This window comes from Melanostigma gelatinosum (genome assembly GCF_949748355.1).
Source record: "Melanostigma gelatinosum genome assembly, chromosome: 13".
NCBI classification, from domain to species: domain Eukaryota; kingdom Metazoa; phylum Chordata; class Actinopteri; order Perciformes; family Zoarcidae; genus Melanostigma; species Melanostigma gelatinosum.
In genome coordinates this window covers 614,143-672,802 of record NC_136646.1, presented here as the reverse complement: position 1 = coordinate 672,802, position 58,660 = coordinate 614,143, and the positions used below count along the sequence as shown (strand labels likewise).

Below are 58,660 nucleotides of genomic sequence, written 5' to 3'. Positions count from 1 at the left end.
ATATAACTTCAAAACTGCATCATATTTCACGTCCTCATTGAATTATGAGTACAGTGCATAATGCTAATGGTAATTGCGGACCAAGTGTGTGTGTGCGTGTGTGTGTGTGTGTGTGTATGTGTGGCAGAGAATTTTTCTGATGCCATGACTAGACTAAAACTACAGAGAAAAACACGAAGACAATCATAGAGTCAATGATGTGTGTGAATGAAAGGTTATGCATCAAACCCCAACTGTAAAAAGCGATTTGAAGACCCTTATCTGTGTGTGTATTTACAGTGTGTGCGTGTGTGTGTGTGTGTGTGTGTGTGTGTGTGTGTGTGTGTGTGTGTGTGTGTGTGTGTGTGTGTGTGTGTGTGTGTGTGTGTGTGTGTTTGTGGGTATACGAGCTGAGAAACCTTTACCTTTGTTTGTGGGTTGACATCAGCCCCGTGGTTGAGAAGGACTTCTGCCACATTAACCTTGTCCTCCTGGGCTGCCAAGTGTAGTGGTGTAAGTCCGCTCTGGGTATGAGGATAGAAACACGTGTGAATACACAAAATAATGTGTTATGGTGGAAGCACATGAGACACTTGGCAGCGATGTGGAGCGGCGTGTAGCCATTCTGAGGCAGGTCAAAGAGATGCAGGGGTTAGGAGGCTGGACTGAGCTCTTCTCCCACTTTAATGGATTATTGTTGGAATGCTGTTAAGCATTCCAACTATTCTTCGAATCTTTATTCAACTTCTTCTATTTCTTCCGTCGCACCGCTTCTCCTCCTTCATTTTTTAAGCTACAGAAGCCGTTCAACTATTAAAATGTTCAGCTCTTTCACGAGAGGTCTGCTATGACTTTTCATAGTTCTAACCTTTAAACTTTTTGAAGTATTAAGCTTTTTATTTTCAATGGGATCTCTATGGAGAATATTTTCAAATGGCTTCAGGCACACAGGTGTTCACGATTGAGCCAATTAGTGATGTTGATAAACACACAGACTCACAGACACACGCGCACGTACACTCCTCTCCCTCTCTCTCTCTCTGTGTCTCTCTCATACAGTCATTCAGGTCTTAGGGATCTTTAGAGGTCTTTCCCCTCTCCTCCACCCCCCCCCCCCCACACACACACGTGGGGGAGTACTTTTAGAGGACTCCCCCACACACACACCCCATTTTAAAATAAAAGCCGCACACACATGATTTGTTGCAGCTGTTACGTGTTGCATCTCGGCCAATCAGACATGAGTATTCTGATAAGTTTCCTGATTCGAGTGACATTTACACACACCGCCCACACAAGAGGGAGAGGTGAGGAAAGACATGGCAGAGCAGGACAACAGTCATGTAAGCTGTAATCTCCAAATGAGAAAGTTTGCCAGAGATATCAGAGCCTCTCTTGCGCTCTCTCTCTCTGCCTCTCTCTGCCTCTCTCTCTCTCTCTCTCTCTCTCTCTCACAAATTCTTTATTGTCTCTCTCTCACAAATACTTTCTTCTCTCTCTCTCTCTCACTAATTCTTTCTTCTCTCCCTGTCTATGTCTCTCTCTCATACAGTCATTCAGGTCTTAGAGACTTTTAGAGGACCCCCCCCCCCCACACACACACACCCCATTTCAAAATAAAAGCCCCAAAGAGTGAATTCTAACTGAACTGCTTGTGATGAAGCCTGTCATTTAATAACCTCTGTTTATGTGTGTCAGACATTATGATTATGTCTCCTCTCCCCCACCCAGCACCACCCTTTCAAAATAAAAGCCCCATGGATTAACTGTATGTAAACATTAAGCTCAAAATTAGGCTTTTTTGTTGAAATAATGAATGCTCTTACAAATACTGCAACAACTACTACTACTGCTAATATTTCTAGTATTACTACTACTACAGCTGCTACTACTTCTACTACAACTTTTGCTGTTGCTACTATTACTAGTGCTATTACTGCTACAATCAATATTATTACGACCACTACTGCTATTACTGCCACTACTACTATTACTTATATTACAACTGCTATTCATGCAACTACCAGTACTAATACTACTACAGCTATTAGTACGACTGCTACTAGTACTACTACTACTGCTACTTCAAATACTGCCATTACTTTTACTACCACTACTACTACTACCACTACTGTTATATTAAATACTATGACCACTACTACAGCTATTACTACTACTACTGATACTAGGCTACTACTTCTTCTAAATACTAATACTTCTTCTAAATACTAATACTTCTACTACTAATGATACTTCTACTACAACTACAACTTCTACTACTACTATTACAAATATCACTACTGCTACTACTACTACTTATTCTAATGCTACAAATACTTCTACGACTAATAATACTTCTACTTCAACTACAACTTCTACTACTATTACTACAAATATCACTACTTCTGAAATTTGTTTAAGCTACAGATATTGTTCAAATATCAAAATGTTCAGCTCTTTCAGGAGAGGGGTGCTTTGACTTTTCATATTTGTAATCTTTAAACTTTTTGAATTTAGCGTTTTGCAATTTTCTTTTGAATGGGATCTCTATGGAGAAAATCTTCAAATCCTGTTATACTTCTTCAACTTTCAAAGCCTTCTTCTTCCTCATACTTTCAGCTACAGACACCATAGTTAGACATTTCAATGAGAAGGTTTTTCTGACTTTACAATTAATTTCAGCTTTCAGCATTCCAACGCATTTTCAGCAGGAAATGCATTTTCTAGTTGTATCTATTATATTGTAATATAAATTGGCTTGTTATGCTCAGTGTTTTTGTAATTTCACAATGTCAGATCATTCTATCTTTAGTACAGAGATGCGATGCATGCACCATGCTGCTGCTACAAGTCTGTGATCGTGCACTCCTCGCATCTGAGTGTGTGGACACTTCTAGACAATTCCTAAGGATTGATCCCTTTCCAAAAGCCCTCAAATTAGACCAAGCACACCAACTTTTGCACAAAGCCGAATTACACACAATTTATAGAGGGAGAAACTAATGACTAAGAGTGTGGGAGGGACGAAGGAATAAAAAGAGACAGATACAGAGCGAGAGAGAGAGAGCGAGAGAGAGAGAGCGAGAGAGAGCGAGAGAGAGAGAGAGAGAGAGAGAGAGCTAGCAGGAGACAGTGACAAAAAGAGAAGACAGAAAGCAAGGATAAACTAGCTTAACAAGCTTTTGTCTCCTCTTGCAGTTGACAGTCCAGCCAAAAATCAGGCACTTCCTGCCATAATTTGGTTGGCAGTTCTGCCATTCTGCTCATACTTTAGACAGACTGCCAAAGCCGGAGACACGTCACAACCTGACCATATGTCACAGAGCATGTGTGTTTGTTTCCGTCAGACGTTTCAACAAGAGCAGTAACTTTTTTCTTTTTTCCTCTATTTATTGGTAACACCAAATAAATAAGTAAGTTCTGGCTCGTTGAGTGATTTCAAAGACTTTGCAGAGCTCAAATAAAAAGCCGCACATTCACTCACAACGTCAAAGACTAGACCGGACGGAATGGGAGAAGATGGGTGAGCATTAGATCTTCATACATTACATACAGAACATTGTTAATGGTCTGAGATGGAGCTGAGGGCACAAGCCAGATGAATTCATTGCAGTACATGTGTTGATGTGTGTTTGTGTGGCTACCTTGGCGGCAGCGTGTGGGGAAGCTCCCTGATCCATCAGCAGCAGTGCCACTCTCTGATTATCGTAGTGAGCGGCTACATGCAGTGGAGTTAGCCCACTCTAAAACACCCACACCCACGCACACGCACACACACACACACACACACACACATGCAACACATCACCAGGTTAGAAGTTGAACACACGTAAGCACAAACACGCCTATAAGTAAAATGAAAGCATCAAACCAACAGAATGTAAAGACATGAAGGGAGATGGACATCAAACTGATGAAAGATAGTTAGTGCAGCAGACAGTTCAGAGGAAAAACTTCATGCTGGAATCTGGAAGCAGCAGCTAGAGGAAGCATTAAGCCTCTCCTCTCTTTAAAGACATCTCACCTTTCCAGCAGCATCAGGCGGAGCTCTCTTCTGTAGGAGGAGACTGGCCACCTCCATCTTGTCGTACTTTGCTGCCACATGCAGGGGACTGAACCCTTTCTGCTGAACACAGAATGAAATACATCAACAAAATGAAAGACAGTGGAAAGACGGAGAGGAGGAGCAGAGACATATAATATATATATATATATATAGATATATAAACAGGAAGTGAATATTTACTTTGTTTTGGGTCAGCCTTTGCTGGCCCGGGTGAAGCTCTTCCTCATAACAACATAGTTTCTCACATAGTTGTAAATAGCTCATCTGGATGGTTAAGTTCAGTGTCCACTTTGTTTTTTCTTTGGATGAAATTAGACCCCTGATATTATCCTTCAAAGGCATTGTTGTCCTGCAATATTCGTTGCTATGATCTATAAATGACTGTTATCTGTGCATTACTGAGTTAGTTTTAACAATAAGGTGTGTGATACCCTGAGAAACTAAGGCAAAGGCCCCTATTTCCTTGTGTATTCCAGATCTATAAATGTCTGTTGAATAATGTGATCATGTTAATCCTGGCTTCCTTCCTGTGTGTGCGTGACAATATTTTAAGACATTAGGTCATATTTTCCTGAGGAATGTGACTCCCACAGATTCCCATTCCACGCTCTGAAACACATGACCTCATTTGTGTGATTGGTTAATATTCTTACAGCTCATACGGTAAAGGGTCATTTTAGAAAAGACTAGTTTTAAATGTTTTCAAATGCGGGCACTTTTGTTTCATAAGCATCACAAATGGATCAATTCATGGTTTCCATCCCACAACACCTCTTTTCCAAGATTCGTGTGACGAACAACTGTCGAACAGCTGATACAAGTGAATTCCCAAAAGATGTGTGTGTGTGTGTGTGTGTTCGAGAACGCTGGCACCATGGGGTTTAACGTTCATTAATCTGTTCCACTGACGGAGGTCACCTTCAAAGACAGCCCACAGCAACATACATGCACACACATGCACAAACCAATTCCATGAAGTCTACTCTAAATCTCTTTTTGACCTCGATCCGTGCAATTAGTCACATGTGCAACCAGCACCACCAAAAACTGACATCATCCGTCCATGTTGGGCTGCACCTATATGCACTTAAACACTTAAGTGCTGTCTCACATTAGTAGGTCAACACTAATACTGCCACTGACCTGAATGTGAGCACTAAAAAAATCAAGTGACTCCTCTGTGTGACTTAACTTCAATCAGGAGAGACTTGTTTCATAAGTTTAACAATGATTTATTATACAAGCGTCAAATATGAAAAAGTGCAAAGTCTTTGGCGATTGGACTCCATCCTGAAGTACTATCACCGAGGGTAGGGATACTGAGGTCCAACAGGCCTAATCCCCCCTTGGAGTCCAGACACTGGTGGTGGTGATGACAGGAGTCGCTGCTATCTGATGATGCATCAGGAGCACGACTGTGATGCTGACTGGAGGCGACTGGGGTGGAGGAGGGTTGCATCTGCGTCGCTGAAATGACACCTGACAGCAGCAGAGAGGAGAACACTATTTAAAGATTGACAGCACCGATATGATTGGCTTGAGGACCCGGTGTGCCGAATCTGGCTGGTTACTTAAACGTGCACGCCCCCAATCAGCTGATAGAGTTCTTACAAGGAGAGGAAAGACAGCGATTACTAGTGAGTGTCTTCCTGATTGAACTTGCGCTTGAGCTACATATGTTTGAGCCTTGTATATACGCTGGTTTTTGGCAGCCAGGTGAAGGAGGGTGTAGCCTGAGGTGGTGGCGGCGTTGGCAGAGGCGCCGCACCGTAGCAGCTGCTGGACAATGTCGACCTTCCCCAGCCGACTGGAGATGTGCAACGCTGTCTGGTCGTCCTGCGGAGAAGAAGAAAGTGACATTTGGCCTAGTATTTTATCCTGGTTTTGTTTCATTTTGTTTCTCTCCCCGACACAGTGATTGATAACGAGGCTCAATGTTCTCACCTTGGACTTGGTCTCCACCTTGGCGCCGTTCTTCAGCAGGTATCGGACCACGTCTGCCTGACCTGCCCTGGCTGCCATGTGGAGAGATGTCTCTCCTCGCTGGAAGAAACACGGAAAACGGTTTTCAGTGGGAGCTCTTCACATGCGATGATGTGGGACTTAACAGAAACATGTACTTTTAACATGTAACAGTGCATTATGAATTCATCCACTCACTACATTGGTCGTGTTCGGTGAGGCTCCATGGTGTGTCAGTGCATGGACAATGTTCTCATGGCCCATGAAGGCTGCCACATGGATGGGTGTTAGACCAGACTGTAGACAAAACAAGTCCAAACAAAGACAAGCTCTATTAAAGCAAGTCACAATGTATAAGATAGTGCAGCGCAGTTTGAAGAAACCACTTCACAGGTAGAGTCAAGCAGAAAATAGTGCTCAGTACCTCAGTGACAGCCTGGATAGAGGCTCCATGTTTAAGCAACAGCTCCATCACTTTCACTCGGTTCTTCTTGCAGGCGATGTGAAGCGGAGTGAAAGCGTTCTGCACACAGAAAGACAGAGGAAAGGCTTGGTGTGAAGCTCACACTCACACAAGGGATGATCTCTCCACAGTCACAAGATATCGATGACTGACTGCTTTTATTTGCTAGAAAGTAAATGGGTGGTAAAGAGAATGTTATTTGCAAACCACAAAGGTCACAAAGAAACCGTTTCTCTCTTAATTATTATACTTCTCAAATTATGAATGAATCCCTTCTTGAATTTGAAATCATTTTTTTTTTAGAAAACTTTGTACCCCTTAGTTAGTGTCTCATTCTCCTTTCAAACCATCACAGACAGTAAGTGCAGCAGTAAAGCCTGATGGCTGGCTCATTCTGCTATAACACAAAACTGCATAATGCAATTGTAAAATAGCATTCAAATATTTGTTTCAATTGAATTCATTATTCTTCATGAAAGATAATTCCCTTTTTTTTGCCAAGCAAAAACATTTAGTAGGACACACTGAATGTTTAGTAGTTTTAATAGAGTGGTCTCACCGACGTCACGATCTCCTTAGTTACGAGGTCTGTCCGCCATGTTGGAGTACATACAAATCCTACATGGCGGCGAGTAAACAAGGAAGTGCGGCGAAAATACCATACTTTGAATCACTGGATAGTGCATCAAAGGTTCGCTACCTGGCCAAATTGAAGGTTATTGGTAACTTTGATCCCTATACGATGAGTGCAGATGGTTTCAGTGCCGATCCTACTTATCTTCCATCGGTAAACTACGCCAACATCTACGCGTATCTCGTGAACACCCCCAGTCCTCACACAAAAGACGAGCTGGAGTGCTACAAAGGGCTCGACGCTTATAATCAGTTTGTCAGTGGATGGGTCCGAGACGTCAAAGCAACGGTCGTCGACAATTCTCATCTCGTCATTGGAAGAGTAAATATATACAGATCTGGTCAGATATTTAGCAATATTCAATGTTTACTCAGTGCAAACAGACACGTGTGTTTGTTTACATTGCACATGCACGTCATTGTGTGCGTGTGTGTAGGAATTAACTTTAAACTAACCCCTAACTTCATCCCCCCCACACACACATATATATATATATATATATGATCTGACGTTAAACTCATATCAAGCAATGCTGAGGCTGCATCTCTGTGTTTCGCCTGTTGTACACGCTCGACACATCTCTGGTACAGACTGCTGTCACGGGCCGATGAAGCTTCGGTAACCTTCTCATGTCCAAGTTTAATTCATATTTCCTTTATTAAATACTGTTCACAAACGAATTAGTAAATAAAATCACTGACCACTTATAAAGTGATCCGCACATACTCTAGTGTACGCCAAATTCCATTCCTTTATATCTCGAGAGATGCGTGACAGCCATTTCTGGCGACGTCGCTTGGATAGTTCCTTCGTGTCATTTCCTTGATGTGTAATGACCGCTGGCAAACGAAAGAATGGTTTCTTGTCTCTATCAGCTCTGCTGCCACAACCAAAGACAGCACAAAAGTTCACCATGATCGATAGGTGATGCGACTCAGCCGTGCATGCCAGTGGCTTTGTGTGTACTCCAACATGGCCGACAGCTAAACTGTAACGTCACACGAGACCACTCTATAGACCCCTACCAGAGCCTTGGCGTTCGGGTTGGCCTTCTTGTCCACGATGAGCTTGGCCACCTTGTAGTGACCACAGTGGGCGGCAACGTGCAGCGCCGTCAGGTAGTCGTTGGTGACGTCGTCCACCGGCACGTCGTGCTGGAGCAGTAGCTGGACGCAGTTGAGGTGGTCCCCTGAGTGGCCATGTGGAGCGGTGATAGCCCGTTCTATAGTGGGGGGGAGAGGTAAAGACAGAGAGGAGGGGGGAGAGAAAGAGAGAGGCAGACAGAGAAAGAGACAAACAGAGAGACAGCGACAAACACACACGCAGACGGACACGTGGACAAATGGACAGACAGACACAGTAAGTTAGGACGTGGCCGGCCAAGCGCTGCACAGACAGACTGTGAAGGAAGTTGTTGAGAAGGTTACAGAAGCATTGTTATAACGAGGCCATTACAACAATGTCTATTTTGTTACACTGGTCGTCCCGCGCGGTCAAACTGTGGGGCTACGCAGCGGAGACAGGCTGCTCTGGAGAGGTCGCACAGACCTTATGGAGACAATGCGACAACACTACAGCAACAACAGACCTGCTATCTGATTGGTTAGATGTCAAATAGCTCTGTGTGCTGAGGAAAGCTAGTCTATACAAACATCTGTATTACATAGTTATTAGCGATGTGTACCCTGTTTCAAGTGAAGTGTGATCTATTCTGTTTGATAACAGTCAGAGAAAAACAAACATGTGACATGAATTTCTTCCCTTTCCTATTCTGAGGTAAGCAGCGCCTCCTAAATTGATCGTCCCAGTAGCTACCTTGGTCTTGGAGAGGAAAGGAGCTCCTCGGTCGAGTAGGATCTCTACCACTTGCTCGTGCCCGCTCCTCGCCCCACAGTGAAGAGGTGTCAGACCATCCTGGAAGAGGAGAAAGACAGCTCAGGTGTAAATAAATCACAGAAGAGTAAAAAAAATCAGCCTCATGGGCTTCTGAATGTCTTTGAGCTTTCTGAGGAGAATTGGTCTCACCTTGGTCTTTGCATCAATTTTGGACCCTCTGTCCAGCAACAACTTGACCATGTTGCTGTTGCCCCTTTTTGAAGCCACATGAAGCGGTGTGATGTCATTCTAAACAACAAAGAGACCGATGTTATGATTCAGCCGTCAACTTAAATGTAATGGTTTATTGTCTGCACAAAATCATGCACTGGCATTTAAAAGTCTACAATTAAATTGAATGTATCCATTAGATATATAACATGTAATCTTTCATTTTAAGTTGTAATACAAACCCTACGCTCTGCTTATTAAGGGTACATAGGCTTTTATTATAAAGCCAACAGCTGTAAAACAGCGTGATTGTTTAATTTATCTCCACTGCTGTAGAATGACTCTTTAGACCTGAACCTGTAATCAGTGTCAAAAAGCAGCACAAACACAAACACTCCTTCACACACTAGCTCATATAATTACGGGCCACTGTTGACTCTGCTTAGCTAATGTCTAATAATGTGGAAACAAACACATTTTGAACGGCACCCTTTCTTGCATTACAATGTAAATAGCACAGTAAATAAAAAGTAATCCTACTCTGCCTATGATAAAAAGCTTAATTATTTAAGCAAGCGTGAAGCACATATTATGACCACAGTGTGTAACTTTGAGAATGCACACACAGCAAGGTGCCGACGTGAGTGAGCACCTCAAAGTCCATCAAAATCAAAACACTTTGCACACCCTGTCATTTTTTATCCACAAAAAAAATCAGTCTGATCGTGTGACTCGTAGAGCACCATAGACAGTAAGTATACAAAACAGCTTTACCATCATCTCCATTTTTTTATACAAAGCGGCAAATTCTGAACCTAATCTTTCAACAACACATCACACTCAAATCCCTTCCATGTCTTTATATTCATGAATATCTTGAACTCATTTTAAAGTCAATCTCAGGTGGATTTGCCATCCTTTAACAACATTTCCAAAATCCAAATTTTATCCAGAATAATCAACCTCATCATTGAACCCTCTCGGGCAACATAAGATACCAAACAGCTGCCCTCTGAAGGAGCATTGAGGGACTGCTCAATAACAAACTAAACCACTGTTCCACATCTGTACAGGATCACTGTGTTCCGCATATGCAGCCTATCTCCACCTTCACACCTGTTTACCTTGTATGCTGGTTGTACCCCTCCCAAACAGCAGAGGGCAGAACAAACTCACCCGAGCCATGAAGTCCACAGCAGCTCCTCTGTTCAGCAGAAGCGTGGCCACGGTAATGCTGCCAAAATGAGCCACGCTGTGGAGGGGGGTGAAACCACTCTGGAGGATCGGAGAAAGGCGAACAACACACACGTGCAAACAGACAGGCACACACATTACGTTACAAACGATGAAACCACCACACATGTGCTGTACAGACCTGGAGCTTTACAGCAGCCTACACAGGCCAGACACACACAGCTATACACTGTTACACTAACACCTGACTTTCCCCACAGTGGCAGAGAAAGTCGTTTAATCGAAGCATCGAACATGGAGCCAATGGTCTACTGACCACGAGATGGGTTTACATTCAGTATACCATATGGGCTTCTATGCGCTTTCATGCTCACACTGGGCAAAGTCAAGTAAAACTACATAGGCGCATGTGTTAAATACGACTCCAGTTATTTACCGGGAATCTAGATCATCTCCTTTACAACATCCTGATACTTTTAGAGTGTAAAAATCTGTCCTGCAGATGAACCTAATGTCCATTCGTTACCATCTTATATGAAGGCAATGTCCCCAGGCAAAACCCCTGGCTTAGTGGGCAACAGCTGTGAAAGCAACAGAAGGACACTGCAAACAATCTGTCCAATAAGTAAATGAATCTCACATTAAGTTATCCAATCATTGGCATACCAATTTTAACTAACCAACAATCCCGAGGAGAGCAGGTGTCTCAGACATGTGTATCCACTCTGCTGATATCTGGTGTCTTAGCAACCCTAACCAAAAACACTATGACTTTAAATAATCTCAAAATATATTCTTACACTCAAAAAAATCCTATTAAAAAAGTAAGTCAACCAAAAATTAAAAGGACCCACAAAAATCCATCTTTTTATCGTCAGTCAGTGACTTTTTTCCATCTCCCATCAGAGTGCTATGTAAATATTTTCACCACGATGCAGGAGCCTCAGATCACGAAGCCATTTCTGGATGAATCACATCAGATAACTTTCCAGTCTGCCGAAGCCAGACACAATGCCAACCAAAACAGGCACACACAGAGGGTGGCCACCTGGCTTTGGTGTGACGGAGGGGGCCTTGTTACCATACAAGCAGTGTCGAGGTAGCTTGTTGCTTTGGTCCCATGCAAAATGCTTTAGATGCAAGAGGTTCAGGATTAGATTCGACGATCTAAAATCAATCGAGCGTAGTGAACTAATTCGACTAACTGTCTGTTGCTAGAAGGCTGGGTTCCTTTACGGCTTAATGGGGGTTTGGGTTGCCATGCAGGTTATGTACAAACCGCTGCTTTTCAATGAATGATAACCACTTTTCATGCTAACACTGGGTATCATGTTAATCGGTTTCATGGAAGGACTGTGTCAGGACACATTAGGACAACATTTTGTCAACAGTCACAATGAATTTTGGAAAAATAACAGCCGAAGCTTTGGACACCATGAAACCATTAGAATCAGCTTGATACCCAAGCCTCCAGCCTCAGGACTTACTGAATCAGTATTCGTAAAACATGCGCTTTTACTCTGACTTTCTCAATGACTAGAGGTATCCACTACATGAATGAATGAATGAATGAATGAATGAATGAATGAATGAATGAATGAATGAATGAATGAATTTTATTTATATAGCGCTTTTCACAGACAGTACTATCACAAAGTGCTTAACAGAGCAGACATTTAAAAGCATAAAAAACACAATGTGACCCTAGGGTCAATAAATTATCTACACAGAGTGAATAAAAAATGTTAAAGAATAAAATAAAAATAAAATAAAAATGTAAAACATATTTTAAGAGCAGGTCTAGGACATGGGTTTACTTTTACACAAACGCCAGCCTAAACAGGTGGGTTTTTAGCTGGCTTTTAAAAGTATCCACAGTATCTGCGAGGCGTAGAGTTGCAGGCAGAGCATTCCAGAGCCTCGGGGCCACTGCCTCAAAGGCTTGGTCACCACGGGTCTTAAATCGTGTGCGTGGGACTGACAGAAGACCTAGAGCGTTTGACCTGAGAGTGCGGGCGGGTGAATAGGGGCGAAGTAGATCAGCTACATAAGCCGGAGCCTGACCGTGAAGTGCTCTGTAAGTGATGGTGAGAATTTTGAAGTGTATCCGAGATGCTACAGGAAGCCAGTGGAGAGATCGGAGTATGGGGGTGATGTGAGACCGTCTGTTTGTCCTGGTGAGTAATCTGGCGGCAGCATTTTGGATGACCTGCAGACGGTTAAGAGCAGATACACTGAGTGATGTGAAAAGTGAGTTGCAGTAGTCAATGTGAGAGGAGATAAATGTGTGTATGATCATTTCTAATTCAGGCGTTGATAATACAGATCTCAGTTTACTGATATTTCTTAGATGGAAGAAACATGACCTGGACAGCTGCTTAACATGAGGGTCAAATGACATGGAGCGATCAAAGAAAATCCCAAGATTGCGCAGGTTGCAATGGGAAGCAGAGGAGAGTGGACTAATAATCTGCCTGATCATGGGGACAAACTCCTCTGGAGCAATAACTAGGACCTCCGTCTTAGAGTCGTTGAGTTGCAGGCAGTTTTCTGCCGTCCAGTCTCTGATGGCATTGACACAGTCCAGGAGCCGAGTTAATGTGAATGCCTCGCTGGGTTTGAATGACAGATGAAGTTGGATGTCGTCTGCATATAAGTGATAGGACACATTATAGCTTTTTATGATCGGTCCCAAAGGTAACAGATAAAGGGAAAATAACAGAGGCCCCAGAACCGAGCCCTGCGGTACACCACAAGACAGTGGAGAGGTAACAGACACAAAATCACCCACAGAGACATTGAAACTTCTGTCACTGAGGTAAGATGTAAACCAGTCTAACGCTATGCCAGTTATGCCCACCCAATCACGTAGACTCTTAATCAGGATGTCATGGTCTACAGTGTCAAATGCAGAACTGAGATCCAGAAGAACTAACACAGAGCAGTCACCTGCATCAGCACACATGAGAATGTCATTTGAAACCCTCAGGAGAGCGGTTTCAGTAGAGTGTTGCTTACGAAACCCAGACTGGAACTTGTCGTACATGTTGTGCCTCTCCAGTGCAGCAGTAAGTTGTTTGGCCACCACTTTCTCTAACATTTTGGACAAGAAAGGCAGTTTTGATATGGGCCTGTAGTTCATGGGCAAAGCTGGATCTAAGTTAGGTTTCTTTAATGTGGGCTGGATAGTGGCATGTTTGAAATAGGAAGGGACAATTCCTGTAGACAATGAGGAATTGACAATACATGTTACTGCAGGACCAATAGTGAGCAGAACTTTCTTAAATAGAGAGGATGGAATTATATCCAGAGGGCAAGTTGATGGCTTTGTTTTGTTAATTAAGTCCATCAGGTCTTGAAGGCTGATAGGCTGGAAAGAGCCCATAACAGCAGGAGATTGCGAGGAGCTACAAGTAGATGAACAGATCCCAGGCTGAATGCCAGACCTAATACCTGTTACCTTATCATTAAAATAGATCAGGAATTTGTTGCAATCGTCAACAGAATAGCATGGTACAGTGGAGACAGGTGGTGAAACAATTCCTCTAATTGTGTCAAACAGAATCTTGGGATTTTTCTTTGAAGAAGAGATTAGGTTGGCAAAATAAGCAGTTCTAGCTTCCTTTACTGTGGTATTAAAAGAAACTCTTAGGTCTTTGAGATATAAACGATGCACTTCTAGCCCAGTAGCTTTCCAGAGCCGCTCTGTCCTGCGACACTTCTGTCTCACGCTGCACACAGCTTCTGTCATCCACGGAGTAGTGTTATAGGCAGCCCTGGTCCTTTCCTTAAGAGGTGCCACTTTATCCAGCAAAGTGGTGCAATGTTCATTAAATGACTGTATCAAGTGTTCAACATCATTGAGATTTGTGTAAAAGTCACAGCAGAAGTGCATAGAGAACTGATCAGCTGTACTCTGAGTAATAATGCGTGAGTGGAATGTTTGTTTCAGACACAAGGGGTCAGCATTGACAGAAAGATCAAAGAAAATACATTTATGGTCACTGATCAATAGGTCCTCACAACGGGTATTATCAATATCAAGACCCAGAGAAAACACAAGGTCCAAGGTGTGACCACCCCTGTGAGTGGCGCCAGAAACATGTTGCGTGAAATTAAAAGATTCAGTAATATTGAGAAACTCAGTAGCTATACAGTCTGTGGTATCATTGACATGCAGATTAAAATCACCAACCAGAAGCACTTTGTCTAGCTTGATAATAGAGGTCAGAAAGTCTGTGAATTCTGATAAAAACTGACCTGCAGGACCTGGAGGTCGGTAAATTAAAAAACAGTAAAACGGCTTTTGCCGGCCCACTTTAGTCAGCTGTAGTTCAAAAGTAGCATAGGATTCTGTGCTCCCCAAGTGGCAGGAAAACTGATTCTTCCAGACCACGGCGAGGCCTCCACCACGGCCTGTCAGACGCGGTGTCCCAACATAAGAACAGTCCACAGGGCAGAGTTCATTGAAATGGATGCATTCCATATTCCGTTGCCAGGTCTCGGTCAGAAATAAAAAAGCCAAATTATGACTTGTGAACAAGTCATTTAAAATGTGAGCCTTGTTTGTTATAGAGCGTGCATTAATCAGACACATTTTGATGGGGGAAGACACTGTGTCGTCATCAGCACAGGAAGCTTTGGGGGTATGTGCAACATGACGGATCACTCGTGCAGCACCTCGAAACCGACCATAACTAGGGCGTGAGCGCGAGTCTGTGATTCTCACGGGAATGCTCATGGGTCGTGGAGTGGAAGTTACGTTAGAGGCTGGAGATCCTCCATGCCGCCAGGGGGAGCTGGTGTTGCTTGTAGGGGATGAATGCGGCTGATGAATGATCATAGAGGAAGAGTGACAGCGGACAGGGGATCCAGGTGTAAACAGTCAATCATGTGAATGGGAGTGAACAGCATGCTGTAAATTAGCCGCGAGCAGGCGGCTACCCAGCTTGTTAAAATGAATACCATCCTTCTTAAAAGCGGAAGAGCGGCCCCAAAACAGATTAAAATTGTCAATGAAGCTCACGTTGTTGGTCCTGCAGGCAGCCTGGAGCCAGGTGTGGAGGCTGAGGACTCTGCTGAACCGCTGTGATCCACGGCCGAGTGTTGGACTTGGACCACTGATAAAAACAGACAGTCTACAGCTGTTTAAAAAGCTTAAAAGATTTGTAAAATCCATCTTGGTCAACTCGGACTGGTGGAGGGCTGTATCGTTGATTCCCACATGAACGATAATTCGCCGAATGGAAGACGGGAGGGCGCGCATCAGGCCAGGCAGTGTCAGCAGGATGTCTGGAGCCGTTGCTCCGGGGAAACAGTGTGTCTCCGCGTTGAAGAAACGGGTGTTCCTGATTATTGAGTCCCTGACTATCAGCGTCGTCGGGGCGAAGAGGGGACGAGGCGGCAACACTGCGCGTGCAATACGCGTGGATGGAGGCGAGGATTCAACCAGTGGTGGCGGAGCAGACAAGCAAGGACTGAGAGAACGGGCGACCGAAGCTCGCCGCGGTGCTGGTGTAAAGCACGGTATGGAGCGGCGTGTCCTGGGGCGAGAGGAGGGCTCAGGAATGACTGCCGTAGGGATGTCGGTGGGCCCGGGGCTGTGGGTCCCCCGAGGCGGCAGCTGGGATGATGTAGGAAGCTGGGAGTCCGTAGTCAGAGGAGGGAACTCGTGCAGGGCAAGGGCGTCAAATCCATTCTTCCGCTGGACATCGAAGCCATGGGGTGTAGGGGATGTGCGTCTCCCTCTCCGGCTGCCGCGAGCACAGACCAGGGACCAGGGCTCGTGATGTGATGGAGTAGAGCTGACCAGGGCTTTGGGCTTAGCTCAGAGCCGTAGCCAGGAGGCCTCAGGAGCTGCGACCGGAGGAGGGGCTGCGGCAGCAGGACTGGAAGCGATGGACTCATGCACGCGGTCGCTGGCTGTGTCAGTCTGTGATGGACCGAAAATGATGGTGTCCATGAGGCTCTCGGCATACTGGATCCTGTAGAGCGTGGATATTCTTCCCTCCAACTCTGTGATTTTATCCACCAGGCGGGCGCAGCTGACACAGTCGGATGGAGGGGTGAGTGAAGCCATAGCAGATCAATGCAAAAACAGTTCTAGTTATAAAAAAGTTCTAAAAAACTTCTAGTACGTGTTGGCTGACATCGTACTATTAGTAGATCAATTAAAACTAGAAAAAAGAGGGTGAAACAGACACTACGCACAAGTGAACTGGATCAGGTGACAGGCAAATTGGAGGGAAAACAGCAGCACAGCGTCAGCAACTCGTCACTTCCTGTTTTTGGGTGCAATCTTGTGTGAATGAACAGATGGAGAGGAAGATGAGACTGAGGGGACGACGACAAAGGGCTGCAGAAACACTACTGCATCAAGTCAGGGGCGCTGAAGTGTTTGTTTGGTTTTTCAGAGTTTTTCATGAGCTGCAATGGAGAGACTAGGTAATGTACAGAGTAGAGGTGTACCTCTGTTGTTCTATTCACCATCATCTACAGAGTCAGCCAAGGAGAGGAGAGAATGGGCAGTTAGTGAGCAAAAGAACAGAAAAGGTCCTCCACTGACATGAAGTGGAGGAGCACAGAGAGGGGAGGAGATCAGTACAAAACAATTTATGGCAAAAAAGTACTGATGTTATCTATGATTTTAAATTTGAGAAAGACATTCTCAAACCAGAGTCCTTTTCCAGCACGATCATGAAGTACATTCACAAATCCCTGTTTCTGTCATCTGACACTTTTTATATACATTGACTGTTATTCTGATCAACAATGTGATTTAATAAATACAAACAAAGAAATGTACTTCTGCATCTCTCCCCTTTCTGCCAAAAAGATATTCAAAAGCAAATTTAACCAAGAACGAAGAAGAGAAAAAGGCAGCAAGGAAATAAAAACTGGCTTTGTAAACCAAAGATTTAAACAACAATTAAATAATCAGAGGTGAAAAAAAAGAAAAGAAACAATCAACTTAAGATCCACCACCTGGCTGCACCAGCGCCGTCACTCACCTTGGACTCAACATCTGCGTTGTGGTCGTTCTGCAGGAGCAGGGCCGCGGCCTTGGTGTCATCCTTGCGGGCAGCGATGTGCAGGGCAGGTAGGCGTACCTTGCCCTTTGTATCGTTCTCCAGCAGCAAGGAGACCACCTGGTCATGGCCCTGCTGGAGGGCCACCGCTAGAGGAGTGAAGCCATCCTGCGTGTGAGGAGAGAGAGAGAGAGGAGTCACTGGGGCTGGAGGGGCGCCGCAATGCATTACCGGTGACGGGGCGGATACGAGATGGTTAGTGTGACTGCATGGACGGACTGAATTATCATTTTGCTGCAGGCAGAGGGGACAGCAAAGCAAGACCCCTGAGTCCTATAGACATTTAAAAGGTTATTAATGGTCCAATGAACTCCAGCACGTTATCTTTTGTTTTAGAACATCTTCTTTGTAGTGTACAAATGGTACTTTAGTCTGAGAACTATGTAGAACTTCATTTTTGTTACGCAAAAATGTCAAGAAAAAGCGATGGGAAACATGAGCGCAACGGTAAAATGTTTCCTAATTCTCCATCAAATCAAACTGCAAACATTTTGTATTTGTGTGATCATTTTATTCAGAAACGATCCAGAGATTACTTTACGATTGTACCTGGAGGTTACATTTTCTATATTTATGTTGCCAGAATCAAATATCTTCTCTCTGAGGAAAAAGAATCATCTGGATAGAAAGTTTAACCTTTAGACAGTCTGATCTTCCTGGAACATGTAGGATAGTAAATCATAACATAATAGCCCATTTGTCAAACAGATGTAGAGATTACTGTACACTTTCTGTGTATTCTCAAGCCTTCTCACCATGTAGGACACTGATGTAAGTTACATAATGAGATGCTGGGGTGGAAAAGGCTCACATCTATCTCCTACACACATTACTCTCATGATGCATAATTCAGCTGGAGGCTCCCTGCCACAGCAGTGTGTTTCTACACACTTCAATGTGTGTGTGTGTGTGTGAGTGTGTGTGCAGTAAGTATTTGTGTAGTGTGCCTGAATATATATCATGTTCATATCAAGGTATGACGCTCTGCCTAGTCCCTCATGAGGAGATGAGGAGGGAGGGAGGGAGGGAGGGAGGGAGGAGGGGAAGAGGAGAAGGAGCAGGCAGAGGAGGATGGTGGAAAGACAGTGAGGTAGACAGAGTGGGAATGTGAGACAGAAAGGACACCGAGACGAAGGAAGAGTGGAAACAGACGGAGACAAAGGCAGATGCAGAGTGAGTGGGGTCGGGATAATAAAAGGAGGAAGGGGAGGAAAGAGAGGAGATGAAGGTGGTTCGTACAACAGATATAAAGACCACACATGACCGAGGCAGAGAAAACGCATGGAGACTTACTGTAACGGTATAGAGAGGTGGACACAGGACTGGCACACGTGCACACACGGTAACAAACGCACACACATACACACAAGCCCGCGTACAGTACCTCAGTGGCCATACTCTGGCTAGCGCTGTGCTCCAGAAGGAACCGTACCACCTCCAGGTGATTCTCCTGGGCGGCCATGTACAGAGGAGTGAAGCCATTCTGGACCCAACATAGACCAGAACACACATGCACGTTTACATACAGGCTTAGAACATACTCTGCTGCCACTCAAAGAGATGAATGTGTCCTTTCTGGTTGATATTTTCTTTGTGACATTACACTGAAAGCAATGCAAAATGTCTCAATATGCCTTAGATGAGGACACTTGTAATATCAAATTAAATGTAATTAAAAATGATACAAACCCAGACACAAAACAAAATGTTCAGGTAAAGTCTGAAAGATGTTTGCGTTGCTGTTACATCTCTATTGGGTTTGATCAGAGCAGAGAGAAAGAAGGTGCTTGTAATCTTTCTTCTCACCTTGATCTGATAGTTTAATTTAAAAAGCAAGGACATCAGTTTCCTGGAGAGGCAGAGGCCCAGTTGGCGTGATGCCAGATTGTGTCAGCGAGGATCTTTCCACTGAGTGATTCCCCACAGTGTCATTGACTTCACGATGCCATATCACACAAGTTAAGTTGTTTCAGGTCCTAAATGTAGACCAACGGGACCTCACTGTCATTTTGACATTGTTGCGTGTGTACGTGTGTGTTGAGTGTGTCCCACCTGTGATTGTGAGTTGACATTGCCTCCATTTGTGACTAGCTCTCTGACGACTTCCGTTTGGCCAGCCAGCGAAGCTATGTGCAGAGCAGTGTTTCCTTTCTGGATAGCATGGAACAGCCAAAGGAATGTGTGTTAAGCTCTGCACCACCTGTCCAATGTGTGTGTGTGTGTGTGTGTGTGTGTGTGTGTGTGTGTGTGTGTGTGTGTGTGTGTGTGTGTGTGTGTGTGTGTGTGTGTGTGTGTGTATGTGTGTCTGTATATATCCATGTCAGTCTCCATGTGCACCCCCCCCCAACCCATGCCAACCACACTTTTGTACTGCTGTCATTCCAGCTCTGGCATCCCCATACCTGCTCTGCCAACAATGTGTCACTTCCGATGCTCCGCGTCCCACACATAAACGAGCTCCCCTTGATAACACTTAAATAACATAAATAACACTACAGGAGGCGTTCTATGAACCGGTACGGGTCCTTGTGAAGGCAGATTCGACCCCCAGCCTTTCTCCTGGCCGCGTGATACTGGGCTCTGTTATTCGACAAGTGCTGTTACGCAATAGTGACCATCTGTCACATGTACTGTATACTGTAGCAAGGAAATCAGATAGTTGGGAAAATGAATAAAGAGACTGAGAGGCTGGTTGGTATATAATGTAGCTGAAGACAAGAGTGTGTGTGCTATACTGAGTCTAAAGGCGTTTCTGGAATACAAAACAGTAAAAGCAATTGTTCGATTAGCTTATGATCTGAACTATACATTTAAATTGTGTTACTATGTTATGTTTGAGCTCACTGATTATGTTTTATTATAGATGCTTGATCTAGATTTGTAAAATGTAAATGCCTCTTCTACACGTTGGACACAATGTCATCATCCTAAGTGTAAAAAATGCAATATAATGCAATAACTTGCAACTTGATCGCAGACAGTTTGCTCAGAGATTCAGGTTTGCTATGCTAGTAGCAGCTAACGTAGCCGTGAGCCGTTAGCCTTAAGCAGAGATGAGGAGCGGGCTACAGAGATCACTTCTTTCTCACTCACACAGCCCCATTTTTTCTCATTTTTTCTCATTTTCAAACTTGTAGTATTCAGCAAAAACTGATGCTGCCTCAAGTGACAGACATTTATAACATTTTCAGTCCAGTAAATGTCCAGCCCCAGAAATGGTAAATACAGTTAAGTCAGCATCTCTCTTACAGTCTCAACATTGTAAGCTTCTCAAGAAAAGCATTTGTTATCGAGCTGCTAAGGGGCTAATGAACCGAGGACACGGCCTATTGTTTTACTCTCCCGCAACAAGAGCAGCACAACATAAGCGGGGCGGATACACAATTAACTTTAGCATTAAACACCCACAGAGCCTAAATGCTAAAACACTTTGTGTTCCTAAATCTAGGTATCCTAGATAGCACTGCCTTCCAAATTAATGTGAATGCCTCGCTGGGTTTGAATGACAAATGGAGTTGGATGAATACATGGAGCTCCTCCGGACTATGTTATGAACCAAGACATGACGGCGTTTAGTTTCCCGTGATATCTGGGACTTCCACAATACGTACTAAGCAGAAACATTTTTTCCATGGTTGATGGCGGCTTTCAGGGCGATAAGCCACGCCCCCTCTCAGGCTCGTCCAGCGCGAATCATGCGAATGAACACAAATAGTCCCCGACGAGACCGGCGGCGCGAATGACGCGATTAGGTGTGAACACGGCATAAGAAACAATGTGGTGCTAGCAGCGAGCGAATGAAAGGGCAACGACGTGTTCTGTGGACCTGAGAGTTCCTCCAGGGGCAGCGAGGTGCAAGTCCTCCGAATATTTCCTGATTAAGTTTGCCTCTTTAATATGCATTTAAAGGCTCCTTGACAGTCTACATCAGGGGTGCCCAATACGTCGATCGTGGAGGTAGTGCGGGTAGATCGCATGCCATTCAAAAAAAATTAGATGTCCGCATGGCATTTGCCACTTGATTTTCTAACACACGGGTCACCACGTATGCGCGGTCAACCGCGCGAGATACTGCAAAACTCTGGCGAGCTAATTAGTTAGCCTTCTAATTTATTTGTACTAAAGAAGCTAAAGCTGTAGCGCCACGATTTGGGAAACCTTCCAAAACCTCGTATCAGAACTGGAGACTCAACGGAAGGTGTGTGCGTAACTTGACAGAGCAGATTGACAATTGTCTGTCAGAGTTTGACAAACGCTTTCGAGACTTTGCTTTACTCGAGCCAGTTGCTACACTTATGTGCTCCACATTTCGGGAAGATATTGAAGTTGATTCACTCGCATCAAAAATGTCAACGCTGTTTCACCTGAACTCGTCTGGAGTGGAGGATGAGATTCTGACACTGCAAGCTGACATTCAGCTGAAGTCTAGGGCTCATGGACAGTTTTCTCACAGAGGAAAAGTCCCCAAACATGAGGACATGTGATGCCTTTCTGACTGCATTATTCGGCTCTACTCATTTATGTGAGTCAGCCTTTTCCCACATGAAGAACATTACGTCCAAACACCGTTCCACCATGACTGATGATCATTTGAAGTCTGCTTGAGGCGGCTACCAGCAGCTACTGTCCGGACTATGCAACTCTGGCCAATTCCATTCAGTGCAAGTCATCAGAGTAAGGTAATGACCAAAAATGTACAGAATTGTATTGTGCCATAAGGGTTCATGCAGTTATGCAAGGGATGCCAACATATATTGTAAATATAAAGTATACTCAGTATATATATATGGCCGAAAAAGTGTGGGCACCCCTGGTCTACATAGCCCTTAAGGTAAAACAGGAAAAAGGTTGTGTAATCCGTGTCATTCTATTTTGTTGTTTGTGCTCCTTTTGCTTTGTTTTACCAGGACAATGGAGATGCAGAACATCCATTAATGAGCACTCGTATTGTATATGTTTTTGAAAAATGTTACCTCTTCAAATTTCTGTTGAAAACTCTCAATCGCAGAGAATCCTCCACCGATATCCAAGAGTCTCATCTGGAATCCCAGCAAATTCTGAAAAAGTTTCTAATCAATCAGTCATATAATTCAAAATGTTATACTGTACTTACTGTAGTGCTATTGCTTGTAACACATAATAATAATAATAAATAATAACGAATTAATATCCAAGTATAATGGTTATCAATAACTTAATTATGGATCATAAACCCATGAATTAGTATAAAAAGTCATGGCACATTTATGGCTTCAGCCATAAAACACAATGAGTTAAAGTAAAATAATTTAAAGAAAATAACTTGCATATAATTTAGGACAATACTCAATTTTGGAAACAGGAAAAGCTTCAAGTCTCAATCTCTGGGCTGCTATGGAGTTATTATCACAGTGTACAGTGACTTATTATTTCATATACACACAAATCAAATGATCAAGCTTTCATGAATGAAATATTTATTGGACTAACGACATAACTAAATTTGTGTTCTATTGCTGTGACGATGACTTACCCCCATGTCAAAGACACGTCGGGCATCTGCGATGGCCTGCTGGAACGGAAAAACTTCCAGTGCACCCGCTGCCCACATGAAAGCTGACCCCAATGACCTCCAAGCCAAGCTCTCCAGCACATCCCAGCAGCTTACCAACTGACTCCAGTCTGGCGCCAAACTTTGAACTGAGTCTTATCTTGGATGCAGAGTCATCCACTGCGAGGCGGAGTACCAATCTGGAAAAAGTGATTCAAAAGTATTAATCGGTAATTTAACAACAATCAACTAAACAAAGGAGCAGAAAATATCAGTAGTTGTTCACTCACTTGGCTTTGGCGTGACTAAGAGATATTTTTAGGAGTTCTTCCTCACTATCAAAAGTCATCATATCGACTCCATGAGTACAGGCATACTTGATGTGCGACAGTGGTTTGGTTGTGTGTGCGTAAATGATTTTGTCAGGTGTCACCCCGAGGGACAGCATCTGCTGGATCTCGACCTGTGATCGATCAAAGCGCGTTTCAAATGAGCAAACTGCTTCTCCACAACAAAGAAAACACAGAGCTGGATTCTCTTTCAAATGCTTCATCGGTACCTTGCTAGCACAGTCGAAACCTGTGTCCAGAGCACTCATCATCCTCAAAACTGATACATCGTTGTTGCACTTCACTGCATAGAAAGGCGTGACTCAAGGTAAGTTAGTACGCCACCTGAGGTGCCTTTCAAATATACTATCCAGACTTGCCACATAGAATGGCTCTTCATTGTCCTGAACAAATAGAGCAAAGTCAACATTTAGTTCACATCTCAAGAAAGCTCAACTATCACACGATACATGGAGGCAATTACACAGAGATTCATAGTTAGGAACGCTTAGGTGACATGATGTCTCTGATACTCACCGCTGAACCACGCTCTTTTATTTTACTGTCTAGGAAGTCTCTGATGGTCCTTCCATTGTCTAGAATGTCAATGCCACAGTTCTCAGGGGACAAACCATGCACAAATGATCCCTTCGTAGTTACTGGTGCTGGGATAACTAGCAGGAAAAATAATTAATAAATATTGTTAAGATACGGCTGGATCACAATAGAAAGCAGCTTTGTCTACATTGTGCCACACGAATACAGTAGTCAAAAGCCCAAACTGTAAGCACATATGAATATTAACATCACAGATTACATTAAACATCTTACCATGGCCGATATGCTCCTCCATTTCTTGCAAGTCGGAAAATCTCAAGTTTCAGATGAGAGTTAGTGTGATCGCAGTATTTCTATGAAACATACCTGGAATTAAGTCTGACAGTAAGTACTGACACACATCTGATTTATACTCACAAGAACCTGCTTGGACGGATGCTTGTTCCGTCCCTCCTCACTTTACCCCTCCCACGGTTTCTATGCCAATAAGAAAACATTCTACCTCAAGAAAACATTTCTCTACAATAGTTAATCTCCACTCATTATACTACGACACAAAGTTCAGATGTTCAGCAATATGCCAGAGTGGAACAAAAGCTGTTTATTCTGGTTGTTAATCATTTGAGGTGTTATGGGGAGAGCAGTCAGGGAGTGTGTGGAAGTTCAACGATTTTCGTCACATATTCTGACATTCTTTATATCACATGGTGGTGAGTTGGATCAGATGGCAGGGAGAGAGGCTGCTGGACAGACCTGGTAAAACCAAAAGTGTATTCAGGGTGAACTGGGAATGTCCAGCTGAGGCCCCTGTCCATGAGGTCCTCAACTCCCAGGCCTCTTGGTCATATTGTCTTCAGAAGTTTCCTTGGCATTCCTGACTGGTGAGAGGCCTCAGGGTAGACCCAGAACACGCTGGTGAGATTATATATCTCGTCTGGCCTGGGAATGCTTCTAACCCTAACCCTTCTGATTCTGATTATTTTGGCCTTTTTTGATTGAAAACTCTTATAGGTCTAGTGAGAGGGATTTGTCGACATCTAATAATAATAATAAAAATACATTTTATTTGTATAGTGCTTTAAAAGGTACTCAAAGACGCTTTACATGGTAAAAACAGAAACAATAGAAGCAATTACAATATAAACAAAATATATCACATAACAGTAAGGAACAGCACAAAGACATACATAACTAACTTTACAGCTTAAAAGCAGATTTAAATAGGTGACTTTTAATGAAGTGACTGAGGATGTCTGAGGGGCTGGGGGAGGGAGTTCCAGAGGGAAGGGGCAGCGATGGAGAAGGCTCTGTTCCCCCAGGTCTGATGCTTGGACAGAGTAGGGGGGGATAAGGAGGTTGGCATCGGCGGATCTGAGGTTTCGGTTGGGAACGTGTCATTGCAGGAGATCTAAAGGTATGAAGGGCGAGGTTATGAAAGGCTTTGTATGTAAATAAGTAAGTAAGTAAGAACAATTTATTTGTCGGGCGACAAAAGTCACAAAACTGCTTTAAGCAAAGTTGGAGGCGGATCTGTTTCTAGCTTTCAGACAGCCTGTTTGAGCTCTGGGCATCTTCACCCACACTGGCTCACTTCCGGATCCCGCTTTCTCTGGAACGTCAGTGTGTGTGATATGTTGTTAACACTTAAGGTGCCGGAAAGGGTGCAGTTCTAAACTATTTCGAAGTCTCTGTGTGAATAGATAAAGAGAACTCTACTCCTACTCTAAGATGGCAGTTTCCACCCTAATCTGGTGGTTTAAGCAAGTTTTTCTTTCAGGGCCACTGTATCTGTTTCTATCGTGCGAACAGGCGACGGAATGCCCTGCTCGGAGTTTTTGACCTACTTACAGTGACCTCACAACTCCGCAATATAAGCTTACAAGTATAGCGCCTATTATTTAACATTGAATGAATATATTTTTTATTTACACCCGCTACAACCGGAGGAACAACCCGGACTTGGAGAAACGGCGGATCCACCACTGTGATTACCCAGGTGAGAACAACTGTTTATGCACGCTGATTCTTGTCGCTGTTGGGTGTTTTATTTTTACGCTGCGGTCAGGTGAATTATCTGGTCACTCACAAAACCGGCTTTATTTTAAGATGCCCGTGCATTTAAAAAAACCCAAAAATGACATGTGTATAGAATGACTTTCCCAGGCACGTGAGTCACACAATGTACCACAGCCATGGCCGAGCTCCTGCTGCACTGGAATTAAATCACTTAACTTAAATCACCGCCTGTCAACTAACCACCTACCGTAGTTTATAAACTACTTTGCATTTATTGGCTCACCTCAAACGTCCCGTGCCGCTCTCCGCCGTGCGCTCTCACTCATTGTTGTGGCTTCAAAGCAATCACTGGTATATGTTTGTGGAATGAACCTGTGTGTGTGTTCATTAAATGGATGTTCCCCCCCCAACACATCATTTGCATACAGTCACGCTTTAAATCTTGTGCTCAGATTGCAGTTGTACAATGTGCAGCTACTTGTAGGGCATGTAATGTCAACTAGCCTGTGGCACCGTGTATAATAGGCTTAAGCGGAGCCTCCTGCAGCATGTTTCCACATGTCTAACTTCTATTCCATCATATCCACACAAGGACGCATCCACACTTTACCCAAGAGTGTATTAGTCACACTGCTGCTGCTGCTGCTCACGGTTTAAATCTTTGCAATACATGAACTTCTATCATTTCCTTATATAAAGTCTGAATAAACCTGAAGAATTACAGTGCATAACATCAAGTGCAAAAGGTTTTGTAATCCTGAACTTAACATGTCTTGAATGAATAGTTGAATGAATTTGATTGGAAACAGTTTAAATACCAAATAAGACTGAAAGTCAGCTGCAAAAACACAAGTTTACTGTATCTCATTTCAAACAACTTCTGTTCCTCATTAGTTCACACAGCTCAGTTTATTAAATACATATGTGACACGTGAATGATTTGCATTTGGATTAAGCCTTCTGTTTGTGTTTATCACCCCGTCTGTCGTCAGGCTGCAAGAAAGTCTACACCAAGTCGTCCCATCTGAAAGCCCACCTCAGGACTCACACGGGTAAGACATTCCTCTAGTTAATGCAGCTTTTTAAAACAGGGACTCGTCAAAAAATAAATAAAAAATACTGCCCACATGACTCGTATTTCGGTATCTGCGCTGGCACCATGTTGCTAGGCAGAGTGTTGTGTTCCTGGCATGTGTGTGTAAATGTATCCTACCCCATTCCCATCCTCTGCCCAATATACTATTCCATCAAAACAGGTGGAAGTGACACACTTCTGCCACGGGATGACTCTCCGACTATGTGGTCAGCGCGAGACAAATGGAGCCATCTCTCTCTCTTAAGATACCGTTGCTTGTTCGGACATTGATGTTTAAAAGCTTTAATATGCTTCTGTGTCTTGTTCGCCACTATAAATATATACAAGATCCGTCTGTGCAGATACAAAAATATCTTAGATCGTCTTGATCCTAATCTCTCCACTTCAGTATTCACTGTGTGCACTCTGGTGTCCATTTTCCTTTTTTATTTCGTCCCCTTGTTTCTAGTCTTTCTTTCAATCTGTCTCTTTCTTTCACATTTTAGATTTGAACTATTAGTTTAAAATGAGCAAAGTCAACAAACAAGCGCTTAGGTGTTGGGGCCCCACCTCACTCCAGCTAACACAATCAAGCTTCTGTTGATATCTACGCATTCCTCACTCATCTTGACACACACACAAAACTCACTCGTACCACTTTACGATCCAGAGTTGTGTTCCCCTTATGAATCTGAACAGAACATCGTTGGTGGTGTGCGTGCCTTGCATTTCAGTTTTGGGAACATGACACGACAATTAGCTCTGGCGTCATTCATGCTGCAGGCTGATTGTGGTTATAGCAGTTATTATCGACAACAAGATGAGGACACGACACGTAAAGGGGGATGTAGCAGCAACTTCCTTATCCTCCTCTGCTTTTGTCAGTCCCGCTTCGTTATTTTTTCTCCCCCTTTTTTTCTATTGCTTTCATTCATCTAATCATCCTCTTCTCTACTTTGTGCTTTTCCTCCCACCTTCAACCCCTCCCCAGTTCTATCTTTGTCTGTTACTCATTCTACTTCTCTTATTCAGCTGCTTGAATGCACACTTACAGACACACACACCTGTCAGTAATCTATATGAGATGATTCCTAATGCGTTTGGGTCCCTGTGGGAGTTCCCACTCTAATCTCCATCAACATCCATTATCCTGATTGTTTGTGTGTGTATGTCTGTGTGTGTGTAAGTGTGTGTGTGTACATGTTTTTGCCAGTGTAAGAACTGAACCCTTCGCTCGGTTCACTTCTCTCTATTTTTCTGTCTTTTCGTTGTGTCTCCTCGTTATGTTCAGCTTCGTGTGTGTGTGTGTGTGTGTGTGTAACCACAATGTGGTTCATTTCGTAACAGGATTACAGTTGTTGTTTTAGCGAGGTTGCATTGCTTGCTGTGCTTGTTTAAAGGGTTGGTTCACACAAATGACAAAAAAACACGTGTTTTTCCTTCCCTGTAATGGTATCCAGCATGCAGATAGTTTTAATTTGTGATCTACATCACTTAGATTATTGCTTCTACCTCATTTTAATGGAGGTGAATGGAATTATGTTTATGGTGCATAGAGCTTTCAAGAACTTTTTTTACAGTTTTGTTTTGTCACACACACATTTGTCTACGATTTTTAGAAGTAGTTCCAATGGACACTGTTCATAGTGAGGTCTGTGGACCATCTAGTTATGGGGCATGTTTCTGGAAAGACACACAGTTGTTGAATTCTTATTTGCGATTTGCAGCAGATTTACTATTGGTCTCTCTATCTATATATATATATATCTATATATATATATATAGATATATATAGATATCTATATATATAGATATATATATATATCTCTATATATATATATATATAGATATATATATATATATATATATATATATATATATATATATATATATATATATATATATATATATAGATTATATATAGATATATATATATATATATAGATATATATATATATAGATCTATATATATATATATATATATATATATATCTATATAGATCTATCTATATAGATCTATATATATATATAGATATCCCACACTGTTTTTGATCATTAGAAATAAATGAATAGATAAAAGGAGGAGAAGAAGAAATAATTTAAAAGCAGACAGCACAGTTTCTATTAGAATCCATTATAATTTGCTTTTAAAGCGCTGTGGCTCTCTGTGGCAAAGGCACTCTTTAATCTTTAAAGTTCATCTTTTTCAAACATCTTTAATCAATTACATGGAGAAGCAAAGAAATGTGTTAACTTGAATAGGAGTGTTGGAGCTATTTATTTGATATTGTTTTGTTATTTCATTTATAAGTAGTATTGTTTAATTATTGTTTCATATGTTAAGATTATTTTTCTCTTTAATAGTAATTTGTTTGGTTCTATTATTTTTTGGGTAATTACTGTGGGCACCTGTTGCTATTTAAACGAGTAGAAAGATAGGACCAGCATGCACCGGGGTGGGCATATAGTTTTTACCAGCTGCACAGCAGTATTGCAGAGGACAGGAGAGACAGCACGACAGGAGTTTTGTTAATTAGTTTGTTTGCTTGTTTTATTTGCTTTATTTAATAAATACACAAAAATGGAATCCTGCTTGACATTTTACTCTCTTCTGGCTGCGTAAGGATACCGACCACGGTGCATCAGTGGCGTTTGATTATTATTTGTTTAAGTTTGATTTAGCCGACAAATGGCCACTACATAAAGTAAAAACTACGCCCTTGGACTAAAAGTAAAAACTACGCCCTTGGACTAAAGTAAAAACTTAGCTCTTGGACTCAAAGGACCGATCCCACCACAGCCACAACTGGCTGAAGCTGACAAGGCAGCTCTGATGGAGCGTGTTGCTGCTCTAAAAAGGAAACATCTAATAGAAGCTCAGGAGGAAAAGTTGGAGAAGGAAAAGTTGAAGAAAGAAAAGGAACAATTGGAACTTGAAATGGAATTGGCAGCTACAAATGCAAAGCTTCATGTCTTGGAAATAAATTCATCCCAGTGTGGCTCAAAATGTTCAGACGGCATGAACTCTTATGTTGAAAGGAACAAGTTCAAAGAAGCAAGACTATTAAATCCCCATGCCTACACCTTTGTTCCTGTTGAAATGGATGTTATTTCTGTGTCTGATCCCATAATGCAACCACAGGTTGTTAGGCCTAAACAAAGGTCAAAAACACAAATTGATGAGATGCTCGTAAAGACTGATGCTCCAGGTCAAACGACACAAACTGTGAATGAAAATCAAGCAGGGCTTGTGCAACCTCAACCCCATCAGAATGACATTGTAAATGTGATGCAAAGACAAAATGGCATCGCTGCTCTGCTGGTCCAGCAAAAAGCTGTGCTCTGTCCTGCCTGTAAGAAACATTCCTGTGTTTGATGGAGACCCTCTTCAGTACAGGTCTTTTATCAGAGCTTTTGAAAATGGAGTGGAGGAGAAGACAACTAATTGGAGTGACTGTTTGCACTTTCTCGAACAATACACCAGGGGGCAGCCAAGAGACTTGGTGTGCAGTTGTCAACATCTACCTTCAGATGAGGGATACCACAGAGCCAAAAGTCTTCTCGCAGAGCACTTTGGAAACGAATACAAAATTGCATCTACGTATATGGAAAAACTTCTCAGCTGGACGCCTGTTAAAAGTGAAGATCTTAAAGCATTGCAATCATTTTCCCTGTTTCTTCTGTTGTGGAATATTTCTATGAAAAGTCGGGATAAGAGTGTCAAAGTGTTATCAAATCAATGTCAAATGAAACAGAGTCTGGATGAACGATCAAGGTTGTAATAGTCAATTTATTTGCTTGCAAGCAAAGAGAACACTGTCCCACAGACACATCACGTCATCTGCAGGAGGTGCTCTGAATAACACAGTCAGATGCATGTCTTGCAAGCAAAGAGAGCACAGTCTCACAGACACATCGCCGTCATCTGTTAGAGGTGCTCTGACAACATAGTCAGATACATGGACCTTTATACTGCTTCCTTTGATTGGGTCACTGTGACCCAATCAAAGAGTTCAGTCACAAGAAATACAGAGTCTGAATAAGCCTGTTTTACCATCACATATCACATATACATACAGAGGGTCATGCTCTTCAGCTGATGCTGATCAGGAAGTACCGTAATCTAGACCTGTGTGTCGCCGTCTTTGAAGACAGAAACAATGCACAGGAAAACAGATAACAAGATAACAGATAACAAATAACAAGACACCTGGATGCAAAACTGATAGAATCATCTACTCAAATAGGTTTTGTGCCTGCACTTTAAAAGACTTACATTCTTCAATCCTAAAGCATAAGACCATGACATATTTTCCCATAACATTCCACTCTTTGATTACATAGTAATCACACAATATAGTAAAAATATGTTATAAGGACATTTCAATAACAGTAGTATTACCCAAAAGTATGATTTGAAAATACATCACTTGAAATATCTGAAGAAAAACAGTTCTTGTGAGATAAAAGATCCCATAAATGTAGCAGGCAATATAATTCAATTAACACAAAAGAATAAAAAGACAGAAATCTGTCTTTTAGACCTGCACATCAAAATCATCAAAGGAATCAGTGTCGCTGTCAAAGTCGTCCGCATAGTCAGTAATAGGAAACAGGTCAAGTTGTTGGTCGTTAGTTGCCACATGACAATACATAGTCAGCTGTTTGGTGAATAGCTGAGAGATCATGTTTCATGTTTTTTTTGTTTTTTTCTGCGGTGCGTCTGGTACAGTTATGCGTCGTTGAGTTGTCATTGTCTGAGTCAAAAGTCGTGTTGTTGCGCTGGTCGTGGTTGCTCTTCATCTTTGTTGTGCGTTCTCCTTTTCTTGTGTTTGTTGGCATAAACACGTGTCGAGAGCGGCTCTTCATCTTTGTTACTGTACATTACCAGGATCCTCTATATTGCTGAAGTCAGTGAATTGAGTCTGACTTGCTGCCAGTCAGACATGTCCTTCACACCAGTCCTGGGCTTGTACCATGTGGAAACATGTGGAAACATGTGGAATCCTCCCCCTTTACAAACTCAGATTGTGTGGGACACAGAGAAACAGACAGCAGCAGTACTTTTTTGTCCAACAGACTCTTATTATACCATTATATCATTTCCACTTCTCTAAATCATCTAAATTCTTCAATCTCATTCGAATACATATGTGAGTGTGAGTGGTGTTTGTCTAGTATCTAATGCGTGTATTAAATGTACAAGTTTGTCATCTAAAGAATCTAAAGTTAACTCACCCTCTGTGTTGTATTTGTGTGCGGGTCGTTGGTCCAGCTCTGGTCTCACTCCGGTCCCTGCTGCACCCCCCCTGATGGCTGATTGTCGAGCCCTCCCACCACTCCTTGTTCATGGAGCGTGAGCATCTGTTCCTCAATGTTCAAGCTGCCACATGTATGGCACACAAAGTCTTCAGTTGGTGTGTGTCAAAGTCTCAAAGCCTCTTTCAGCTTCCTCTCATGCCCTGATACATTATCAGCTGGGCATGCTTGCATCTGTGCTGACGAAACTTCTCTGTTGTCCGTTGTTGAACTGATCCTCATGTTCAGCATGCTGCATGTCACACAACTCTCTTGTGTGATGTTCTCCAGGCTTATGGATGGCGGAAAGCCTTCTGTAGATTTTGACGAGTCTCGTTCGTCTTCTTCATCCTCGACGTGTTGAGTGGTGGGTGTCGTTCAAGTTGTTTGTGGCTGGGGAGCATACAGCAGGAAGCGGAATCCCCAGACCAGGACCAAGGACTAAAAATGAACAAAACAAACAAAACAAAACAGCTGCCGAAAGTTCAGCAGTAAATGTTAGACAACGTCTCATGTAGAGATACAATTCTTAGATCTCTGTGTTTCTGTGTGTGCGTGCCTCTGTGTGTGTGCGTGTGTGTGTGTGTGTGTCCCCTCTTTCAGCTGCTGCGAGCGAGCATGGTGTCTGTGTGTGTCTCCCCTGCATTCCTCTTGGACATCAACTTATTTGTATCTGCTTCACCTTTTTATCTGCTCCAAGCACGTTTTGAGTTAATCAAATTTTAATCGTAGGCTAAAACTGCCTCTTTCAGGGAATCCCAATTTTGATCATTCTTTCAATTATTTGGCAGTGTGATTGTCCTTGTCCCACATTTATTTATTATCGGAGGTAAGACCTTGGCATCGGGCTGCTCAGACTCATTCTATGACTTTTATCATTCCCAAATGTTTCACTTTTATTTCTAAGTCTTTGACTCGGTCTTTCTTCGTACATTTAATCTGTTTCAATTTACCTTCTAAATCCCCTCTTAACATTTTGAGCTTCGCGGCGCTCAATCAGCCGTTTTCAGGAAAACCAAACTCCTTTGACCAGTACGTGAGGCATTCTAAACACCAGTTTCCATATTTCTGTCGCATCATATCAATTATTGGGCCCGAGGGCGCTGCGCTTTTACTACTTTTTCCACCCATCTTTCAGGCGTGGATACGTTAACGTTACCTTTACAGTACAGTCGTCACCATACAGCGTATGTTTATTCTCTCGAAGGAAAACTTTTTGCAAAAAACCTCGTTTGAAACTCACGTTATGTTGTGGAAAATCACGATTCTTATTTCAAACCTATTTGAAACTCACGTTATGTTGTGGAAAACCACGATTCTTATTTCAAATGTTATTTGAAGTTCACGTTAGTTATTTATCACGATCTTATTCTATCAGTATAGAATTCACGTATTGGCGCACGAATCTTATTCTATCAATTGCTTTAGTAGAATTCACGTATTTAGCGCATAACAACGGTCTTACAACAAACCTATATCTGTAGTCAAGCGATCTGTGTCTACGATCACCGTATAACACAATCCTGTCTTCTACGTAAAAGCGTGCAAATAGTGAGATGCCAGAAAATGAAAACAGGAGTTTACATGAACCACATTCGTAAAACGAAACCACGAACGTCAAAAACAATTGTTACCCAAATAATAAAAAATAAAAAAAATGACTACTTGACCATTCATCTGTGTCTGTTAAATCATATGACCTTAGTATAATTTTACCATTACTTTTACAATTGGAATTTTAACTTTCTTACCCGTTTGTAGAAATTAATTCTTTTTCGTTGGATTCGCGTGCCGTCAATCAGAAACTCCCTCAGGTCTGCCGGTTCTCTCTCTCTCGGCCAATGAGGTATAAGACAGGAAACTACAGTTGTGGATTCCTGGGAGAGGCCTCTCCTCCGGTCAGTCCCTCTGGAGCTCTGACAGACAGACAGCGAATCCTGCCGACAACGCCAAATTGTTGTGGAATATTTCTATGAAAAGTCGGGATAAGAGTGTCAAAGTGTTATCAAATCAATGTCAAATGAAACAGAGTCTGGATGAACGATCAAGGTTGTAATAGTCAATTTATTTGCTTGCAAGCAAAGAGAACACTGTCCCACAGACACATCACGTCATCTGCAGGAGGTGCTCTGAATAACACAGTCAGATGCATGTCTTGCAAGCAAAGAGAGCACAGTCTCACAGACACATCGCCGTCATCTGTTAGAGGTGCTCTGACAACATAGTCAGATACATGGACCTTTATACTGCTTCCTTTGATTGGGTCACTGTGACCCAATCAAAGAGTTCAGTCACAAGAAATACAGAGTCTGAATAAGCCTGTTTTACCATCACATATCACATATACATACAGAGGGTCATGCTCTTCAGCTGATGCTGATCAGGAAGTACCGTAATCTAGACCTGTGTGTCGCCGTCTTTGAAGACAGAAACAATGCACAGGAAAACAGATAACAAGATAACAGATAACAAATAACAAGACACCTGGATGCAAAACTGATAGAATCATCTACTCAAATAGGTTTTGTGCCTGCACTTTAAAAGACTTACATTCTTCAATCCTAAAGCATAAGACCATGACATATTTTCCCATAACACTTCGAGGATGCTCAAATCTAACGGAGCAAATGATGCATATGAAGGAACTGGACCTACCATCTAATATGAGGAGCATCATCTTGAAACTTCCTTATAAGTTAAGGGGACGGTGGAGAAATGTTGCTTGTGATCTGCAAGAGCGAAGTGGCCGGAGAGCACTGTTTAAGGATCTTGTTGCTTTCATTGAAAAACAAGTTAGAATTGCCACAGATCCACTTTTTGGCAACATTCAGGACTCACAACCCACCAACTTGAAGGTCCCCAACGTTAGTTACTTGAAGCAAAGGAAAAAAGGAAGCAGCTTTGCCACCAACGTTACCGCAGTGAAAGAAGGAGTCATCACTCAGTACACAGGAAACAAGAACAAGTCTTCCTCTCTTCACAACTGTCTGTTTTGTAAACAAAGTTGTCACTCATTGGATAAATGCTCACAGTTTAAAGTGAAAGGACATCGTGATAAAATTAACTTTATCAAAGAACAGGGTATTTGTTTTGGTTGCCTGAAAGTAGGCCACACAAGCAAAGACTGCAGGAGTCGCTTGGATTGCAATGTGTGTCACCAAAAGCACCCAGGAGTCCTTCACATAGAGTGGCAAGACAAAAGAACAACCTTTCAACAAGCCCAACAGTCTGTGAGCCCTCCAAGTGTCTCAACCACCATGTCTCAAACCTGCGGCCATATCGGGGCTGGTTATGAAGATAATTCCATCTTTTCTATTGTCGCAGTCAAAGTCAAGAGCCAGAGAGGTAACAAAACGGTGCAGACATATGCCTTCTTGGATCCAGGGAGTTCCGGCACATTCTGTACAGAGGACTTGGCAAGAAAACTGAACTTGAAGGGTAAAAGGACTAGTGTTCTGCTGAGAACAATGAATCAAAAGAAGATCATAAATGCACATATTCTGTCAGGCCTTGAAGTGTCTGGTATGAGCACAAACGATTTCATTGAGTTACCTGATGTTTTAACTCAAAGGAGCATTCCTGTTTCTGCACTCAACGTCCCACGAGAGGAGGATCTTGATCAATGGTCGTACCTCAAGGATGTTAAGCTCCACGACATTGACGCAGGTGTTGAGCTACTAATTGGAACTGATGCTCCAAAAGTGATGGCGCCTTGGGAGCTGATAAACAGCCAGGATGAAGGACCTTATGCGGTCAGAACCAGAGTTGGTTGGGTCATTAATGGTCCACTTCGCGGCAGTAGGAGTAAGAGTGGCTGCCCTGCTGTAACAGCCAACCGAATCTCTGTGGAACATCTGCAAGGAATGCTGGTTAAACGGTATAACCATGACTTTAATGAGAGATCATCAGAGGAGCAGATTGAAATGTCCAGAGAAGACATCAAGTTCATGAATGTTATGAGCAACACAACAGTCCTTAAGTATATCTCTAGTGAAACCAGACGATTCCACACTTGTGTGGCAAACAGAACTTCTTTCATCAGAGAAGCAGCAGATGTAGATCAGTGGAGATATGTGGGTTCCAAGGATAATCCAGCAGATGAAGCATCAAGAGGAATGAGAGCTGAGGATTTCCTGAAAGGCAGGAGATGGATAAATGGACCTGAGTTTCTCTATCAGTCAAAGAAGGAGTGGCCTAAACTTGATGGGAATCTTGATGTGATTTCTGCAGATGACCCAGAGGTCAAAAGGGACTTAATGGTAAATGCTATCATCAAGGATTTGGAAAATGCCACCAACCACCTGATCTACTATTTTTCATCTTGGACTAGAGTAAAAACATCTGTGGCTTGGTTTCTGAAGGTCAAGGAACATCTCTTGTTATTGGGACAGAAGAGAAAGGAGTTTTGTGCTTCTGCAGGCCTCAGAAAGGACGATCTGAAGAATCAGGAGCATGAAGTGGAAAGAAAAGTTCAAAGCTTTAAAGCCACACTCAAAGGACAAAGAATAACACCTGAAGATCTTGCTAAGGCAGAGCAGTCAATCATTCAATATGTACAACGACACAAGTTCAAAGCTGAAATTGCCTCACTGAAAGGATGCTTTAAAAACATCCACAAAGAAAGTCCGCTGTACAAACTAGACCCAGTAATGGATGATGAAATCCTCAGAGTTGGTGGTCGGCTGAGTAAAGCAGCACTGCCAGCAGAATCCAAGCATCCAGTTATTTTGTCCAAAGACCTACATGTATCCACGCTGATTTTGCGCCATATCCATCATCAGCTGGGACATGCTGGAAGAAATCACATGCTGTCAAGGTCACGGCAAAAGTACTGGATCATCAATGCAAACTCCGCTGCCAGGAAAGTCATATCTGACTGTGTTGTTTGTAGACGCAACAGAGGAAAGCTTGGTGAACAGAAGATGGCAGACTTGCCGGAGGAGAGAGTGTTGCCTGATAAAGCTCCTTTTACAAATGTTGGAGTTGACTATTTTGGGCCCATCAATGTTAAAAGAGGAAGAAGTCTTCTGAAGTGGAATGGAGTGCTTTTCACCTGTCTAACCAGTTGTGCTGTGCATTTGGAAGTGGCATATACACTAGACACAGACTCCTGTATAAATGCAGTACGAAGGTTCATCTGTAGACGAGGTGCAGTCTCCACTATCAGGTCGGATAATGGCACAAACTTTGTTGGAGCCAACCGGGAGCTGAAGGAAAGTCTGGCTGTTCTGAATCATGACAAAATTCAAAGGGCTTTGGTCCAGGATGGCATAAAATGGAACTTTAACACCCCAGCAGCTTCCCATCAAGGCAGCATCTGGGAGCGCCTGATTCGTTCAGTGAAAGGTGTTCTCACCTCAGTTCTGCAACAGCAAAGTCTGGACGATGAAGGGCTCCAGACTATTTTTTGTGAGGTTGAAGCAATTCTAAATGACAGACCCATCACAAAAGTCTCAGATGACCCAGATGACCTTGAAGCGCTCACACCAAACCACATTCTAATGTTAAAGGGAAAACCAATCATGCCACCAGGACTATTCATTCAAAGTGATCTATACATCAAGAAAAGGTGGAAGCAAGTACAGTACATGGCTGAACTCTTCTGGAAGAGATGGATCTCTGAGTACCTGCCTATGATGCAAGAGAGACAAAAGTGGACAAGGCCAAGAAGAAGCCTTGACAGAAGGATAAAAGGGGGCGATTTAGCTCAGCAAGAATCAAGTTCCTTACCAACCGGCCATATTTAATTAACATCCATTGTTACCAGACCGCTAAATACATAGAGCTAATAGAGATATGCTTCCTGTTACAGTTTTTCTCGATTGCTAAGACACATGTCTTGAAACGGTCACCCATTCTCTCAAAACTGTAAACACAAAACCTCATCTTTAAGCACTATTTACAAAACCTCTGAATCCTCTTGCAAAATGAAACTTTCGCCTAAAAACAGTTTTACCTGTGCTCAAAATCAGTATGGATGACATGTGCATTACAGTGCAGAATGTGTTTTGAGACTGAGAATGTGTTTAGAGTTTTGCTGAAAAGTCTAAGTGAGATCTGCAAATTGTGTTTTACCATGTGACATAGTTTAAGGCAGGGATTCCCAAAGTGGGGGGGCAGCTCGCGCACCCCCAGGGGTGCGCGAGCTGCCTCTAGGGGGTGCGCGAGAGGAAAAATGTAATGGCGGTGCAGTCTTGTCTCCTAAAAATTACGTTCCCCCAAAACTAAAATGCATTCTCAATTACGTTTTACCACGAACGTATTTTCTCCCTGATTACGTTTGTGTTTGACGTACAAATACGCTTCTCATCAACATATCTTTGCTGTACTCTAGTCTTTATTATTTTTCTGTGATCTGCCTCGCCTCTACCCCGCCACCCACGAGTTGTTGACCCGCGGCCTGTTCCGAGGGCTGACAGACCTGACGATCGGGTGCCTCACGGCGGGGGCGGCTGGAGACCTCGCGTCCCGGCGCCAACGAGTGAGCGCCGCCACTCGGAACCATAAAAGCAAGTCCCGGATTTCACCCGGGGGACATTCTGGAGGTATTGTGGCCGGGTGATGTGCCTCGTTGCTGCGGAGGTATGAGCCGAGAGTGGCGGGGTGTTATGGAGGTATATATTACAACTCGGTGTTGTTCCCGTGCGTGTATGAGCGCATTTCTGCCGGAGACAGGCGGCGTGTTGTGGTCGTATTCTGACCGCGTAATAGGGAGAAGGAGAGGCGGTGGTGGAGAGGGAAAAATGTTAAAGAGATGGTGGAATGTATGATTGGAGAGAGAGAAGCGAAAAAGTTGGACGTGATCCCGGTGTCCAACAACACTGTCGCGCGCATCGATGCTTTGTCCGAAGACATCCTGGCTACATTGGTCGGTCGCGTGAAGAAGAGTGAGTTTTACTCTCTGCAAGTAGACGAGCCTACAGATGTGGCCAATCTGGCCAATCGTCCGTTACCTTCGTAACGTTACGTCCGTTACCTTTTCGAAGATACGGTCCAGGAAGAGTTTTTGTGTTTTTTTATCTTGTAAACAAACGCCACGCGCGAGCAAACTGTTCTCTCATTCGTCCGATTTTTATGCGGCTCTGTTGCTTTTTTTTTTTAAGGTGTGTGTGTGTGGGGGGGGGGGGGGGTTGGGGGTGCGTGAACCCGGTCGGGATGTAGAAGGGGGTGCGTGGCCTAAAAAGTTTGGGAACCGCTGGTTTAAGGTATTGACAACAGACTGCACAATTAGCTAAATGAGTTCAGGCAATTGAGAACTTTGTTCAGCCAATGGGTTTTAGTGTTTTAGCAATTGAGAAATACTGTAAGCTGGGTTTGGGGGTTTGAGTCATGGGCTGAAGGGGAAAGGTCACACAAGTTGTTGTTTTTCACAAAGTGCCAGGTGCTGCAGCTGTACATTAATGGAATGACAGAGTTACAGAGAAGCCGACTACCTCCACCAAAGAAAAATACACCGAGGCAAAGGCCCGACAATGCGGATGAGTCAGCCGTGGGAAACTTGTGCAGCGTTAGTGCTTGATGAATGTCTGACAGTAGTCTGACTGTATATGTTGTCAGACAACTGGACTTTTCTGTAAAGCCTGTTTTCCCAGTTCCTCCACCCAACTGCATGAATCATGTGTCTCAGGGAACGTCTGTTTTAATAATGATCACTTCTTATAACCATCGACACATCTCTGCTCTTTTATAGAGCGCCGGAGATCATGTGATCGGACAAGAAATGCTCAGCTCGTGCTGCTGCATGCTCAGTTATTCAGAGAGCAGCTGCACTAAATCACACTGACTCTTTCCTCCCGTTCCTGCAGGTGAGAAGCCGTACAGGTGCACGTGGGACGGCTGCGACTGGCGCTTCGCACGTTCGGATGAGCTGACGCGCCATTTCCGGAAGCACACAGGCGCCAAACCCTTCCAGTGCGCCGTCTGCTCGCGCTCCATCTCCCGATCCGACCACCTCGCCCTGCACATGAAGAGACACCAGAACTAGCGGCGTCTGCACGCGCACACACACTACAAATACGCAAGCACTATCTTGACACACACACAAAGCACTCACTCCATCTCCCACAGCAGCGATGTTACAAGCTGCCCGACGACACCACAGCTGCTCCTGGTGCTGCTATCCTGTGCTGAAACGGTACGATAGCCTAACAAGCGTGTTGCTCTTAACTCCAAAGTGGGACAAATCGGAGGTTGTAAAGTAGAAAGATAATGGGCAGGCAGATGAAGTCCTGTGTCCCCTAACCTCCAGATATACTTGCTATATATTTCTTTGGACAATTACAAAGAAGAAAAAAATAACAAAAAGGAAATGGGAGCTTCAAAATGTGTCTCCAGTGCAATTGGACTTTGTGTGACTGGAATGAAAGCACTCAACACTTGTACATCTTTTGTCTCGTCCCTCTAACATAAAACTTTTTTTTTATAAAAGAGAAGCTTTTGTTTGCAAACTAGTCAAGCCAAATCTTTGTTTAGTCTTTGGTTTGATAGTTTGTTCATATAACTGGAATGTCCAGTTTTTATTTTATTTTAATTTTTTTAACCAAATCCTTTGGTTTGCACTAGAATTGGTCATGTAAGTCTGAGCCTTTTTGGCCCATGTGTCTCATTCACTACTGAAACGATCATTATCAGTACTGGACTGAATGTCTGTGCACGTCAGACAAATCATTGCTGTTCAGATATAAAAAATTGAAGGCATTTATACTCTGGAGAGAGGGAAGATAGTGCAGGAAAAAAATGAGGGAGGGGTGGAGATGAAGAGATTTTAGTTTTTAGCGAGAGGAGATCTGAGGACGACTGAGAAAACAGAGGATTGCTAAAGAGCAGCAATTAGGTGATGAATTATTCATGTTGTCTTTCGATGGATCTCCACCGAGAGAAGTGTAAGCAGAACCTGTAGACACATCCGAGAATTCATTCAGTTTAAACAGAATTAACCGTATTTGATGCACATGCTTGCGTTTTAAGCGTCTTCAAAATCCAATTACTGTAAAAATCTATCTCATCCATTTTTGATTCATTTTTTTTCTGTGTTAAAAGATGTTTTAACCAAAGTACCATCTTCATCACCAACACACTATTAAGTGCCTCCTTCTCTGATTCATGTGGTTTTGTTCAGTGGTAGCAGAGCTGTGATCAACGTAGTCCTTTAAAACACACACGTGGTGCTGTGTTTATTTCTTAATCGATTGAAATCTCTCGGAAAAAGTGAATTTCTTTTAAATTACAAGGTTTACCCATCATTCATTGTGATTCAACAGGCCAGACCACTTCACAGACATCTTGAGATCATGTGGAACTTTTTAGAATTCAGATGTTTTTCACTCTCTGACTCTGTACACAACTAACTTCAAATTCGGCTCTATCAGTCAGTCGAACATGGACGTATGTTTTATTAAAGGATACGTTCACATTTTTTTCACAGTCTTTCTTAAAACAACATGCCCATGTGAGCATACCAAGAGTTATTTGTTCCTGCAAGTGTTCCTCAAGCGATCCTTGTTGAATTTCAAGGCTTATGTGTGGCAGCAACCACAATATGTGGTACATTTAGTTTTTTGTCCATGAGGTTTGTGTTAAAGCACAGAGTAATCCATGCTGTGCAAATAGAGAGTGTGGGGTTAGTGGTGCATTAAACAAGCCTCGCCAGGGCCTAAATGAAACGAATGAGACATAACCACAATTTAATCTCTTAAAATCCAAAACATGGTTTCTGTGGAAGCGCTGATCCTCCCTGTTTGGGATTTTCTGCGGAGATCCAACAGGCTTAAAAGTTCAGTTTCACCAAAGGAAGATGTGAAGGAGAGGCGAAATGTTCTTGTCCGAGACCTGCAAGTAACCTGCGGGACCCTTGCTGATCAACAAACAATAGTCCTTTGATGTCCCAGCAAGAGACAATGGACAAGAAAATAAATTTGACCACCACTCAGGGACCAGAGGGGAATCCCACTGCATTGAAATGGCCGTACAAACACGTGTACGCACACACACACACTCAAAAAAACGACGCTTTCAACGAACTTAATAAAATCATGGAAAGGATTTCCACATGATTAAAATGCTTGCTGCTCAGCATTTAACTTATATTATTTTATTGCGTGTCAGGTAAAGTACCTGTCAGAAGATGAAATACCATTCAGTTAGGTTTGAGTAACAGATCCACAAGTTTAAAGGCTTGTCGGATCATAAACACTGCACAGCAGTTTGTAATACACAGAGAAAGGATTTAATCCTCCATCAAAGCCATGTAGACCATTCACAGTAAAAACAGATCAAAATTCCTTTCAAGGATTTTCATTCAAAATGTATAAAACCTGATTTTGTGGACTCTTGTGAATGCTTGAATGCCCCTGCAGAGCATTTGTGCGGGGGGAAGTATATTTGAACAGACTTTGATATCGGTGGATTGACCAGACGGTTCAGTATCTTGGGTCGCAGTTAGCCTGCTGACAAAATGGGGGAATATTTGATCAATTTGGTTTCTCAAAAGCCAATATTAAACAACAAATACTGTAACGACTGCCTCGACAACCAAATAAAGGAAAATATATGGCTTGAGAGAGACCATACGTTATATGTCGGTCGCAGAACAGGGCTAGCCACAACAGCTAGCATTAGCATCAAATTTGGGGTGCGATTATTTGATGTTTTGTGTGGTTAATGTTAGCCCCTTAGACATGCTGTCTGGATAGGTTTGTTTAATTGTTTGTGGACACGGGGACTATGAAGGAGGAAACTCATAGGATGTAGTCATGAAACCTGCAAATGTTTACAGCTAACAGTTAGTTAGCTTAGCCCAAAGAAACAGCCAGCCTGGCTCTGTATGAAGGTGATTAACCGTTCTACTTTCTACCAGTAAATGGAATAAAGCAATGCAGATTATTCGCACTGGAGCCGATGCGCATAGTTGTCATGCGTGAACTGTGCAGATTTGACTAAATTCCCGCACTGCATTTTGGGATTGCACTGGTGAAAAATGGCCTTAACTTCCTTGTTGGGGACCTTTGATCTCAGAAGAGCTACTGCATCAATACATTCTCATTGAAACGCCTGAGTGATATCTTTGGTGTAAATGTATGAAAGGATGGTCTCACCTGTTACTATTGAGGAAATACATTCTCTAGGAGTCTCCAGGAGAAGATTTGATGTGAAGTAGGATGTTTTTCTCTATCTGACTATTGTCTGTTGCACTCATGTCCATTCTGATGTGCTCTGTAATACAATACTATCCCTTAACAGCATTGAACACGGAAAATCTGACTTTCTGTAAGCTCAACACCTCCATCCATCAATCAATCCCTCTTTTGCTCATCCCTTGTTACCGGCTAATTCATAAAACCACCCTTCCCTGCTAATTGTCTACCGGTTATAGGACCACAAGAGACACCGGGGAGCAAGACAGAGAGGGAGGGAGAGAGAGAGAGAGGTAGCGGTGTCATGGTATAATTATGTTAAGCCAAGTCACACATGAACTTGATAGAGCTTATTCTTAGCACAGGGAATGTAGGGGAAGTGACAGGAAGGAAGAGGAGGACTCCAGGTTATTTCAGTTCAAAGAGCATTTAACAACAACACTGATATAGTGGACTTTGTAAGGAAGACTGTAAAGTACAACCTGATCAGTCTCTGGCCTCTCATCCAGAGGCCTGCAGGTTCAGTCCATGTCACTGAGACTTCTGTTCTGTAGATGTGGGCACTGGCTTTTATTAGCCAGCAGTATGGCTCGAGGGATGGCAGTTTGATTCAGACTGAAATAACAAACAACTGTTGGATGGATGTCTTGAGATGTGTTCCAGGGAGTGTGTGTGTGTGTGTGTATGTAGGTATAATGTTTCCAGTGCTCCTCTCTTGGAACAGACCACCCACTCAGAAGACCAATAGAAGGACTACGGGGAGCCCGGATAGACACACACACACACACACACACACACACACACACACACACACACACACACACACAAACGCACACACAAACACACACACACACACACACACACACACACACACAAACACACACACACACAGCTCCCTCCAAAGTCAACCATTCCGAATATTCTCAGAATAGAACATGTTGTTATCAGAGATTGAAGTGATACCAGAACAGCTGACATACTATCAAAAAGTAAAAAAAGATACCAGAAATCGAGGAGGGTTTAATTCCAAGACGCTACGGTTAGAAACACTCATCAATGCAGTTAAGAAGTTACCTTCCACAGCTTCAAACGGAGCCTCTGCACAGTATCGGGTTTGTGAAAGTGTTTCATCGTCCTGTTGTCCTGCAGGCTCATAGAGGAGGAGCTGAGGGACATGTCCTCGGAGGACGTCCCAGCGCTCACTCTGCTGGCTGTGGAGCATACTGAGCAGGAGCAGAAGATGGTGACCCAGCTGATCAACCGTATCCACAGCATCTGCGACACTATCCGAGCCGACGAGGAGTTACAAGAGTGAGTCTCTCGCCCGCTGTGTCTCAGCGCTTGTGATGCAATACGGAAAATAGAACCGGGGTAGATGTGTAATACGCGCTCCGTAGTTTCTTAACATTGTGAAGTTTTAGCCTGCTTCACAAAGAGGAGGCCGGAAGCACGTGTGTCCAGCTGCTTCCTACAGTTCACACGCTGCAATAATAAATCTACCAAAACTGGTTTACAATTAAAAGGATTTTAATCCCACCGATGCAAGTATGATTACAGTTAAACAATGGAGTACATACTCCTATGAAATATTACAATATTACCCCACTTTGGAAAAAACTCGTCCCTGGTCCCATGAGACACAGCCGTCCCGTGGCACCACACGCTAAAGAGAACGAGAAAAATGCTTTTCTATTCCCGCCCTCATATCCGTTCGCAACTCCTCCCCTTCCGTTTATCCCAATTCCTATTGGCTAACTTCCAGGAGTGTATTCGCCTGTCTGGCTTTCTGTCCCTGCGTTTACTAACACATTCAATGTCGGTCAGTTATTGCTTAATCCCTTCTATGATAAACATTCCATATAATAGATAAGGCTTTGCAACTTTGGCATAAGCTTCATGTCTCAAATTCTACTGTTAGCTACTAATCCTAAAACACTTTATGCTTATCTTAATTATGCATTTCCAAAACACTTATGATGACTAATTATGAATTCTTAAATATGAATTATTAAACACTTTTATTATATCTACTAAACACACAGTTCTACGCTCAAATTTCTTACAACATCTACTTAAACTGCATCCTGTCTCTCTTTCAGAGCGATTGACGGAGTGGCTTGTTCCTCCAGCTCGAAGTGGGACCACTTTAAGCAAGTGGCGGCCAGAGTGATTGAGGAGGGGATCACCTGGGAGAGGATCGCTCTGTTCTTTTACGTTGCCGCCAAGCTAGCCGTCAAGGTGGGTTAGCTTCTTTTCTTCTCAGAGCTTGCCTGTCCATCAGAAGGTCTGGCAGTGCTGTGACCTGCCTCGATGAGGAGGGTTGTGTTCCAGCTGGAGAGGCGATCAGCGCTGATGCTCACTACCAGAATGATTCTTGTTCCTTGGAATGCATCTGTCTTTGCATGACCTACTGCAGCTGCTAGTGATTTATCAGGCGTCCATCGGATCGCTCAGCCAACTTTTGGCGCGTTTCACTTTGTATTTTCCATTCAAAGCTTTACTCATCACCTCAAAAGTGTATTGTTTTAATTTGAAATGTCTTCATTTGGGGGCTTTTCCAAACAAATATTGATAAAAAGTGATTGTTTGCGCTTCTGTGTGTATGTCACATATACATACATATATATATATATATATATATATACATACATATATATATATATATATATATATGAATATATATATGAATATATATATATGAATATATATATATATATATGAATATATATATATATATATGAATATATATATATATATATATATATATATATATGAATATATATATATGAATATATATATCTATATATGAATATATATATCTATATATGAATATATATAGATATATATGAATATATATATATATATATATATATATATGAATATATATATGAACATATATATCTCATATCAGACAACAGTCTGATGTTCACTGATCCAGCCATGTTATTGAATTTGGCAGCATCGTCTCTTTGTGTATGGACCTCTTTGTGTTTCTGCTGTCCATCAGATGGTGGAGGCTCGCCTCCCTCAGTTAGTGACGGACATCCTGAAGTGGACCGTGCAGTTTTTCACGAACAATCTGCTGGGCTGGATTGTGGATCATGGAGGATGGGTATGTTGGGCCTTCATTTCTTCCATGTGCTTACTCTCAGAGCACTTTCCTCTCTACCATGTTGGTTCTGTGGTTCTGCGGAACGCAGCGACTCTGCGACCTTTGTTCAGTTAGCCTCTCTGTATGAGATGATACAGCTGTATAGATGAAGCTCTCTGCGTTTCCTTCTTGGTGGGACTGCAACAAGGCGGGGCCAGCCCTATAAATGCCAACGTCTGGCCCTGATGTACGGAGTATAGTTTTGGAGTTTCCCCGTTGGCCGTTGCTCTTTTAAAATAAATAGGGGGGGACCCTCCTCCATAGAGTGCCGCAGGGATGACGTCATTTTGTAGAGCAAAGTTAGCTTAGCAGTGGTTCTCTTGACCAAAGACAGCCTACATGATTTTCCCATCCACGTTTAGTCTCATTTACCCACATGTTAGCAACCGGCTTAAGACACCTAAAAGCCTCAAAATTCACGAGAAGGGTATCTGCTGATGTATTTTATATTGTAGAACAAAGCGTAAACTATCATAAGCTTGTGTTAACCACAGACCTTATTTCAGGCATCCTACCAAAAACACATCAAAACAACCATTGACTTTGAGACGACTGAACAGGAAGTGCAAAAATGCTGAATCATTTCTGTGTTTTAGTCCCGCCCGTTTACTCAGTGCTCCAATCAATTTCCCCATTTCCTGTTGTACTTCGATATGCTACGTCTGCTCAAAGGTAGCATTACTATGGAACTGAAGTTTTATTATACGCGCTCACTGTGTATGTAGACACATCTTAAGTTGGCTAATGTTAGCGAAATGCTAGCTAACTAGCTAATGTAGGGCTAAAGCTAAGTTGATCTGTTAATGTGAGATTCAGACATGTTAGCTTCCTCTGATCTCTGTGGTAACGTGAGAGATTATTAAGATGAATTATCGTTAGCCAGAAAAGATCACGCTAACGTTCCTTTGCTAATATTATCTCTACCTGCCGTGCCAACGTAACTTTAGTATTTGTCATTTATTTGGATATACACAAAGTCTGACACCCCAGCAGAAGTTACCTGTGTGTGTGTTTGTGTGTGTGTGTCCCTCCATCACATACTGTAGTCCTAACTGTTGTCTTATTGATGCTACATTCTGATACACAGAAATTGAATGCACCCGGCTAAACGACATTGACTAGCATCACCAGGCACAATTGAAAATGTAAATTAGTTCCACGTGTAGCTAGTACGTTGTACTGGAAGGTGGATTTACAACACTGCAGACCAGCCAATGAGAGAGAACCTTCACCACCTCGACACGGCACTTCCTGCACAAACCTGCTGTTTTTAAATAGCCAAGCATCAACAGCGACCGCAATATGTTTTGTATTCACTGGACCCAGATCTTGGGGGTGGGTGCACAGTGGAAAACGAATAGAGAAGAGCTGAGAACAGAGCTGTACCGTGGAGACGCGGCATTAGTCTGATACGGGATTGACAAACGATGGTAGTGTTCACACATGAGACAACACACTGGCTGCGCAGTACGTTAGGGGTTAAGTTCCGGTGGTGGAAAAGTTTTCAAAGGAGTTTGAGGGGCTGAACATCGCTGACCCAGCTGCTGCTTCAGCTTGTGAAGCTTTATTCACAGTTCTGCTCACCGTGAAGTGCACAGCAGCATAGCAAGGCGGATGGATATTTCTCATGTTTGTTGTCACTTCCTGCACCGACAATAAAACATTCCGGAGCCACATGGACGACAGATAGTCAATCACATTTGTAAAAAAGTAATCGGCATTTAGTGGCATGAATGTTTTCCAGATGCATGTTTTCCACACCAGGTGATCGGAGCTGTCTCTCCACAGATCAACAGTTTTTCGGAGCTGGAGGTGGCGTCCGTGCAGAGTGTGTCGTCGCTGAGCTCCCACAGCTACGGCCTCATCGTCATCTTTATCACCGGCCTGGCTCTAGGGAGCTTCATCACCTGGAGACTGACCAGATGGCACTGAGGCTCGCATTTCATTCACACACAAAAGCAGCCCTGCCCAAACAACGGAGCCTGTGGCTTGTTACAATTGCTTTTTTGTAATAAAATCGTGAAGTCACAGCAATGGTTTGCACGTATTAATCAATGCAATTTTAGTGCTAAATGTGTGAAACATCGTAGAATGAAGCAGTCATTTGAGCATTCTTCACATACCTTCATCGTCGGACATGTCGAGGAACTCATTCATGGTCTCTGGGACATTGATTTTGTGTTTTTCTGATGCACTCTGTAAATGTGGAAAAAAGATGGACAACTGAAACTTGAATGTGCCTCATTGGGGCCTGTCTACAACATATTAAAAAAACAGGGCTCTGACATCTTCAGAAGTAAAAGATGGTCTGATCTCATCAAGAGTACGACAGGGACATGTACCCCATGCTGAAGTCTGAGTTTGATACAGGCAAAAATCAGTTCTAGATAATCTAGAGGGATTTTTCCAGGTGGTCCAATTGTAGGCCTTGTCCACAATGTGTGTGCACAATCTGGGGGTTCTAGGACCCATATTTGAGAAATTATGGCCATTCTTGCATATGCCAAAATATAAGTGACTAAGGCCCCAATTAAGCCCAATTAAACCCTTTGTGGCTGTTTTTGGGGACCTTACCTTGCAGCTATGAGGCCCAGATTATAGGTGTGTAATGGTGACGAGCCCCTCTTTGAGGCAGAAAAGGATTTAAAACCCTACCCCTTTTTAAAGTATAAACAGTTTGAGAAAAGACTGGTAAAATCTGGATTTTGACCACTTTTTAATATTGATCAATTTTAAAACACTTGTCAATGGCCTTCTTTGATGAAATTCACATATGATGGCCAAAACAGGACCCTCTTCAAGGTTCAATTGGATTCAAGTCATTAGCATGCTGCTACCGGAAGTTAGCTTTCCCAAGGTTCTACAGATATCTCGCTTTAGATCCTGCATCACCTTATCACAGGTGACTGATTTATGCAAAAATCAGGCAGTTCCAACCTTTCACTACGATTTAATGGCCCGTTTCTCACTTGCCAAAACAGGCCGAAAGATGAGGTCATATGCCTCAATTTTGACCTTTGGGGCTGTTTTTGGGGACCTTAACTTGCAGCTACGAGGCCCAGATTATAGGTGTGTAATGGTGACGAGCCCCTCTTTGAAGGAGAAAATTAATCAAATCTCTACTTTAAATTAAAGTGGACATTTTGAGAGAAAAGACTGTTGAAGGCCATGTCGGAACATAAGTGTCATCTGGGTAGAGACATCCATAGTTCACTATGGGAAAAGTGTTTGGAATGTCCCATTGAGTTTCATACCATTTAACGATGGGGCAAAGATGGAATGACTGTGAACATTTCACGGTCCTAGCCCATTGTTTTATGGGGTAATTAGGCCAAATAACTTTAAAATGAAGAAAAATGCCATATATTACTACGGGAAAAGTGTACCGAATTTCCTATTGGTTTTCATACCACGTGGTTTGTGGCCAAGGGCCGACTGACTGTGAAAATTTCAGCATGCTAGCCCATTGCTTTCTAGGTATATTAACTGAACGTCTATTTAAGCCAAATAAATGCTAAATGCCATGAATCACTATGGGAAAACTGTACAGAATTTCCCGTTGATATTCAGACCATTTCATCTTGGGGCAGAGGTTGACTTAATGTGACAATTTCAGCCTCCTAGCCCATTGTTTTCTAGGTGTCTTTAGGCAGAATTGAGTCAAAAGGCCGTAATTTCTACGTGTACGGAGTTTACCATAGCAGAAAGTGTACCATCGCAGAAAGTGTATGGAATTTCCCCTTGATTTTCATACCACATGGTCTTTGGCCAAAGGTCGACTGACTGTTAAACTTTCAGGGTCCTAGCCCATTGCTTTCTATGGGAATTCTGGCCGAGTTCGGTGAGAAATCCATAATTCACTATGGGAAAAGTGTTTGGAATTTCCCCTTGATTTTCATACCACATGGTCATTGGCCAAAGGTCGACTGACCGTTCAATTTTCAGGGTCCTAGCCCATTGCTTTCTATGGGAATGTGGGCCGAGTTCGGTGAGAAATCCATAATTCACTATGGGAAAAGTCTTTGGAATTTCCCCTTGAGTTTCATACCACATGGTCATCGGTCAAAGGTCGACTGACTGAGCAGGAGCAGAAGATGGTGACCCAGCTGATCAACCGTATCCACAGCATCTGCGACACTATCCGAGCCGACGAGGAGTTACAAGAGTGAGTCTCTCGCCCGCTGTGTCTGTTGTGAAAAAATGTGTAGCTGTCTTTCACACTTAGAGCAGGTTTAAGAATGAAACAGAAAGCTCTCAGAGGCGTATAGTTGTATCAAAGCAATAGATTTATTTATCAACAGAGTTATTCAGCCCAAAACAATTAAACATGCATGGGCAATCTAATGGTTTCACTTCGCAGAGCTCCACCATCAGAACACGCTTGAACACATCAGCATGAACCTTAATATAGGGGGTCCGCCCCTTGATACACATTAGTCAAAGTCAAAGATGCAAAACGTAGCACGCTTGTGCGTGTATTACGCTTGGTTGGAAGCCGTGAATGTCCATTCACCTTGGCCCCTCCCAATAGGCGTTGGTTTCCATCAGTGTGAGTGAAATGATGCATGCGAGAGGACCTAGAGAAAGAGTGTGGGAAGAAAGCCGGGCTCAGCTGGGCGTAGTCCCTTGTCTTATCTATCTAAAGATGGCTGCCTGTTCCTTGTGACGCAGTTAACCTCAGTAACCTTCCTCCTGCTTCTCTCAGGCCCTGGGTATGCTGTGAGCACTGTATAAGTGGTTAATAGAGCTGCATAAGCTAATGGTTATTAAAACTACAAATATGCTAGTGATTAATTAAACTGTATATAAGTCAATTGCTACTTAAAGCTGTATATAAGCTAATTGCTGATTAAAGCTGTATATAAGCTAATTGCTGATTAAAGCTGTACATAAGCTAATTTTATCAACAAATCCCTCTCTTGACGTCTGAAGGACGTCACTTTCTTTACCTTTCTGCCCTGTTCACACGCTGGTGTCTTCCTCTGCCTCTCCTGACCCTACCAGGCTGTTCTGCTCTTCCCATACTGGGTAAGCTCCATAAGGAGGGGGTGGTAATGGTTCCTTGGAGAGGGCAGTGGTGATAAGACGGCCAACCAAAGAACGAATACAGGGTATTATACAACATCCACATGAGACCAGTATTGCAATGAACACACCCACTGACACTGCTATTGACAAGATCAGGTGCTTCCATTTTCCAAACATGTTTTCCATCCAATCTCCAAATGGATTGTTCACACCTGATGCTTCCTGCATTTCGTTTGACAGTGCCCTCAGACTATTCAGTGCTTTTGTGACTGAACCGTCCGGCGCAGTGTTGTTGGGGATGACAGTGCAACACAGGTCTCCAAACATTGAGCAAACACCTCCTTTTTCAGCAAGCAACATGTCCAAAGCCATTCTGTTTTGTACAGTAATCAAAGAAGTAGGGGCCAGCTGCTCAGCCAGACCCTCTATTGCATCCCTAGTATGATTAGCCAAACGAAGAACATTGTAATGCACATAATTGATACGATCAACATTTTTATTCACAGTTATCCATGGAATAATACTTGCGACACTCTCAAAACCTGCTGCAATTTGGTCTACCAATTTGTATTCATTAGGCACTCCTCTGGGCACTCCGATAGCATCTATGTAGGTTGGACCTCTGTCCAGGCTGAACTCAGTTCCAGCTGCTCTTTTAGCTAAGATATGTCTGCGTCTGCGTTGGGTCAGGTTTTGTACTTTGTTTTGCTCCTGTAGTATTTTGTCTCCCACTAAGGTAAGTGGCATTGCTAGCCTCACCATAGCACACATTCCCATTGTAGATGTTGGTATGTTAGTGAATAAGCGCAGACCCCCACAGTAGTAGAATAGCCCTCCCCTAGCCCAAGAACCTATCTCTGAGCCTGGTCGTGTCATGTTGCACCAGTCTTCTGGCACACTACCTAGGTTGGTTAGAGCTCTATCGTTGGTGAAATGGTAACAGACATATCTGGACCCTAGTCCTTTGTAAGCTTTGAAATAACCTACAGCAGTTTGGTTGTCAATCGGTGGAAATATGGATGCCAGAGTCGTGCAATTTGGTGGCGTAGCCATTTTAGTCATATTTGTCATGCACGCGTATCCTGTTGGGTCAGATTCAGGATATAGTGGTGCTGGTTCGGTGAACATAGCTGGTCTAGCTGCAGCACAAGCTACACAGCCACTCATTTTGTTTTTTATAGCATTATCAACAATCCAATTTAACCAAACATTGTCGCTTCCTTGTCCTGTAGCTAATTGAATCACCTGTTGGGGAGTCCATTTAGAAAAGTCTTCTGATAAGACAGTAGGTGGGTCTGGTGGTGGCGGTTGTCTGTGCGGAATTATGTTTATTTGAATTCCTACTCTCGGGTCTTTGCCTGGGACGTCCACTAATAGGGCGAACCATATTATGTTTTTTCCTGTGCTGCTTTTGGTGACGTTGTTCAGAGACAGAGATAAGGGATTGGCTGTTGCTGAAAAGTCTCGTTGGAAGTCTATTTTGTCCCATAAGGTCCTTCTCGGACTTTCCCCTCGCATTCTCGGCTTCCACCGCCCTGTGTATTTTGTTACCGCACCCCAGGAATAACAAAACGCCGTGTTCACGACGTTCACGTAATTCTCACATCTGTTGACTATGGCATTGTCAGCACACAAATACACAGCATGACCTCTCCATGCTCTTGGTCTTCTTCCACAGTTAATCACATCACACAAATCAAAAGTAAAAACAGTTTTGCTCCCCTTGGTGTAGTTTAAGGTCAGATATGCACGACACGCTTTTGGTGGTGGCTTGTATGCCGGTTCTGAGGCATCTCTTTTTTGCCTAACCTTCCCTCTCTCGAGGTCGTTTTGAGTTTTGTTCACATCCTCGCCGCTTGTTGTCAGATTGAAGCTTGGATGACTCTCAAACCTTGTCAGATTTTGCATTTTCACATCCTTGCCACTTGTTGTCAGATTGCAGCTTGGATGACTCTCAAACCCTGTCAGATTTTGCACTGCCTCTGGCAGACAGCCATAGTTTCCGCTAGTTGGTTTGTTCACTGTTTTGTCCCCCATTTTCAATCCCCAAGTCAAGAATATCACAAATGCCACACCCAAACCCATTAGAATCCACCCAGTTCTTTTACCTATACCCATGTCTTTCCAGGTGACTGGGGGATGAATCCCCAGTGGCTGGATGTCCGTTCTCCCAAACAGATAAACCGGCATTTTGTGTCAGATTACCTCGGACCTCTGCTAAGGGTCTGGAACGCTCAGATGCTGGGGCACAATGTGTCAGGTGGTGCCAAGGTGCTCCTGATTTACCTATGACCTGGACCGAGTGTGAAGTAACCTCCTTCACTTCGTACGGCCCTGTCCACCTGGGGTCAGTCCACTTTCTCTTGTGAACTTTGACCCTGACCCAGTCACCCACTCGGATGAGATTTTTTACTTCCTCCTGGTCAGCTGGACTGGTCCGCTGGACCTGTTTGGAGAGAGCCTCCGTGAGAGTGATTAAAGCAGTCATATATGCCTTCATTTCAACTTGCTGCACATCTAAGGCTGGTATATGACTACCGTCTCTTGGAGGACCAGGCATTTGCCTCCCTGTCATTAACTCATGTGGTGAAAGATGCGTCTCATTTCCTTTTGCGCTCCTCATTGCCATTAGAGCTAATGGTAAAGCTTCAACCCATGTCAGCTTTGATGCCGCACATGTCTTTGCTATTTTTGATTTTAGCGTCTGATTTGCCCTCTCTACCAGTCCTTGTGACTGTGGATGATACACTGATCCATATCTATGTCTGATTCCTAGTCTGGCTTCCACTTCCTGCAAATGCTTATTACTGAAATGTGAACCATTATCGGACCTTATGCATCTAGGAATACCATAGCGAGGTATCAGTTCTGTTTGCAGCCACTTTATTACTGTCTGTGCGTCTTCTTTTTTAGTTGGGATTGCCTCCACCCACTTTGAGAATCTGTCAACCATTACCAAGATGTACCTTTTTCCTTGTACTCTGTTATCATGTCCCATGTCAGTAAAGTCTATGCTGATGTCTTGGAAGCAGGCTGATGGTACAGGATAAGAGCCCATAGGTGTTTTGTACGGTTTCTTCACATTATGATCCCCACAGGTGGTGCATTCGTCGCAGAATAGGGACACCATACTTTCCATGTGTGGGTGCCACCACAGTGCTTCCACCCTTTGTAATGTTCCTTTCTTTCCTTCGTGCGTTGGTCCATGTGCCTCTGGTATCAGTGAGACACACAATTCTGCTGGTGCTACCACTCTGCCTTCATGGGATCTCCAAAGTCCACTTTCTCCTTTTGTTGCTCCTTTCCTTTGCCATTCAGACCATTCGTATGGTCCAGCCTTCTTCTGTATCTCAATCAGTGTTTCTTCAGTGATTTCGGGTTCTTGTATGGCTATTTTCAGAACCATCTGTTTTGGTCTGTATCCTCCTACTTCTTTAGCAGCTTCATCTGCCCTGTCGTTTCCCACACTTATTCTGGTCCTTGCTTTGCCATCATGTCCTTTGCATTTCATGATTGCCACTCTTTTTGGTAGCTTCATAGCTTCCACCAGTGCCATGATTTCCTTCTTGTGTTTGATGGGTGCGTCCATTGATGTTGTGTATCCTCTTCTTCGCCACATGGGCCCATCAACGTGAGCTGCTCCATGTGCGTAAGCCGAATCTGTGAAGATGTTTACTGATTTTCCTTCTGCTATTTTCAAGGCTTGTATGAGCGCTTCGACTTCTGCCAGTTGTGCTGATGCTGGTTGAGGTAGGATACCTGATGCTACTATTGTGTGTTCCATGTCTTCGAATTGTCTCACCACAGCATAGGATGCTGTGTTTCCTTCATCTCCTTTGTAGCAACATCCGTCCGTGTATAACCACATTTCTGCTCCTGGGATTGGTGTATTTCCTAGGTCTGGCCTTAGTTTGTTTTCAATGATTGCTCTTGCTTCGCAGCTGTGTGGTTGATCTCCTTGTCCTTGTTGTAGTGATGACGCCATATTGATTCCTCCTGTTTCATAGACAATATGTGGTCTTGTGCATTCTTTTTGAATTTTCGATTTTCTTGCAGCTCCGAACGTGAATTCTTTGCTGAGGAGGAATGCAGCCACACCATGATGTGTGTGGATTTTCAGAGGGTGGCACATGACAATGTGGGATGTTTTCTCGATCGCCTTTGCAATTGCCGCCATGTGTCTTGTACAGGTGGATTGGCCAACTTCAACTGAGTCCAGTTTTGATGAGTGATACATGAGTACCTCTCTTTCTCCCCCTTTTTTCTGATACAAAACTGCATTTACCATCCCTCCTTTTTGTTCAGAAACATCTAGGTGGAAAGGGAGTGAATAGTCTGGAGCTTGAAGTGCCGAGGCATGTGACAAAGTCTGTTTGAGAGTGGTGAACGCCTCGTCGGCTTCTTGTGTCCACACAAGTGGGGCTGAGGTGTTCCTAGTTCCTGGTTCCTTAAGCAGGCTTCTGAGACAGGTGGTGAGGTCAGCGTAGTCTGGAATGTGACTACGAGAGTAGCCTGTTAGACCCAGGAATGACAGCATGTGTCCCACGGTGATAGGTCTGTCATGATGGAGAATGCTTTCTCTGTGGGCTGTGCTGACAGCCAGGCCGCTAGATGAGAGAGTGCGACCCAGGAATGTGACTTGTCTCCTACATGTTTGGACCTTGGTCTTCTTAACTTTGTAGCCTTTTGAGGCTAACAGCAGCAGCAGAGTCTCAGTGGCCTCCAGGCAGGTAGCTGAAGATGGGGCAGCAATCAGGAGGTCATCCACATATTGTATGAGGACGACACCATCCGGCACCTCTATATCAGACAAGTGTAGTCTGAGATGATGGTTGAACAAACCTGGAGAACAACGATAGCCTTGTGGTAGGCGAGAATAGGTGTATTGCTGGTCGTTGAATGTGAATGCAAACAGTGTCTGTGAATCTTTGTCCAGAGGGATGCTGAAGAAGGCGTTAGCGAGGTCAATTACTGTGAAATATGAGTGCTGTGGGCTGAGATTTGTTAAGGCAATATGTGGGTCTGGAACTGGATATGACGCAGGTAGTGTGGCATCATTGATTGGTCGAAAATCTTGTACCATCCGCCAGCCTGTGTTGTTTCCGGCCTTCTGCACTGGCAATATTGCTGTATTGTATGGTGATTGAGTTTTCACCAACACTCCAGCTTGTAGCAGACCTGCAATGGTCGGGGCGATGCCAGCGATTTGTTCTGGCTTTAGTTTGTACTGTGGATGCCAGATAGGAGGTGCAAATGGATCCAGCAGCGTCACCTTCACAGGTTTGACCGTTGCCAATTTTCCCACATCATAAGGGCCAGTCGTCCATAGTTTCGTAGGCACGCCGTCCAATAGAGCTTGAGTTGCAGGATGGTCAGTGCATGGTTTACCATGATGGCGTGGCAGTGGTAAATGTTCAGGTAGTGTGTGTTCTTTGGTAGAGATGATCCATCGCCACATATCTTCTTCTGTTGCCTTCAGCAGTCCTGCTGTATCTGTGTGTGTCCATGACAAAGTATGTGCTCTTTTTATCATAGGGCCGAGTCCTCTGGCCTCTTGTCCAAATCCAACCGCTAGGGTGACGTGTGGAGCAGATTCTTTGCTGAGACCATACCACTTGGTCTGATAATCATCCAATATCACTGCTGCAGCCACTCCTTCTTTTCCACAATACACATCATGACATATTATTTTTGGAGTTAGGTGTGCCATATTGATGTCCCAATCTTCAGCATATGGGCAGTCTGGATCGTCCGTGACATTCATAGTGCAGTGCACATATGGCAGAGGAGTTTTATATGGATGCAGTCTTTGGATTTGTTCTCTGTGTATGTTGAACCAGAATTGAATTGTTGGTGTGCTTGGTCCTGTGGCTAGACATCTCAGCCAGTACACTTCTTCATCCAATGATTCCACATTAATGGACGTTTGTGGCATTGATAGTATTCGCACAGGCATTGATAGTGTGCTTGCAGGGGGAGGGTCCAGTGAGACCTGGACCCCTTCGTTGTTTAGCCATATTGTTAGACCGAATTTAGTCATCAGATCGCGGCCCAGTAGGTTTACTGGGCAGTTTGGAGCTGATAGGAAGCTGTGTGACCATTGTTGATTTCCAATTTGGACATTTAGAGGTTTAGTGCACCACTGGCGTTCTGGCGCGCCTGAGACCCCAACCACTGACACATATTTAGATGACAGGACCTGTGGAGACGTGAGGCTGGAATATGTTGCCCCTGTGTCCACCAAAAATGTGTGTGCCTGTCCGTTTATTGTGCAAGTGAGAGTTGGCTCACTTGCTAGTCCAAATTTCATGATGCCGGTGCCAGGTGGTTGTGGGGTGTCCTAGTAGGGATAATAGTTATTCTCCCACTGAGCTTGTAGTGCCTGGTTGACATTTTCTCCGGAGCTAGGATCATTTTGCGTCCATTGCTCAGTGCCTCCCAGTGGCGCCTGGTATGGCTGTCCAGCTTGATTCTGGTTTCGTGGATCCTGAAAGCCTCCTCTTCCTCTCTGATAATTTCCTCTACCTCTGGGTCCTCCGCCTCTTCCACGTGTTGGGCCTTGTTGTTGCGGCTGACTACGTGAGCGGCAGTCACGTGAATAGTGACCAGGTTTTCCACAGTTGTAGCAGTAGAAAGTTCCTCCTTGGCCACCCCCTTGGTCGCCTCCTCTTTGTCCTCCTCTATGGTTTTGTTGCCATGGTTGCTGCACCATTACAGGGACCACTTGTTCTGCTAGTGGTTCCAGTTGAGCCATCTGCTTCTTTTTGTCTTTTGCAGTCTTTTGAGCCGAGTCCAGGTCAGCCAGCTGTCTCTTCATCAGTGCCACTTGCAGTGCCTTGAGCTCCACATCTGATGCTTCTGCAGCTGTTCTGTGTTTATCATAGTGATGCAGTACATGTTCTCTCCATGCAGATTGAGTGAAGGAGGCAATGGCCACAGTGTTTTCAATCGCCTCTCTTACCTTTGCAGGCAATCCTTTGGTCACCATGCTTCTCCAGAGTGCCAATGATGTCTGAGATGCATCTGGGGATTCTCTAAATGTTGTTCTCCATACTTGCTCAGCGCGAGCTAGGAGATCTGCAGCAGCCTCCCCAGGCTTGGCCATGAAGGT

At 43.4% G+C, this 58,660-nt stretch overlaps 2 protein-coding genes across 2 annotated transcripts; one reads left to right on the top strand and one right to left on the bottom strand.

Moving 5' to 3' along the window:
* Positions 1 to 6,433: 6,433 nt before the first annotated feature.
* On the bottom strand, positions 6,434 to 22,481 carry LOC306786785 (uncharacterized protein). The gene is made up of 9 exons (XM_079281651.1): positions 22,406 to 22,481; positions 19,485 to 19,583; positions 18,817 to 18,915; positions 17,355 to 17,540; positions 10,327 to 10,425; positions 9,130 to 9,228; positions 8,920 to 9,018; positions 8,130 to 8,326; positions 6,434 to 6,530 (listed from the first exon to the last, which is right to left on the bottom strand). Exons 1-8 carry the CDS (start codon positions 22,469 to 22,471, stop codon positions 8,219 to 8,221), a joined length of 855 nt encoding a protein of 284 aa, XP_079137777.1. The 5' UTR covers positions 22,472 to 22,481; the 3' UTR covers positions 6,434 to 6,530; positions 8,130 to 8,218.
* A 3,276-nt stretch (positions 22,482 to 25,757) lies between these two features.
* On the top strand, positions 25,758 to 40,222 carry LOC306787293 (Krueppel-like factor 3; the record flags this gene model as incomplete). The annotated part of the gene is made up of 3 exons (XM_079282409.1): positions 25,758 to 25,845; positions 26,858 to 26,917; positions 40,044 to 40,222. 3 exons carry the CDS (start codon positions 25,758 to 25,760, stop codon positions 40,220 to 40,222), a joined length of 327 nt encoding a protein of 108 aa, XP_079138535.1.
* Between the last annotated feature and the right edge of the window lie 18,438 nt (positions 40,223 to 58,660).

Bases quoted from the DNA above. Each gene is read 5' to 3' on its own strand.
- LOC306786785 (XM_079281651.1), bottom strand. From the start codon at position 22,471: ATGAGACTCTTGGATATCGGTGGAGGATTCTCTGCGATTGAGAGTTTT. The intron at 18,916-19,484 runs GTGGGACACACT...TGTTGGGTCCAG, and splicing joins ATGTCAACTCACAATCACAG to AATGGCTTCACTCCTCTGTA. The intron at 9,019-9,129 runs GTGAGACCAATT...CTCCTCTTCCAG, and splicing joins AAATTGATGCAAAGACCAAG to GATGGTCTGACACCTCTTCA.